We start from the raw sequence: 72,089 nt of genomic DNA on the forward strand, positions 1-72,089 counted from the left end.
TATTAGGCTGAGGGTGCCAATACTTTTGTCTGGCCCATTTTTGGAGTTTTGTGTGAAATGATCAATGATTTGATTTTTGCTTCATTCTCTTTTGTGTTTTTTCCTTGCAAGCAAATTAAATGAAGATAATAATACCAAAGAATTTGTGATTGCAATCATTTTCAGGAAGAAATTGAGTATTGTCTGACAGAATTGCAGGGGTGCCAATACTTTTGGCCACCACTGTATGTGTCTCCTAGGAGGTGCATAGAGGCTTATAGATCCTGCTGGAATGCAATGCTATCACAGACACAGCTGTGATTGCAGTACAGAATAAAAGTAAAGTTTGAACTTGGTCAAGTTGTTTGGCTAAGTTGGATTTAAGAAACCCCGGCATGGGCTTTTATTCTTGGAGTGGACTACAGGAAGGCAGTGGAGCAGTCTTTTCCCTCCAGCCTGGGTCTTACAAGTGGATGATGGCCACAGATTCCTTTTAAAAACCTGCAGTAAAGGTTTGAGTGTGTCAGTGTTGGGATTGCTAGCAGCATAGCAGGAAATCTCTGCAGGTTTGTGTGAAGCTGAACACAGGTCTATGAAGGCAACATATCTGATGCACGATAAGTGACACAGTACAGCCGTCTCCCAAGGCAACAGGTTTATATGGACTGTGTGGATATCCTGGCTGCGATCTGGAGGACAGCTTGTGCTTTGGAGCGTGAGTTTGTTCTAAATAAAGCCGTTTAAATTGGACTTTCCTTGGGTCACTGCCTCATTACTGCACAGTGTGAACACCACCGCACTACATTATGATGGAGAATGCAGGCATTGTGAACTGAGCAGCAGATTGCGGCTCTGTGAGAGACGCCACCAACACCGACCCCGAAACGTAGTGAGGCCCGGGACAAAGTCTATTCAGCGTTGTGGAAGCCTTCCTCACCGTCTATGAATGCACAGCGGAGCAGGAGAACTTGCCAGCCGAACAGTGGGCTGAAGTGGTGGCTCCATTCCTGATAGGCGACACGCAGAAAGCCTATTTTGACCTCAGTTGGGAGGATGCCCTGGACTATGGGAAACTGAAAGGTGAGATCCTTGCCCGACTGGGGGTTACTATGTTTGTGTGTTTCATGGACCATTGTGGAGGCCCGACCTGCCAGGTCTCAGGCTTATGACTTGCTGCAGCTGGTTAAAAAGTGGCTCCAGCCTGAGACTTTGTCCCAGATGGTAGAGAGGGTGGTGGTCGACCGGCTTGTGAGAACTCTGCCAGCCGCTATAGAGCATTGGGTGGGGCAAGGGGACCTGGATAACTTGGACCAGGTGGTTAGCCTGATTGAGCGATACACGGCCACCCAGCACTTTGTACGGGACTCTGCCCCAATGCGAATGGCACGCCAGCCTCTGCAAGCCCGGGGGTCTGGGAAAGGGCCACGTGGGGGTCAGCACCGAGCCCATAATGAAGGGGTACCCTGGAGTGAAGGTGGCAGGAGACCAGCTTCTCCTAAATAGGTCTCCAGGACTAGTGGTGCCACCGCTATTAGATGCTGATGATGCCAGGGGCCAGGACATATGGATGCCAACTGCCCCTTGACTGTTGAACCCATGGACTGCGAGTACAACCGCAGGTCGTCTATGTATGCCGGGACCATCTACACCGTGGACCCTGTAGGTCCAATAAGCGAACCCCATTGGTGCGAGTCAATGGATATCGAGTGGAGGCTCCATTGGACTCAGGGAGCCTAGTGACCCTCGTCTATGGGTCATTGATCTTGGAGTTACAACCCACTGGGGGTAAAGTCGGGGTCGTGTGCATACATGGCGAACTCTGCGAGTATCCGACGGCGGAGGTTGCCTTTTCTACTCCGTGTGGAAAGGTTAAACATGTGGAAGGAGTGGTAAAGACTCTTCCTTACGGGACTGTGCTGGGAAGAGATTTACCCCTGTTTTGGTCCTTGTGGGAGAGTAAAATTGACCCTCCCAGAATAAAGATGTGTCCGGGTGCAGAACCCAAAGATCCCGAGTCAGGGATACCTGCCGTAGGGGTCGCCAACCTAGGGACAGAGTGTGAACCTGATAAGTTTCCCCTAGAGATATTGGCAGGAGAGGTTGGGGAGACCCCATCGATCCCAGAGCTGGAAGTGTCCTGGAGAGCGTTTGGGACAGCTCAGCTACAGGATCCTACCCTGACCCAGGCACGGGAAAGGGTAATACAGGTAAATGGGGTGGCTCAGCAACCGGGTGCAGGGTCTGTCTTTCCGCGCATGGCGGACAACCAAGAATTACTTTATCGGGTTGAAAAAATCTGGGACAAGGTCGTGGAACAACAAGTGATGCCTCAGTCGTACCGTCGGGCGGTGCTAGAGATGGCCCACACACACCTGCTGGGTGGACACATAGAGGTAAAAAAAAACACAAGAACGTATTCTGCAGCGATTCTTTTGGCCTGGGATTTACGCTGAGGTACAGAGGTATTGTGAGTTATGTCCCGAGTGTCAATTTACCACACCCACTGCAAATTTCCAGAGTTCATTGGTACCTCTACCCATCATAGAGGTACTATTTGAGCAGATTGCGATGGATTTGGGGGACGATAGTAAAATCTGCCCGTGGCCATCAACATATTTTGGTAGTAGTAGATTATGCCACCCGTTACCCGGAGGCAATACCGCTTCAACACACTTCAGCAAAACTTATCGCCCACGAGCTGTTTGCAATATTCTGCTGACTTGGGCTACCAAAGGAGATCCTTACAGATCAGGGGACTCCTTTTAGGTCCAAGGTGACAAGGGAGCTATGTAAGCTGCTCCGGATTAAACAATTGCGCACATCGGTGTACAACCCACAGACCGATGAGTTGGGGGAGAGATTTAATAATATCCTAAAATTTATGCTAAAAAAAAATGATTTCCAAGGACGGGAGGGATTGGGACATGTTACTGCCCTATTTGATTTTTGCTGTCCGCGAGGTGCCACAGACTTCAACAGGCTTCTCACCCTTTGAGCTATTGTACAGCAGGCATCCTAGGGGGTTGGTGGATGTAGCCAAGGAGACGTGGGAACAAGAGCCAACTCCACATACGAGTGTAATTGAGCACTTTGCAAGCATGCAGGATCGGATCACGGCGGTCATGCCTATAGTAAAGGAGCATCTAATGGATACCCAGATAGTGCAGAGTAGCACGTGTAATAAAAGAGCCATGGTCAGGTCTTTTAATAAAGGGGATCGGGTGTTAGTGTTAGTGCCCAAAGCCGAGAGTAAACTCATGGCCAAGTGGCAAGGGCCATATGAAGTATGGGAAAAGGTGGGGGAGGTGAATTACAGAGTGTACCAGCCCGGAAAGAGAAAACCGGAACAACTGTATCATGTGAACCTACTAAAAGTCTGGAAAGACGGGGAATGTTAGGTTACGGATGCGACTCCGGTCGTACCATCAGGGAACCCTCTGTCTCTGGCCAGGGAAGCAGCCAGGGGTGAGGCTAAGATCAGTGACACTCTCACTAAACAGCAGCGACAGGAGGCTCAGAATCTGGTGCAGCAGAATACCGATGTATTATCAGAACTGCTCGGCCGAACCTCGGTGATCCGACATGACATTGTCACCGAGCTGTGGGTAAGTGTACAAATGAAACCATATCGTGTGCCAGTAGCCCAGAGGCATGCCATCGCTGCTGAAATAAAGCAAATGCTCAAGTTAGGAGTCATCAAGGAATCTAGGAGTGAGTGGGCTAGCCCCACAGTGCTGATTCTGAAGTCAGACGGGTCATTACGAATCTGTAATGACTTTCGAAAATTGAATGAGGTGTCAAAGTTTGACCTTTATCCAATGCTCCAGGTAGACGAACTAATTGAAAGACTGGGGCAGGCCCAGTACTTCACCACGCTTGATCTGACCAAGGATTACTGGCAGGTGCCTATGACAGAATCGGCGAAAGAAAAGACCACCTTTGTAACGCCAGAGGGTCTCTATCACTATATCGTCTTGCCTTTTGGATAACATTGGGCTCCGGCCACCTTCCAGAGGTTGATGGACACAGTGTTAGAGCCTCATCAGAAGCATGCGTCCGCATATTTAGATGATATTATCATCTGTAGTATCATCTTTGGCACACCCACTTGTCCCAGGTACAAGCAGTAGTGGATTCGCTCAGAGAAGCGGGCCTGTCAGCGAACCCAAAAAATGTGTGATAGGTCTCAAAGAAGCCCGGTACTTGGGGTATGTAATTGGCTGCCGGGTTATAAAACCCCAAATAAACAAGATTGAGGCCATTCAAAACTGGCCCAAGCATGTGACTACTAAACAGGTGAGAGCATTCATCGCCATTATTGGGTACTACTGATGATTTATACCTAACTTTGCTGGAATAACAGTGGCCCTGACTGATCTGTTAAAGGGTAAGAAGTCGGTTATGGTTCGGTGGACCCCTCAAGCGGCGGTAGCATTCCAATCCATGAAGTTGGCGTTATGTAGACAAGCCGGTCCTCATCAGCTGCAACTTCAAGAAAGGCTTCATCGTGCAAACGGATGCCTCTGACATAGGCCTAGGTGCGGTACTGTCGCAAGAGGTGAACGGAGATGAACATCCAGTCACCTAATTGAGTAGGAAACTTACTCTGGCAGAGAAAAATAATAGCGTAGTGGAGAAGGAGTGCTTGGCTATTAAGTGGGCCTTGGAGTCCCTATGCTATTATTTGATCAGGCGACAGTTTCGCTTAGTGATGGACCACTCACCCTTGGTTTGGATGAGAAACGCCAAGGAGAGGAATGCTCTGGTCACTAGATGGTTCCTGTCACTACAAAATTTCAATTTCTTGGCGGAACATCAGGCGGGGAAGTCGCAAGGAAATGTGAATGCCCTGTCACTGGCACCCTGTAGGGTAACAAGTGTTCAACCCCACAAGTTTGAACAGAAGGTGGGATATGTGAGGCAGTGAGAGGGATCATATGCAAGGGACGGTTTGAACTTGGTCAAGCTATTTGGCTAAGTTGGATTTAAGAAAACCCGGCATGGGCTTTTATTCTTGGAGTGGACTAAAGGAAGGCAGTGGGGCAGTCCACTCTCTCCAGCCCAGGTCTTACAAGTGGCTTATGGCCACAGATTCCTTTTAAAAACCTGCAGTAAAAGTTTGAGTGTGTCAGTGTTGGAATTGTTAGCAGTATAGCAGGAAAGCTCTGAAAGCTTGTGTGAGGCTGAACACAGGCCTGTGAAGTCAACATATCTGATGCACGCTAAGTGACATGGCACAGCCAACTCCCAAGGCAACAGGGTTATACGGACTGTGTGGATATCCTGGCTGCGATCCAGAGGACAGCTTTTGCTTTGGAGCATGAGTTTTTGCTAAATAAAGCAGTTTAATTTGGACTTTCCTTGGGTCACTGCCTCATTACTGCACAGTGTGAACACCGCCACACTACACAGTGCAACGCTGTCACACAAAACATTCAATAAGTAATGATGGGCGAACCCGTGACTGTTTGGATTCGGCTAATTGAGCCAAACGCCGAACAGTATATTAAAAGTTCAGGTTTGGGTACCAGAACAGTACCCAAACCCCGAACCCGAATACGGACCCCATTCATGTGAATGGGGGAGCCAAATTTAACTGGTTTCCCGCTTTGTCATTTGCGTGACAGCGCAGGAAACAGAGGCTCTGATCGACGGTAATAGCATTGACAGGTGTCTTCATGATGCCACAGCTGTGACAGTAACCCGGGGTAAAAAGCTTACCGAGGGTCATAGCCGCCTGTTGAGGGTACAACTACCACCATCAGCCAATGCCTACTGCCATAGGAAACAGCGAGTGCAGGCACCGCTGGATGGGAGCAGTAGTCTCCTATCCGCCGCCTGTGCTCTGCTGAAGGTAAAAAAAAATGTTTAAATAAATAAAAAAAAATGTAAAAAAATTAAAACACATTATACTAATTTACACTTTGTCTCTGATGCTTTGTACCACGGGTCACTGTCACAGCTGTGGCATCATGCTGACACCTGTTAATGCCGTTACCGCCGATCAGAGCCTATGCTTCCTGTGCTGTCACGCAAGTGACAGAGCGGGAAACACCCGAATCCGAACATTAACATGGACTTTGTGAGGAGGTCCGTGTTCGGGGTCTGTGCCCGAACAGTAGGTGTTCAGTACAGACCCCAAACTTTAGTGTTCGGGTTCGCCCATCAATGAGTAGACCACCCTGTCTGTTATGATGTGCTACAAGGCTGAAAGGCCTACATTCTCCTGCATATGAGCGCATAGAGCGGCACTCCTTTCTGACATAAATAATATATTGCTGGGTATCTTCCAGCATAGCTTATAGCACACCGTAATTTCTTGAAAGGCAGCCAACATCACAGGGTGGTAAGGCAGCATCTGTTTCCTCATCCTTTGATTACATCACCTCCTCAGCACCCCAGTCTGGTTTTCAGGTCTTGTCCATCAAAGAATCATTATTAACATCATCATCCTCCATGATTCAGCAGACAGTTGCCTCTGTGTCTGAGTTCTCTGCTGGCTCCCACATGATTCCCATCTCAAGATTTGCCCTGGCTGACAGTGCTACTACCTGTACCAATGTTCTGACCACTGCAGCTTGTGGAGTCAGCAATATAAGTTGTTAGAATGGTGTCCTTCCATCCCCTCCAGCTCCATGTCATCCAAGTACAACAGCTGACAGTTCATGTCTTCCGATAAATCAACTGAAATAAATTGTTGTGGTGTAGCTTCTTCCTTAGCTCTCATAGTGCTATGGATTAGGGGACTAAGGGGAAGAACAGAAACGTGTTTTATTGATGGATCTAAAATTCCGCTATGAGCAACATTAAGTGTTATAATAGAGGAGGTTAACTGAGCAGAATAGTGTCTCGAGCTGATGATGTAGCTGTCAGAGGCTACATCATCCTACTGTGATTGAGACGAGTGATGTGACATATTTTCCATTACTGTAGAGATAAGAACATCCAGCTCAATGCTGTAACATTCCTTTAGGATCCGAAGTGAAGACGTGTCTACCAAGGCATATCATTGTCAATACAGTAGATATAGAGAGAAAACCTAGCTTTATGGATGTGCAATCTTCTTTACTAGATATAAAATTACAAGGTGGATGACATAGTTAAAATCCGCAGGTAACATCATGAGGATGCATGAGGATTTTAAAAATAGTGGCATGTAAAAGATTTGGGCACCCCTGGTCAAAATTACTGTTATTGTGAACAGTTACGCAAGTTGAAGATGAAATGATCTCTAAAAGGTCTAAAGTTAAAGATCAGACATTTTCTTTTTATTTTAGGCAAAAAATATATTATCTTCTTTTTTTCATTTTAAAAATTACAAAAAGAGAAATGGGCCACTCAGAAAAAAGGAAGGCGGCCACTCAGTACCTGCTCAGAGAGTAGGAGCTGAGATGCCTCCTTCCTGCCTGTCAGACGCTGACCTATCAGATACACTGCAGAGTATTAGATCAGTGATCAGGGTAGGGAAAGTTGATGTCCCATAATAGAGCAATGTAATAAAGTAAAAAAAAAGTTTATAAAAATTATAAAAAAAAAATCACAAAATAAAGAACAAAAAAATATATATTAATCCAATAAATACATTTATCTGTGTAAAAATAATAAAAAATAAACATAAAAAGTACATATATTTGATATCGCCACGTCTGGAATGACCTGACCTGGTTCACTAATTAACCCCTTCAGTGAACACCATGAAAAAATAAGTGAAAAACAAGACAAAAAATTATGCTTTATCATCATTCCACTGAACAAAAAGTGGAATAAAATGTGATCAAAAAGACGAATGTAAATGAAAATGGTACCACTGAAAACATCATCTTGTACCGCAAAAAACAAGCTGCCATACAGCTCTGTCAGCGAAAAAATAAAAAAAGTTACCGTTCTCAGAATAAAGCGATGTAAAAAAAATACTTTTTTCAATGAAATCGTTTTTATTGTGTAAAAGCGCCAAAACATGAAAAAATATATAAATGTGGTATCACTGTAATTGTACTGACCCAAAGAATAAAGCTGCCTTGTCAATTTTAACACACGTGTAACGGCATAAAAAAATCCCTAAAAAATAATTCCTGAATTGTTGGTTTTTGTTCATTCTGTCTCACAAAAAAACAGAACAGAAAGCAATCAAAAGATGTCATGTGCCCAAAAATGGTAACAATAAAAATGTCAACTCGTTCCACAAAAAACAAGCCATCACATGACTCTGTCGGCAGAAATATGGAAAAATTATAGCTATTAAAATATGGCGATGTAAAAACTTTTTTTTACAATAAAAAGCATCTTTTAGTGTGTGACAGCTGCCAATCATAAAATCCCGATATAAATCTGGTATCGGTGTAATTACACTGACCCGAAGAATAAAGTCACATAATCACTTATATCATACGAGAAACGGCGTAAAAAATAAATAAAGCTAATTCTTCACCTTTTGCTGATTTCATCATTCTGTCTTCCGAAAATTGCAGTAAGGCTCAGCTCACATTTATCCTGTGCTCTACGCTGAGCGCTTATACCGAGGTTTCCGTGTAAATCTCTGAAATACGTTATTGATACGAAAACCCTGGCAGAAGATTCCCTATAATGAGGCAGATAGAGGCACTGTGGACGCTATTTGGCATATGATCCAGCAGTGTCCGTGTTTTTATTAGGCGTGCATAAAAGTGCCATCAGCCACAGTTTTGTGCACTTCTGAAAAGAAGGATGACGCTAAACAGACCGAGTCCAGAGTAACTCTGCTGCCTTATTATAGTGAGTGGATCTCTTGGGGGTTTCATCTGAATCACTAGGAATGATTCAAATAAGTCACTTGGAGTGAGTAACTGAGTCACTCGGAAATGTGATCCCAAATGTTATGTAAAATGTTCCCAATAAAAGCTTCAATTCCATTCACAAAAGCAGCAAGACCCCACTAAGGTCCATCATCTGTTAAGGAATTATAGAGGGCTTCCACATTACTGGTAGCACAAAGGCTATGTGTAATGCTCATGCCCGGACTGACTGGCGTGAACGTAGTTAGTGGTCCCACTGGGCCACGAACCGAGGAGTGCCAGGAGGAGCATGACTAGGGGCCTCGCCAGATCCGACCATGAACACACGGCGGCTTAATCGACTCTGTGGTCCGAGGAGGGACGTTGGAGGTGGCCCAGGTGCTACTCCAGGTCAGACCCCGGTCACAGCTGTTGACCCACACAGAGGAATGCAGGAACAGGCAGGTTTGGCAGGTTATGCAGACAGGAGGGTACTGGCAGGTACGGCTGATATGCAGACAGGCGGGTACAGACAGGTACAGCTGCTGTGCAAACAGGCGGGTACTGGCAGGCACGGCTGGTATATTGACAGGCCGGTACTGGAAGGTAGGGAAACAGGCTTGATAGGGACCAGTACAGACTGGGATACAGGAGCAGAGCCACAGGCGCGGAGGACAAGCAGAGCAGAAAAGTACTGCAGGCGCAGAGGACAAGCGGAGCAGAGCAGAGCAGAACCACTGGTGCGGAGGACAAGTGGAGCAGAGCAGAGCCACAGGCGTGGAGGACAAGCAGAGCAGAGCAGAACTGCAGGCGCGGAAGACAAGCGGAGCAGAGCAGAACCGCAGGCATGGAAGACAAGCGGAGCAGAGCAGGGCAGAACCGCAGGTGAGGAGGACAAGCGGAGCAGAGTGGAACCGCAGGTGCAGGCAGACAGGACAGGGCTCTGTTCACATGGAACAGACTGGGAAACAAAGGAAGATAGCTAGAACACAGGAGGTAGAAACGGAGGCAGGAAAATGGGACAAGCCGAACCAGATACACACAAGGTACTCGCCCTCCATAAGAAATCCAGCAAATTCTGCACTCCCAAATACAAATGTCCCACTCTCTTCTGTGCTCCACAGTGTGCCTAAACCACAGTTAGTGTTCACATGTTTGGCATGGGTGCAAACATGTGGACACTAACTGCATTTAGGGGTGCATGGCTACAGAAGCACAAGCTGGGCATAACGTACTAGTCACTACAATGTACTGGTCACAACAACGTACAGGTCACTACAACGTTTTGGTCACTACAACGGCAGTTTGCAATCTTCACTTAGCAATATCCACTGCTGTTTGCTTCTAGAAAACACTCATGGAGTCAAAATCGTCACTACACCTGTAGATAAATTCACAAAGGGGTATAATTTCCAAAATGGGGTTACTTGAGGGGGGATTCTACTCTTCTAGCATGTAGGGGCTCTGCATATGGAGTCCACAAATAATTCAAGGAAAATCTGCACTCCAGGAGGCAAAAAGCGCTCTATCCCTCCCGAGTCTCGTCTTATGGCTAAGCAGTACTGCACAGCCACATATTGTCACGGGTGTGTCAGAAGTGACAGACAGTCGCCCTGCAGATGGTTGCAGGTTATCTCTACGTTTGGCATTACAGACACCTTCTTAGAGGCTGTCTCTCTAGGACCCAGCGAGTACCTTCCCCTGGCTAATTAGCACCCTGGCCTGAGTGTATAAATACCTGCTGTCTGCTAGAGGGAGGTGCTGGCGATACTCTCATTATTCATTGTGAAAGGCTTGGAGCAAGTGCATTTCTTCATCCTCTCTGGAGCTATAAGGATGGGTGTTCATCTCTCAGAAGTTGACTAAAAGCTAAGCTATCTTCCCTTGTTTGTTCCCACTTTTTGTCTTTACTTGTCAATGGGAATCGACTAGCTCTCATCCCTCTCTCTTCCCTAGCCAGGGCCAAACGCCAGGGAAATACAGGTCGAGGTTCGCGTGCGGCGATTGGTGAAGAGCCAATATAGGGACGTTAGTGGAGACAGGGTGATAGTAAATCAGCCTAGGTGGTCTCCACTCCCCCATTCCTTAGAGTCTGGTCTCCCTTTCCCTCTTCCCTTTGTGTTGCATTAAGTCTTTCCCACACCTTGCGTGAAACATATGGGGTATTTCTAAATTTAGCAGAAATTGAGGGACAAATTTTGTTGCCATTTTTACCCATTTCCCAGTTTGAAAATCTAAAATCTAGGTCTGAAACAAAATTTTAGTGGTAAAAATGTAATTATTTTTTCTTCACTGCCCAATGGCATAAATTACTGTGACACACCTGTGGTGTCAATATGATCACCTAGATGACTTCATTGAGAGGTGTAGTTTGTAAAATGGAGTCACTTATAGGGGGTTCAGCTGATCTGGCATCTCAGGGGCTCTACCAATGAGACATGGAACCCTCAATTCAATCCAGCAAAATCTGAACTGCAAAATGCGCTTCTTCCTTTCTGAGCTTTGCACTATGCCTCAAAAGTCGTTTTCAACCACATGTAGGGTATCTGCGTACTCAGGAGAAATTGCACAACCAATTTTGGGTTCCATTTTCTCCTGTTACCCTTGTTAAAATACAAAATTTGGAGCTAAAAAATATTCTTGCAGGAAAAATTTGATTTTTTTTATTTTCACTGCTCAACATTATAAACCTCTGTGAAGCACCTGGGGTTTCAAGGTGCTCACCACACATCTAGATAGGTTCCCTAAGGGGTCTAGTTTCCAAAATGGTGTCACTTGTGGGGGTTTTCCATTGTTTAGGCACATCAGTGGCTCTCCAAATGCGACATGGTATCCGCTAATTATTCCAGCAAATTTTGCATTCAAAAATGTCAAATGACGCTCCTTCACTTCCAAGCCCTGCCATGCACCTAAACAGTAGTTTTCCCTCACATATTGGGGTATCAGTGTACTCAGGGGAAATTTCTCAACAAATTGCATGGTGCAATTTCTCCTGTTACCCTTGTGAAAATGCTAAATATGGGGCTAAAAAACATTTGTGTGGGAAAAATTTGATTTTTTTTATTTTCATGGCTCAACATTATAAACTTTTGTGAAGCACCTGGGGGTTCAAGGTGCTCGCTACACATCTATACAAGTTCCCTGAGGAGTCTAGTTTTCTAATTTCTAATGGTGTCACTTGTGGGAGGTTTCCACTGTTTAGGCACATCAACGGCTCTCCAAACGATACATGGCGTCCTCTAATTATGTCAGAAAATTTTACATTCGAAAAGTCAAATGGTGCTTGTTCCCTTCTGAGCCCTGCCATGCATCCAAACAGTGCTTTCCGCCAACATGTTGGGTCTCACTGTGCTCAGGAGAAATTGCACAACAAATTTTGGGTTCCATTTTATCCTGTTATCATTGTGAAAGTAATAAAAATTGGTCTAAACTAAAATTTTAGTGCAAAAAGTTACGTTTATTTTTTCCTTCCGCGTTTCAATAATTCCTGTGAAGTACCTGAAGGGTTAATAAACTTCTTGAATGTGGTTTTGAGCACCCTGAGGGGTGCAGTTTTTAGAATGGTGTCACTTTTGGGTATTTTCTGTCAGATAGACGTTTCAAAGTCACTTCAAATGTGATGTGGTCCCTAAAAAAATGGTTTTGTAACTTTGGTTGAAAAAATGAGAAATCACTGGTCAACTTTTAACCCTTATAACTTCTTAACAAAGAAAATGATGTTTCCAAAATTGTGATGATGTAAAGTAGACATGTGGTAAATACTATTTATTAACTATTTTGTGTGACATGACTCTCATTTAAGGACATACAAATTAAAAGTTTGAAAATTGCAAAATTTTCACAATTTTTGCCAAATTTCCGATTTTTTCACAAATAAATGTAAGTCATATCATATCAATTTTACCACTATCATGAAGTACAATATGTCATGAAAAAACAGCACCAGGATCTTTTAAAGCGTTCCAGAGTTTTTACCTCACAAAGTGACACTGGTCAGAATTAAAAAAAATTGGCCTGGTCAGGAAGGTAAAAACAGGCTTTGGGGTGAAAGGGTTAAAATGTAAAAGGCCTATTAGAGATTTTTTCATGTTCAACTTGCTTAAATCTTCACAATAACAGTAATTTAGACCAGAGGTTCCCAAACTTTTACATGCCACTGTATGTTGTCCAACTTGTAATTTTACATCGAATAAACGAGATTGCACGTCCGTGGATATGGATTCTTTTTCTATTTATTTTCTATTACGCCCTCCACTTTTTTCCCACTGAAACACTGCCAGAGGAAAAGGAAGACATGTGAGACCAGCATTTGGTACTACTACTGCTGGGATCATTGCTAACAACAGTGTTGGTGGTGATGCTGGTAGTGGCTCCCACATTCTAGTCGTTTTACAGCGTTTACAAAAATGTATTACTGCACTTAGTCAACCCCAGAAAAACAAGGAATTAATAAGAAATGCTGGGCAAAGTTCACATGATGACCAAAAAGTCTTATGCATCACTAGTAGTGATGAACAAGCATGCTTGCTACTGCTCGGTGCTCGCCCGAGCATCTCACTGCTCGAGATGTTTGGCGCTCATCGAGTATTTCTGGGTTGCTCGGCCAGGAACTGCATGTTTTGCGCTCTTTAGAGAGCCAATGAACATGCAGGGATTGCCTGCCATGCACTGTAATGCTGTAGCCATGTTGGTTGTGGGCATTACAGTGATTGGCTGGCCGCACAGCGTCATCAGGTCTATATCAGACCTGGCGCCGCCATGCTCATCACAGTCACTCCGGATCAGACAGTGTAGAGAGAACTGCTGATGTGTCAGGGAGAGATTTGATTGTGTATTAGGTAGTGTAGGGAGAAAAAACGTACATTACACATATCCATCTTAACAAACAGTCCTTCTAAGGACTAATCCATCTGCAGAGATATCAGGCAGGCAGGGTGTATAGGCAGGCGGTGTATATAGCAGACTGCAGTGCTTATAGCACAAGAGGCTCCATTCCATTTCTGCCTTCTGCTGCTGTTAGATATTTCTATACAAAGGCCCAGGTCTCAGGGGCCAGGAATACTTTTCTTTGGATCTTAATCTTAATTATTTGCTTAAAAAGCAATCCAGAGAACACCGTTTTTCTGCGCCATTTGCTTGTTTTGGGAGAGGTGCTGCTGCGTCAGGGACAGATTTGCTTGTCTATTAGATAGTGTAGGGAGAAAAACCGTACATTACACATATCCATCTTAACAAACAGTCCTTCTGAGGACTAATCTATCTGCAGAGATATCAGGCAGGCAGGGTGTATAGGCAGGCAGTGTATATAGCAGACTGCAGTGCATATAGCACAAGAGGCTCCATTCCATTTCTGCTTTCTGCTGCTCTTAGATATTTGTATACAAAGGCTCAGGTCTCAGGGGCCAGGAATACTTTTATTTGGATCTTAATCCTCATTATTTGCTTAAAAAGCAATCCAGAGAACACCGTTTTTCTGCGCCATTTGCTTGTTTTGGGAGAGGTGCTGCTGCGTCAGGGACAGATTTGCTTGTGTATTAGATAGTTTAGGGAGAAAAAGTGTACATTACACATATCCATCTTAACAAACAGTCCTTCTGAGAACTAATCTACCTGCAGAGATATCAGGCAGGCAGGGTGTATAGGCAGGCAGTGTATATAGCAGACTGCAGTGCATATAGCACAAGAGGCTCCATTCCAATTCTGCCTTCTGCTGCTGTTAGATATTTCTATACAAAGGCCCAGGTCTCAGGGGCCAGGAATACTTGTCTTTGGATGTTAATCCTCATTATTTGCTTAAAAAGCAATCCAGAGAACACAATTTTTTCTGCACCATTCGCTTGTTGGCACTGCAGAATACAGCCAGGTCCTTTCCATATTAGAGCGCTAGAAATCTAGCTATCTAAAACTGTGTTTTCTCCGTCAAATGGAACACAAATACGTTGTCAGAAAATACTGCCATTTCTGGCCTCCATTAACAATTTCCTTTAGTGTGTCATTGAAGCAATTCACCGCAGTTTGCTGTTCAAACTACTTACCTACAGGCCAGGTATTTAAAACTGTGTTTGCTCTATCATACGGATGACATATAAGTTCGCTCCAAGCTCAGTCATTTGTAGTGAGCATGGAAGATACTGTCCTCCATTTAAAATGGGCAAGGCACGTGGCAAGGGACGGGGAACTGGACGTGATGGTAATGGTGCATGCAGAGGACGAAGACAAGGCCGTGGGCAAGCCGAAATTGTGCGACAACAAACATACACATCTTCTCACCTGACCTTCCTGTCCCAATTTCTAGGGGACCGCAGCACACCACTATTGAACACAGAGCAGTGTCAAAAGGTTGTTGGTTGGATAGCGGATAATGCTTCCACTCACTTAGCCACCACCACCACCCTGTCTTCCACACGGTCAAGTCTCAGTAGCCGTGTGTCTGGACCGCATATTACTCACCCTGATCCTCCTTCCTCCCACCATGCCGAGTACCCAGAGACAACTGATCCCACACTTGGACACTCTGAAGAGCTGTTCACTTTTCCATTTATAGATTCGGGCCTCTCGCCCGGTCCACTTGAAGTGGGGCAAGAGGAAATCGCGTGTAGCGATGCCCAAATATTTGAGCAGCCACGGTCACACGAAGGTGATGGTTGGAAAGTGTCACAAGAGGTGGATGATGATATGACACAATTGCCAGAAAGTCAGGAGGAGGACCAGGGTGCAGAAGTGGTGGTGGATGATATAGTAACTGACCCAACCTTGCAGGAGGACATGCAGAGCGAGTACAGCAGCACACAGGGGGAGGGAGGCAAAGCACCAAAACAGGCAGGAAGAAGCAGTGTGTTGGCCGCAGACAGAAGGCAGGCAACCATTCCATGTAACACCAACACGAAGGAAGTTGCCAGTACAACTGTTAGGTCTTTCCGAGTCTGGTTGTTTTTTAAAGACTCTGCCAATAACCCCAAAAAGGCCATTTGCGCCACCTGCCAGGCCAGCATCAGCAAGGGTGGCAAAATTACCAGCCTGACCACCACCAGCATGATCATGCACATGGCAGCAAAGCACCCGACTTTGTGGGCCAAACCCCAGGGTCCAGGAACAGTGTCTGAGGGTGGCACCATTGCTTATTCCGCTGTTGTGCATGCAAGCCAATTCCCTGTCCATGGTGCATGCGAAGACGCCTCCTGCCCTGCACCTGTCATTGCACACTCTCAAGTAGCAGCATCAGGAAGCATGTCCATGTCCTTGTCCCAGCGCAGCGTTCAGTTGTCCATACCTCAGTTCTTGGAACGCAAGCGCAAATATGCAGCCAACGCCCCACAGCCCACACAACTAAATTCTCACATTTCACGACTGCTTGCGCTCGAAATGTTGCCATTTAGGCTCGTGGAGACAAAAGCATTCCACAACCTGATGGCAGCAGCCGTCCCTCGGTACTCGGTCCCCAGCCGCCACTATTTCTCCCGGTGTGCCGTCCCCGCATTACACAAGCACGTGTTCCAAAACATTAGCCGTGCTTTCAACAACGCAGTTACCGGGAAATTCCACCTTACCATGGACACGTGGACAAGTGCTTGTGGGCAGGGACAATACATATCGCTGACGGTACACTGGGTTAACATAGCCGGGACCCAGTCGGACCTTGGGACAGAACACGTCCTCCTGACGCCAAGGATTGCGGGCCCTAGGTCAATCAGGGTTGCCCCCACGGTCTACAGTTCCTGCACCTCATCCTCCTCAGCCTCCTCCTCCTCTTCAGCCTCCATCTCCGAAATGACCACAGCAGTCACAAGCTGGAAGCATTGCAGCACTGCCTCGGCCAAGCGGCAACAGGCTGTGCTGAAGCTTATAGGCTTAGGTGAAAAACCGCACAATGCTGAAGAGTTGTGGACAGCTTTGAAAGAGCAGGCAGATCTGTGGCTCACACCGCTGAGCCTACAGCCAGGCATGGTTGTGTGTGACAATGGCCGAAACCTGGTGGCGGCTCTGAGGCAAGCTCACACACGTACCATGCCTGGCCCATCTGCTTAACCTCGTGGTTCAGTGGTTTCTCAAATCCTACCCGGAGCTGCCGGATCTGCTTGTTAAAGTACGCCGCCTGTGTGCGCATTTTAGAAAGTCAGCTACAGTGTTTCAGCAGCGTTTGCAGATTCCGGCTCACAGACTGGTGTGTGATGTCCCCACGCGTTGGAATTCTACCCTCAGGAGTGGACATGGATGTCAGACTTATGTACCATCCTCCAAAACTTTGAGGACTCCACCAAGATAGTGAGCGGCGATGGCGCCATAATTAGCGTCACCATCCCGCTTCTCTGTCTTCCTAAAATGCTCTCTGCTCACAATCAAAGAGGACGCATTGCAGGCGGAGCATGATGAGATGGAGCAAGGAACCATACAGGGTGATTACCCACAGCCAAGCCTCATCTCATCCCAACGTGGATTGGGTGACAATGAGGAAGAGGAGGAAGAAAGACAAGAGCTAGTTTCATGCACTATAGACGGTACTACCTATACAGCTGTTATACCTTCTGTTCAGCGTGGATGGCCAGAGAACAGAGAGGAGGAGGAGGAGAGCATGTTCAGTCATCCTCTTGGTGAGAACACGGAAGTATTTTCCATTGTTGCTGAGCCTCACCCGCTGGAGTTATGGCACCCACTGGTTTTCCTCGCATGGATTTTCAACTCACAAAGCGTGGTAAGCTCTGATTTTTTTTTCTACATATTAATTCCCCTTGCCCCAAAAAGATGCTATAACAGCAAATTCCAGAAGTTTGCTGCTTTATTGTTTTTGCATCTTTTAGTCTGATGTTTATACAGTATGGTTACTGAAGTACAATTATAAACATTTCATAAAATTATAACTTTTTATTGGCAAATACATCGCGTTTATGCAAAGACTCAATATTTACAGTGTTGACTCTTGTTTTTTAAGACTTCTGCAATTTGCCTTGCTATGCTAGATATCAGCAACACATTCTTACCTAATTAGTGAATGGAGTTTATCACAATTTCCATATTTTTGTTCATCCAACCACTTTTTAAGGATTGAAAACAGGCTCTCAATGGGATTGAAATCTTGGAATTATCCCAGTCATGAACCCAAAATTTTAATGTTTTCTTCACTGAGTTACTTAGCTATCACTTTTGCTTTGTGACATAGTGCGCCATTATGCTTGAAATAACATTGTTGATCACTAGTGATGAGCGAGCATGCTCGCTACTGCTCAGTGCTCGCCCGAGCATCTCACTGCTCGAGATGCTTGCCGCTCGCTGAGTATTTCCCGGGTTTGCTCGGCGGGAGCTCGGGTCCCCTCCTTGCATGTTTGGCGCTCATTAGAGCACCAATCAACATGTAGGGATTGTCTGCCACACACTGTAGTGCCGCAGCCATGTTGGTTGTGGCATTACGGTGACTGGCTGGCCGCACAGCGTCATCAGGTGTATATAAGACCTGGCGCCACCATGCTCATCACAGTCACTCCGGAATCAGGCAGTGTAGGGAGAGCTGCTGCTGAGCTAGGGAGAGATTTGCTTGTTTTTAGTTAGTGTAGGTATACCAGACTATATTAGAGACACATATCCATCTCAACTAACAGTCCTTCTGAGGACTAATCCAGCTGCAGAGATATCAGTGCTAGGCAGGCAGGCAGGGAATATAGCAGACTGTAGTGCACATAGCAAGAGGTATTGCACAGCTTCTGGATACCCACAGTTGCCGTAAAAACTTCACAGAGCAGATTACATGGGATAACAAGCTTTTACTTCTCAGAACATGAGGTAAAGAAAAAAACGCCCAGTCACATAGCTCTGCACCAGGAAGTAAGAATAAAACAGAAAATACAAGAGAGACTTTTTTCTTTTTTACAATTCAGTAAACAAGGAAACTTTAGACAACATCGCCATCTACTGTCAGATCAGCATAAAGTCCTCCTTCACACAAACAAAGAAGTCCACAACTGTTGCACATACCAACAAGAGGGTCCATTCCATTTCTGTCTGCTGGTGCTTTTACAGATGTTTGTAGATATAGGCCCAGGTAGCAGGGGCCAGGAATATTTATTTTTTATCTTAATCCTGATTATTTGCTTAAAAAGTAATCCAGAGAACACCGTTTATCTGTGCCATTTGCTTGTTGGCATTGCAGAATACAGCCAGGTCCTTTCCATATTACAGCGCTAAAAATCCAGCTATTTAAAACTGTGGTTTGTCCCTCACACGGATCAAATATAATTGCACTGAAAATATTTCCATTTCTGGCCTCCATTGAAATTTTGTTGCAGTGTGTCAGTGAAGCTATTGACACCAGTTTGCTGTTAAAAATAGTCACCTACAGGCCAGCTATTTAAAACTGTGGTTTGTCCATCACACGGATCATATATAATTGTGCTGAAAATATTGCCATTTCTGGCCTCCATTTAAATTTTGTTGCAGTGTGTCAGTGAAGTTATTGACACCGATTTGCTTTTAAAAATAGTTACCTACAGGCCAGCTATATAAAACTGTGGTTTGTCCATCACACGGATAACATATAATTGCGCTGAAAATATTTCCATTTCTGGCCTCCATTAAAAAAAAATTTCAGTGTGTCAGTGAAGTTATTGACACTGGTTTGCTGTTGAAAATAGTTACCTACAGGCCAGCTATTTAAAACTGTGGTTTGTCCGTCACACGGATCACATATACACTGTGTTCCAAATTATTATGCAAATAATATTTTCTCAGATTTTCCCAAATTACCTATATGAATTGCAGTCATTGTAATTTTCCAGTCAAATAACTATTAGAGTACAATTGAAAGTTTTTTGTACAAACTGCCTATGATAACAGTGTATTTTAAATAAATAAAAAACTTAAACTGCACTCAAAATGCATGTTCCAAATTATTATGCACAGCAGAGTTTTCAACCTTTTAATTTTAATAAAGAACAAAATAATGGTCATTTTTGAAATTATAAGCATTAGCAGGTTATTACAAACTGAAATCAAACAGTTTTCAACTCAAAACTTTATTCTAGGTGATGTTACATTTTCACATAGGACCCCTTGTTCGAAAGGAGCTTCTGAACTCTCTCGTCCATTGAATTTGTCAGGTTTTGGATGGTTTCTGCTTCAATTGTTTTGCATGAGGATGGAATACCCTCCCAGAGCTGTTGCTTAGATGTGAACTGCCTCCCGCCATCATAGACACTCCTTTTGATGATGCTCCAGAGGTTCTCAATGGGATTGAGGTCAGGGGAGCATGGGGGCCACACCAAAAGTTTGTCCCCTTTTATGCCCCTAGCAGCCAGAGATGCAGAAACCATCCAAAACCTGACAAATTCAATGGACGAGAGAGTTCAGAAGCTCCTTTCGAACAAGGGGTCCTATGTGCAAATGTAACATCACCTAGAATAAAGTTTTGAGTTGAAAACTGTTTGATTTCAGTTTGTAATAACCTGCTAATGCTTATAATTTCAAAAACGACCATTTTTTGTTCTTTATTAAAATGAAAAGGTTGAAAACTCTGCTGTGCATAATAATTTGGAACATGCATTTTGAGTGCAGCTTGAGTTTTTTATTTTTTTTTAAATATACTGTTATCATAGGCAGTTTGAACAAAAACCTTTCAATTGTACTCTAATAGTTATTTGACTGGAAAATTACAATGACTGCAATTCATATAGGTAATTTGGGAAAATCTGAGAAAATATTATTTGCATAATAATTTGGAACACAGTGTAAGTTCGCTCCAAATTCAGCCATTTGTAGTGAGCGTGGAAGATATTGTCCTCCATTTAAAATGGTCAAGGCACGTAGCAATGGACAGGGAACTGGACGTGATGGTGCATGTAGAGGATGAGGCCGTGGGCAAGCTGAAATTGTGCCACAACAAACACCCACATCTTCTCGCTCGACCTTCCTGTCCCAATTAATAGGTGACCGCAGAACACCACTATTGAACACAGAGCAGTATGAAAAGGTTATTGGTTGGATAGTAGATAATGCTTCCAGTCACTTAGCCACCACCACCCTGTCTTCCACATGGTCAAGTCTCAGTAGCCGTAAGTCTGGACCACATATTCCTCACCCTGATCTTCCTTCCTCCCACCATGCTGAGTGCCTAGAGACAACTGATCCCACACTTGGACACTCCAAAGAGCTGTTCACTTTTCCATTTATAGATTTGGGCCTTTCGCCTAGTCCACTTGAAGCAGGGAAAGAGGAGTTTGCATGTAGCGATTCCCAAAAATTTGAGCAGCCACAGTCATACAAAGGCGGGTGGGAAAGTGTCATAAGAAGTGGACAATGATGAGGCACAATTGCCAGAATGACGGCAATGACGGGAGGACGCTAGGGTGTAGAAGTGGAAGATGAGGTGGTGGATGATATAGTAATTAACCCAACCTGGCAAGAGGACATGCAGATCGAGGACAGCAGCACACAGGGGGGAGGGAGGCGTAGCACCCCAACAGGCAGGAAGAAGCAGTGTGGTGGCCGCAGACAGAATGCGAGAAACCATTTCCCATAACACCAGCACATTGCCAGTACAACTGTTAGGTCTTCCCGAGTCTGGTTGTTTTTTAAAGACTCTGCCGATAACCCCAAAAAGGCCATATGCACCACCTGCCAGGCCACCATCAGCAGGGGAAGCAAAACTACCAGCCTGACCACCACCAGCATGATCAGGCACATGGCAGCAAAGCAGCCGACTTTGTGAGCCAAACCCCAGCATCCAGGAACATTGTTTGCAAGTGACACCACTGCTTCTTCCACTGTTGTGCGTGCAAGCCAGTCCCCTGTCCATAGTGCATGCGAAGATGCCTCTTGCCCTGCATCTGTCTTTGCACACTCTCAACTAGCACCATCAGAAAGCACGTCCTAGTCACAGCGCAGCGTTCATTTGTCCATACCCCACTCCTTGAAATGCAAGCGCAAATACGCAGCCAATGCCCCACAAGCCACATTACTAAATTCCCACATTTCGCGACTGCTTGCTCCCAAAATATTGCCTTTTAGGCTCGTGGATGCGGAAGCTTTCCGCAACCTGATGGTGATGACCGTCCCTCGGTAATCGGTCCCCTACCACCACTATTTCTCCCAGTGTGCCGCACGTGTTCCACAACATTAGCTGTGCCCTCAACAATGCAGTTGCAGGGAAAGTCCACCTAACCACGGACACGTGGACAAGTGCTTGTGGGCAGGGATGGTACATCTCGCTGATGGCACCTGGGTTAACATAGTGGAAGTCGGGACCCAGTCCGTCCTTGGGACGGAACACATCCTCCCGACGCCCAGTATTGAAGGCCCTAGGTCAATCATGGTTGCCCCCACGGTCTATTGCTCCTGCACCTCATCCTCCTCAGACTCCTCCTCCTCTTCAGCCTCCATCTCCGAAATGACCACATCAGTCACAAGCTGGAAGCACTGCAGCACTGCCACAGCCAAGTGGCAACAGGCTGTGCTGAAGCTAATATGCTTTGGTGACAAACCGCACAATGCTGAAGAGTTGTGGACAGCTCTGAAAGAGCGGGCAGATCTGTGGCTCACACCACTGAACATACAGCCAGGCATGGTCGTGTGTGACAATGGCAGAAACGTGGTGGCGGCTCGTAGGCGAGGCGAGCTCACACATGTATCATGCCTGGCATATGTGCTTATCCTCGTGGTTCAGCGGTTTCTCAAAAGCTACCCGGAGCTACCGGATCTGCTAGTCAAAGTACACCGCCTGTGTGCCCATTTTAGAAAGTCAGCTACAGCTTCCACCGCCCAGCAGAGTTTGCAGCTTCTGGCTCACAGACTGGTGTGTGATGGCTCCATGCGTTGGAACTCTACACTGCAGATGTTGAAAAGGATTTGTGAGCAGAAGAGGGCAGTTGTTTACTACTTGCATCAACAAGGCCGTCGGTATTCAGGTCAGACTCCACACATAAGACCTCAGGAGTGGACATGGATGTCACACATTTGTACCATCGTCCAAAGCTTTGAGGACTCCACCAAGATGGTGAGTGGCGATGACGCCATAATTAGTGTCACCATCCTGCTTCTCTGTCTTCTGAAATGCTTTCTGCTCACAATCAAAGAGGAAACATTCCAGGCAGAGCACGATGAGATGGATGAACCATACAGGGTGATTACACGCAGCCCAGCCTCATCTCATCCCAACTTGGATTGGGTGACAATGAGGAAGAGAAGTAGAAGGAGGAGGAAGAAGAGGAGAAGGAGGTGGAAGAACAGGAGCTAGTTTCATGCGCTATAGACGGTACTACCTGCACAACTGTCATACCATCTGTTCAGCGTGGATGGCCTGAGGACAGGGAGGAGGAGGAGGAGAGCATGGTCAGTCGTCCTCTTGGTGAGGACAAGGAAGTCTTCCGTGTTTGCAGTTTGGCACACATGGTTGAGTTTATGTTACGCTGCATTTCCCGTGACCAACGCATTCTCAAAATTTTGGGTGACAGTCATTACTGGTTGGTCACACTTCTAGACCCACACAACAAGGAGAACTTTATATCTCTTATTCCTCAGGCAGACAGGTCTACAAAAATGGGGCAGTACCAGAAGGCCCTTGTTGCGGAACTATTAAAAAAATTCCCATATGAAAACACTGACGTCAGAGGTCACAGAACGTTGGACAACCAAGAAGTACAGCCGAGAGAGACGCAACTCCAATCCAGCAGAGGCAGGGTAACACTGTCAAAGTTCTAGGAGAGTTTTCTCAGACCCTCCCATCGCACAGGCCCTGAGGTGCGGGGTACTCTCACAAGGAGTGCAATGTTTGGGAAGATGCTGAGGGAGTACCTTGCCGACCGTACCAAAGTCCTCCGTGATTCCTCTGTGCCTTATAATTATTGGGTATCCAAGCTGGACACATGGAATGAACTGGCTCTCTATGCCTTGGAGGTACTGGCCTGCCCTGCCGCTAGCATTTTATCAGAGTGGGTTTTTAGTGCTGCTGGTGGAATTATAACTGATAAGCGCATCTGCCTATTAACTGAAAATGCTGACAGGCTGACTATTATAAAAATGAACAAGGGCTGGATTTGCCAGTCTTCTCAACATCACCGAATGATAGCAGCGTAACATAAACTCAAATCCAGTGACTTTTTTTGGGAGGTGCATTCCCATGCACCTTTTCACATCCACACATGGGTATACGCTTCCTGATTTTGGCTATTTGCTCTTGTCTTTCTCCTTCTCCTCATCCTCATCCTGCACTACCATATCACCAGGGTGACCGTGGTCCGTGATGCAACACCCACATAGTTTGTTTAAAGGGTGTTTTATGATGCCCGTAAAAAAATTTTTTATACAGTATGCTCATGTATACCCCCCAGGGGTAAATTTTGTCACACATACACTTAGTGCATGGGCATTACAAGTATAGGAGTCCCGCTCCTTTCTAATGGAAACATTTTTTTATGAGGCCCTCCTCCACATCTTTTCAAAGGTGCATTGGAGTGCCTCCCAATTTTTGGCAGCTCTTGCATTCACTGCATAGGCCAACACTATCGGAGACCCACTTCCTAATAAGGAGAACATTTTTTCATGAGGCCCTCTACGTTTCTTCCAAGGGGCATTGGAGTGCCTCCCAATTTTTGTCAGCCCTTGCATTCACTGCATAGGCCAACACTATCGGAGACCCACTTCTTAATAATGGGAACATAGCTTTCAGGAGGCCCTCTGACCTCCATGTCTCTCCCAAGGGGCATTGGAGTGCCTCCAAATTTTTGGCAACCCTTGCATTCACTGCATAGGCAGACACAATGAGAGACCCACTTCCTAATAATGGGAACATTTTTTTTCAGGAGGCTCTCCTCTATGTCTCTTCCAAGGGGCATTGGAGTAGGTCCAAATGTTTGACAGCCCTTGCATTCACTGCATACGCAAACAGTATGGGAGACCCACTTCCTAATAATGGGAACATTGTTTTCAGGAGGCCCTCCTCTATTCGGGTTGGTCCAAATATTCAAAGGGTTATTAGGGTGCATCCAAATTTTGGGCAGACCTGCCACTCACTGCATATGCAAAAACAGTATAGGAGACCCAATTTTTAGTAATGGGAACAACAAAGCATTGCCGGCTGATGGCTCTCTAAGAATAGTGAAGGCCGCCTGATGGCGCTGTAACACAGGTACTTTAGATGCAGTGACACAGAAGCACAGAGCAGCCAATACAGGGTTAATAAACAGGGAAAGTTTATGATAACAAGATGAATCTCCACGCAGGGAGTAACAGGGGAAAATATGGGGAAATAGCAGATATTAGTCTGTAACTGACAGTTTACAGTTTCACTAGATGTAGCAGAGTCAAACCGGTAACAAAAGACAGTTTATTCACTTAGCTGACTTGAATCCTCTACAAGGCAGTTGCCAGCTGGTGCTGGTGATGCTGTCTTCAGGCTTCCCCGCCCAAACAATGCTCGGTCTTCAGGCGGCAGCGGGCGGTCTCCGGTTTTACCCGCTGAGCCCCTAGTCCATAACACGGCACCTCACGTATTCAGCTCCACGGACCCTGCGTCTCTTCTCTCTACAGTCAGCTTGACTCCTCCAGTCCACTGCACTCGGATCCCTTGCTCCAAGTCCTGTAGCCAGGAGCCTGGACCCTCTCACACTGCTCTGCTCCGCAGGACTCAGATCCGCTTTCCCGCGCGAACGTCCTCGTCTCTCCCTCTCTCTCATTACACCAGGAGTCTCTCTGTCACCTGACCTCCCAGCTCTCTCTCTCGACACACCTCCTGCTTCCCTATCACATGACTCTTCTGCTTGCAGTCTGTCTTCCCCCTGCAACAGGAGGTACGGCCCCGGCAGTTCCGGATCCCTTGCTCTGAAAGCACTTACACCCAGTCTTCTCCCTTACTGTCCAATAAAAATAGGCTTTGTGACTTTCAGAGTCCCTCCTTCATAAATGAAACAGGATGTGTCTGATCATGTCTCACGCACAACATGGCCAAATAAGGTTGTAAAATGTTAAAATGACATTTCCGGGTGAATGCATTTGTCACGGTTGAAAGCAATGCAAAAGTGCAAAAACGCATCAAAAATGCTACGTGTGACATAGCCCAATGTGTGGAGGAGTATTTTTGTTTTTGGTTAATTATTTTGCCTTATATACAAGTCATTACCCTGGAAAGGATGGTCCTTAACATATGTCCCAGGAAAATCCATTTTGGTTTTGTTTTTGTATGTTTCATTGTGAGTCCGTAAATGTGGCGTAATACCTCTGACAACGTTGTTGACAGCAGTGACCTGGGAGTCAGAAATGCTTCCAGGGGTCTTCCCCATGCTGTTCCCATGTCATTTGAGTACTGTTCCCATCGATTTGGGAAATGGTTGATGGTGTCACTGTCAAAGGCTGCAGTATATCACACATCACTCAATTCACATTCAGATTGAATGACTACGCCTACAGTAACTACCTATATCACTTGAATGTTTGAATTATTATTAACACACTGAGACTACCCCATTTTCAATGTGCTTCAGCACTGTAGTAATGCATCACAATCAGATTAGACCTTTTTGCATTGAGCTGTGTGCTCTGATCTCCTATCCAAACACTGTAGAATCTTAAAATGATGCTTCTTAGCCGGCCCTCATCTTTTAAACTATCTATAATCGACCCCACTGATTGGCTGTGCTAAATCATGTGATGTGATAGCTGCAAGACATTATGGGGAAGCTCGCCTAGCAGTGCCTTACGTCATTAGTACACTCTCTGAATCTCCAGAAATGTGTAAAATGGTATCAGGCATTTTTTTTACCAATATACAGTGATGGCCAAAAGTATTGGCACCTCTGCAATTCTGTCAGATAATACTCAGTTTCTTCCTGAAAATGATTGCAATCACAAATTCTTTGGTCTTATTATCTTCATTTAATTTGCTTGAAAGGAAAAAACACAAAAGAGAATGAAGCAAAAATCAAATCATTGATCATTTCACACAAAACTCCAAAAATGGGCCAGACAAAAGTATTGCCACCCTAAGCCTAATACTTGGTTGCACAACCTTTAGCCAAAATAACTGCGAACAACCGCTTCCGGTAACCATCAATAAGTTTCTTACAATGATCTGCTGGGATTGTAGTCCATTCTTCTTTGGCAAACTGCTCCAGGTCCCTGATATTTGAAGGGTGCCTTCTCCAAACTTCAATTTTGAGATCTCTCCACAGGTGTTCTATGGGATTCAGGTCTGGACTCATTGCTGGCCACCTTAGAAGTCTCCAGTGCTTTCCCTCAAACCATTTTATAGTGCTTTTGGAAGTGTGTTTTGGGTCATTGTCCTGCTGGAAGACCCATGACCTCTGAGGGAGACCCAGCTTTCTCACACTGGGCCCTACATTATGCTGCAAAATTTGTTGGTAGTCTTCAGACTTCATAATGCCATGCACACGGTCAAGCAGTCCAGTGCCAGAGGCAGCAAAGCAACCCCAAAACATCAGGGAACCTCCGCCATGTTTGACTGTAGGGACCGTGTTCTTTTCTTTGAATGCCTCTTTTTTTTCCTGTACACTCTATGTTGATGCTTTTTCCCAAAAGCTCTACTTTTGTCTCATCTGACCAGAGAACATTCTTCCAAAACGTTTTAGGCTTTCTCAGGTAAGTTTTGGCAAACTCCAGCCTGGCTTTTTTATGTCTCGGGGTAGAAGTGGGGTATTCCTGGATATCCTACCATACAGTCCCTATTCATTCAGACGCCGACGGAAAGTACGGGTTGACACTGTTGTACCCTCGGACTGCAGGGCAGCTTGAACTTGTTTGAATGTTAGTCGAGGTTCTTTATCCATCATCCGCACAATCTTGCGTTGAAATCTCTCATCAATTTTTCTTTTCCGTCCACATCTAGGGAGGTTAGCCACAGTGCCATGGGCTTTAAACTTCTTGATGACACTGCGCACGGAAGACACAGGAGCATTCAGGTCTTTGGAGATGGACTTGTAGCCTTGAGATTGCTCATGCTTCCTCACAATTTATTTTCTCAAGTCCTCAGACAGTTCTTTGGTCTTCTTTCTTTTCTCCATGCTCAATGTAGTACACACAAGGACACAGGACAGTGGTTGAGTCAACTTTAATCCATGATAACTGGCTGCAAGTGTGATTTAGTTATTGCCAACACGTTAGGTGCCACAGGTAAGTTACAGGTGCTGTTAATAACACGAATTAGAGAAGCATCACATGATTTTTCAAACAGTGCCAATACAGCCAATATAATTTGGCTTTAGGACAATTCTTTTTGTGTTTTTTCATTGAAGACAAATTAAATGAAGATAATAATACCAAAGAATTTGTGATTGCAATCATTTTCTGGAAGAAACTGAGTATTATCTGACAGAATTGCAGGGGTGCCAATACTTTTAGCCACCACTGTAAGGGAAGACCAAACAGAGCCTTTTTAGTATACAAGGGGCGTGATGAGGAATATATCAAAAATATTACAAAGCAAGGGTCAAAAAATATACTTCAATTATTAGCCACAATAGATTGCATGCTAGGATATTATTTCAAATATCAATGTTCTAGACAACTGGCAGCATATAATATAATGATAGAAATTATTAAAGTGCTTTAGTGCATTAACAGCACATACATGATCCAACATAACATTCCATCATGAACTGTATAGAATAATATGATGCTTTCAAATCTAGTAGCTCTAATAAAAAATCAGGCTGACACCATATGGTGTTGATCTGCCAAAATGCATCCCATGCTGGATTATTGTCCTATATATCAGAGTTAAACACAACTTGCAGCATATAATGTAATAGAGGAAATGATCAAGGTGCTTTAGTGCATTAAAAGCACATAATGAGCCAGCACAGCATTGTGTCATAACACATATCCAACAAATGTTGGAAGCTAGGCGAAACATTCGCTTCGGGGCAGGAAACAGGAGCTTCCACGGTGGTGCGTGCTTCACAATATAGGCGAATATATTACCATTTTGGGTCTCCCTCTGCATCTTTACACAACATTGCAACAACTAGAGAGCAGTAGCTGATGTTGCTGGCTGTTAGCCTCAGTCTCCTCCGGAGTTACCATTCTAGGAAACGCTACATTTGTTGGCTATAAGTGTTATGATACAATGCTGTGCTGGGTCATTATGCGCTTTAAATGCACAAAAGCACCTTGATCATTTCCTCTATTACATTATATGCTGCAAATTGTGTTTAACTCTGATATATGGGACAATAATCCAGCATGGGATGCATTTTGGCCGATCAACACCATATGGTGTCAGCCTGATTTTTTATTAGAGCTACTAGATTTGAAAGTATCATATTATTCTATACAGTTCATGATGGAATGTTATGTTGGATCATGTATGTGCTGTTAATGCACTAAAGCACTTTAATCATTTTTTATCATTTTATTATATGCTGCCAGTTGTCTAGAACCTTGATATTTGAATCTATTTTGGCTAATAATTGAAGTATATTTTTTGACCCTTGCTTTGTAATATTTTTTATATATTCCTCATCACGCCCCTTGTATACTAAAATGGCTCCGTTTGGTCTTCCCTTATTTTGGTACTTTTCCCTTTTAATTGTTTTATGATGATTGAAATAAAAGATTTATTTTAATATACCTTCTTTAGTTACTTCCATTTTTTACTTGGTGACTACCACTCACCGTGTAAAGCTTTGAGTTTTGTGTATAATTGATATTGGAAGTACAATTTATTTTTGATATTTCTATGGACCCTTTATGGTAAATTTTGTTTTACCAGAAATGATCAAGAAAGAAGGAAAAGTTTGAAAGAAACACTAATTTCTCCCATCTGTTTTTTCCACTCTGGGCATTTTTTTGCGATCCTTGCAAATCAAATTACACATCTATATATATAATCGTCTTATCCCGTCTGTCTGTCTGTCTGTGTGTCTGTCTGTCCAGGAAATCCCGCGTCGCTCATTGGTCCGGCAGCGGCCAATCAGCGCCGGGGGATTTCTAAAAAAAGATGGCGGCCGTTAGCGGCTCATCTGCGGGACGGAGCTGAGCGGCGATGCAGCCGGGAGATGACCGGCGCGAGGCGCTCATCTCTCGGCCGGTACCAGCAGAAGGACCCCGACCGCCGGACCCATCTGCGGGACGGAGATGCAGCCGGGAGATGAGCGGCGCGAGGCGCTCATCTCCCGGCAGGTATCAGCGGAAGGACCGCCGGCGCCGCTGACCTCCATGTGGAAGGGAGGACCGGGGAGTGGCGCTGCGGGTCGGGATACTTCTCCTGCGAGCGCCCGCTCATGTCCCGGGTTCTTGCAGCGGAAGTATCCGCACAGGCAGCGGCGCTCCCCGGTCCTCACCAAGACGATTCGATGATTGGTCGCGGTCTTCGGACCCGACCAATCACTGATCTTAGCGCAAAACTTAAACACTATTGTGCTGATTGGTCGCTGACGCTGCCCGCGACCAATCACCGATTTGAGCGCCAAATTCAAATATCGGCCGCGACCAATCAGCACAGCGGTGTTTAAATGTGGAGCCAAGATCGGTGATTGGTCGCGGCCGATATTTAAATTTGGCGCCCAAATCGGTGATTGGTCGCGGGCAGCGCCAGCGACCAATCAGCGATTTTTCACACAAATGTCTGGACCTTTGTAACACCATGCGGATACTGTGGGGACATCAGCGGCTAGGGTGTGAAGGGAGGACCGGGGAGCGGCGCTGCGGGTCGGGATACTCCCGGCTTCTCGGAGTGGAAGTATCCACACAGGCAGCGGCGCTCCCCGTTCCTCACTAATATGATTCCGCTCCCCGCTCCTCACCAATATGATTCGCTGATTGGTCGCGCTCTCCGCACGAGACCAATCAGTGATCTTGGCGCTAAAGTTAAACACCGCTCTGCTGATTGGTCGCGGCCGCTGCCCGCGACCAATCACCGATTTGGGCGCCACATTTAAATAGCGGCCGCGACCAATCACAGATCTTAGCGCCACATTTAAACATTGCTGTGCTGATTGGTCACGGACGCTGACCGTGACCAATCACCGATTTGGGCGCCACATTTAAATAGCGGCCGTGACGAATCACCGATCTTGCCGCGACATTTAAACACTGCTGTGCTAATTGGTCGCGGACGCCAGCCGCGACCAATCAGCGAGCTTGGCGCCAAATTTAAACAACGCTCTGCTCATTGGTCGCGGACGCCAGACGCGTCCAATCAGCGAGATTGGCGGCAAATTTAAACAACGCTCTGCTGATTGGTCGCGGTCGCTGGCCGAGATCAATCAGCAGTATTGGCGCAAAATTTAAACCCCACTCTGCTGATTGGTCGCGGTCGCCGGCCGTGACCTATCAGCAGTATTGGCGCCAAATTTAAACCTCACTCTGCTGATTGGTCTCGGCCGTCAGCCGCGAACAATCAGTGAGATTGGTGCCAAATTTAAACAACGCTCTGCTGATTGGTCGCCGGCCGCGACTAATCAGCAATTTTGGTGCCAAATTTAAACACGCTCTCCATTCCTCACTAACACGGTTCGCTGATTGGTCGCGGCCGCCGCCCGTGACCAATCAGCGATTTTGGCGCCAAATTTAAAAAACGCTCTGCTGATTGGTCGAGGCCGGCGACCGCGACCAATCAGCAGAGCGTTGTTTAAATTTTGCGCCAAAATCGCTGATTGGTCGCGGCCGGCGGCCTCAACCAATCAGCAGTATTGGCGCCAAATTTAAACACCGCTCTGCTGATTGGTCGTGACTAATCAGCGATTTTGGTGCCAAATTTAAACACGCTCTCCAGTCCCCACTAACACGATTCGCTGATTGGTCACGGCCGCCGCCCGCGACCAATCACCAATATTGCCGCCAAATTTAAACACCGCTTTGCTGATTGGTCGCGGTTGCCGAACGCGACCAATCTGCGATTTTGGCGCAAAATTGAAACACCGCTCTGCTAATTGCGCCCCGTCGGCCGCATACCTATTCTAGAATACCCGATGCATTAGAATCGGGCCACCATCTAGTTGTTTAAATTCACGGGGACCTTTAAATTTGAAGAAATTCGACTAATCAATCCACAATGGATCAATCTACCCATCGCTAATAACTATATGTACCTATGTAACAGTGTTCATAGAAAAATTATGAGTGAACCCACTCTCTTCAATGAATAGCAGCCCCACACATGCTTTACTGTTTTAACATGTTTTCACACTCAGGCACTTGCTCAGGTTCATGAGGACCGATGTTTCGCTTTTAATGCATTTGATACATCTGCAAGAAATATACTCCAAGTCATGCTTTTATGGGAAATTTTTGTCCTAAGGGTCTTTTTTTTTCTAAACTTCTGTCTATTGTTGAAATTTTAGATTACTAAATAGTTTTTTGCCATATGCATTAATCTCAGCAAAAGCCACTAAATCTGTACGTAAACATACCCATAGTTAAATCATGTAACAGCATTTACATTTTAGTGATGGATTGATCTATTTAAACAGTTGGAATTCTTAGATAGTAAGACTACAATATAGTTCAGAAGTAAAATCAATAAGACAAAACCAACTTTTTCCCAGACTACATAAGTAAGTGCACTTTTACAAAAAATTAATTAAATTGTAAAACAATCTGCTTTGTTAATTTTCATTAAAATTGAGAACATTTTTATTTAATGTAAACAATGGATGGAAAACTTAATTTTACACATTTATAACTTATCTGAAGCAGATTAAATGGACATTTCTGTGAGAAAGGGGTATTTTTAAACAATTAATAATCATGAAAAGCTAATAATTTCTTTTGAATTTTATTTCTGAATTAATATGGCATTAAATACTAAATTCAAATGTTGTAGTTCTCTATCAGAGATCACAGAGAGAACATAGTCTACTATTACAGTGTCCATTTTAGGACATGATCAGATATCAAAATCAAACATCAGAATGATGAGGCTAAATACCCTGTTTGAGAACTGATTTTGACAAGTGATTTTGACAAATGATTTTGACGAGTGATTTTGACGAGTGATTTTGACGAGTGATTTTGACGAGTGGTTTTGACGAGTGATTTTGACGAGTGGTTTTGACGAGTGATTTTGATGAGTGATTTTGACGAGTGATTTTGATGAGCGATTCTGACAAGTGATTTTGACGAGTGATTTTGACAAGTGATTCTGACAAGTGACTTTTACAACTGTAATAATTACAAACAAAAAAGTAACTGTTCGCTGATGGGACTTGAACCCAAAATTCTGTGTCCCAAAACCAGTGCACTAACCACTGAGCTATAAATACAGTTATAAAACCCTGGGCGTTCTATTTGGTTAAATGATTTTCAGTGCAAACTTGTCTAAAACTCATTGGGACTAATGCACAGACTGCAAGCAAGCCAAATTCAAATGATGCTTAATTTTGATGTGAGTCGCTTCAAACATCAGAATCACAATGACTTTTAGTCACCCCGAGTATTTTAATGGTTGATCTCATGATGTGTTAAGAGTTTCAGACATGCTGTCTATTTGCATGGTAAATTACATAGCCAAAGTAAATTGGGAGGCAATAATTTACTACATATCTATTTCCAAGTGACTTTATATTTGCATAATTTCTTAAAGGGGTCTAATGATAAAATGTCTTTATTGTAAATTTTTATTTCCATCCACCCAAGTACTGGCAGCAAACTCCCAATTATACTTTTGCTATGTAATTTACCATGCAAATAGACAGCGTGTCTGAAACTCTTAACACATCAGGATGACAATCACAGTGTCAGATATTACAAGTAAAACACCCCTGCAGTTTGTGTGCTAAATAGTCATAATTAAAACAAACAAAAAACTTTTTCCTATAAGGATTTGAACTCTTAACATTGTAGTTTCAGAGACTGATGCCTTACCAATAAACTATCCAGTCAAGTAATACAAGCTGACAGCTTTTCTTGTCTTATGAGAGCAACCATGAAAATACTCAGGGTGACTAAAAGTCATTGTGATTCTGATTCTGATGTTTGAAGAAAGTCACACATCAGACTCACATATCAAAATCAAACATCATTTGAATTTGGCTTCCTTGTAGTCTGTGCATAAGTCCCAATGAGTTTTAGACAAGTTTGCACTGAAAATCATATAACCAAATAGAACTCCTAAGTTTTTACAACTGAGTTTATAGCTCAGTGGTTAGTGCACTGGCTTTGGGATGTGGAATTTTGGGTTCAAGTCCCATTAGCGAACAGTTACTTTTTTTTTATTATTACAGTTGTAAAAGTCACTTGTCAAAGTCACTTGTCAGAATCACTCATCAAAATCACTTACTAACATCATTCTGAAGTTTGATTTTGATATCTGATCATGTCCTAAAATGGACACTGTATACTATACCTCTGCAAGTAGCATCACTATAATGGTTCGCTCACACATGCGTATAAATCAGACCAATGTTATTCAATGAGACAGTGCAGATCTGCGTATTTTTTCTCTGCTTTATTAGGCATACGAAAAAAAATCACAGTATGATGTGATTTCACACCAAAATCAGACAGTTTGAAAAAAAAAGTCACATGCCATACAGACCATCAGTATTGCATCCGGTATTTACAAATAAATTGCAATTCTTTAGCATAGGAAACTCTATATGATACTATAAATTATTAATAGCTGCTGAGTAAAAAAAAGCAGATTGAATTAGGACAGCACACGGAGAAGAAAAAATTGTCCCACTCTCTTAGATAATAATAGTAAGGTGGAGAGTTGGAAGGACTGCCAGGATGACAGCTCTATTGTTCTTTTGATAGACCAAAATAAGAATGGCCTGGACAGACAGGGGAAAGACAAATGCATAAAATTCTGCTGATTTTCACATTTCCTTTTACAAGTTACCAAGCATTTCCTCATGAAAACATTTCCAATAAGAAAACGTCCTTGCATCATCCTGAAGATGTTTACATGTCTATCTAGTGAGATCTTGGTCATATTGTAAATAAAGCTATATGACAATCAATATGGTTGCTTTACCACTATAACAAGTGGTAGCCCCCAACCATCAAATGATTATTATCAGCTTATGTATACATGTTGTCAATCACCCAACTAACAAGCAAAAGATTCATCTGATCAGATGATGATGAAAAACAGATTTTTTGTTTTTCTAGAAAGATACATAGATGCTGTACATGACATCACTTTAACACTACTAAAAAATGCCACTGTTTGTCTCTAACAGCATGTCACCTCTCTATATAAAACTGAATTTTTCCAAATGTGTAATACTTGTGTTTCCTCTCTCTCCTAACCTATCAGGACTTAATACTTCCATTTCCATGTGTAACACTCACACTACCATAGCTCGCAGGCCACATTCCTGCTTTATTGGGTCATATATGACTCAGTTCCTTACTTTCCCTATATCTAATCACTTTTACGCTCACATCACTTACACCTTAAAAACATTTCAAGAATCTGACCTTTTGGTAATATCATAATTGCAAAAGCTCTTGCTATTGATCCTATTAATTTTCGTTTTGATCACAAATCAATAATCTCTCTTCTCTCCAATATATTCTGAAGTCAGCAGCAAAGCTCATCGCTACACTGAAACCACTTGTGCCAGACATTGCATTGGTTACCTATCCACTTCAGAATACAAAATAAATGTATTACACTCACCCACAAAACTCTCCAAAATACTTCAAAGCCTTGCAACTTCTCCCTTATCTCTGTCTCCCATCCTACTAGTGCTCTCCATTCTGCTAATGATCTTAAACCAACATTGTCCTAGTCTGAGAGCACCCTCTTCTTCAAGACTTTTCTTGTGCCGCACAAATTCTTTAGAATGCACTGTGTCATGCAATCAAGGCTATTCCCAGTGTCTAAAGTGCATGAATGCCTATAAAAATAATATTAGTAATCTATAATATACTTACCTTGTAATGTCTTCACATCCAGTTCCATCCAGATGTGTCCGAATCCCAGAATTCCAAGCAGCAGAAATTTGTCAACCGCCATATTGGGACACGCAAGTGATGGATGTCTCAATTTGGAATGCCGCAGTGAATCATTCGGCTGATCTCGGCGGTAGATGCGCGATGGAGAACACATGAGGGAAGAAGACAGCACAGGGGTGGAGAGAGAGAGCAGACAAGGAGGAGGGCACATGGGGTACACAGGTCAAAGAAGAGATCACATGAGAGGAGAAGACAGCAGATGGTGAGAGAGAAAGCGCACATGTGGGAGACAGACAGAGCACAGGGGGGAGACAGCTCAAACGGGACAGCACATGAGGGGAGATTACAGCACAGGAAGTAGAGAGACAGCAGACAAGGGGGATAGCACATGGGGTAGACAGGTCAAAGAAGAGAGCACAGACGGGAGAAGTCAGCACATGGCAGGAAGAGAGGGTGGATAGGTGGGTGAGCACATGGGGAAGAGAGATTCTCAATGCTGCAAAGTCTGCCCCCATCATGACATTACCGCCCTCCTGATGCGATAGCATCGGGCCTCCATCTAGAAATAATAATAAATGTGAACAAGATCCACTGAGGCCCTGCTTACTTCATATTTGCAATGTACATTTGGCACATACACAAGAAAATCTCCTGAATTGCATGCTAGGTGTGTCCATAAGCTTCCATTGTCTTCTTTTGTTTTTTTTTAACATGAGAGCCTAATAGAGACATAGGACTCTGTCGGCCTTATATACATCTCTGCAAAGAAACGGAAGGAAACTGTCACCTTTGGATCCGTCCACATAATGTTATACAGTCTACAACAGAGAACTGTTGCAAAGAATAGAGTGCTGACTTCAATAAATATCAAAAGTATATAGATTTTATTAATAAAAAAATACACAAAAAAAATTCACATACTGAAAGGTGATGTACAAAATAAGATCTATGATCCCCAGGATTGGTAATAATAATAATATAATATTTTTTTATTTTTATAGCACCAAAATATTCCGCAGCACTTTACAATTTTAGGGGGGAGGGGGCTTGAACAGACAAAAAGACATTACAAAATAAGCATAACTCAGATATTAAAAGGAGTGAGGGCCCTGCTCGCAAGCTTACAGTCTATGAGGAAATAGGGGGGACACAAAAGGTAAAATGTACAAATATTGTATACTACAGCCATAATATGATGAATAGGGTAAGTACATAGCACTACATGAACTGGTCACCAGCCACTATGTGTACAGTACAGACAGAGGCTAATCAGTACATGTATGGTATGAACATGATTTTGAAGAAAATTTTGATATGGGCCAAACTGGGACAGTTAGACAAGTGTGTTAAGGCAATAGGCTAGTCTAAAGAATTGAGTTTTTAGGGCATGCTTAAAGCTGTGGGTATTGGGAATTAATCAAATTGTCCTGGGTAGTGCATTCCAAAGACTTGGCGCAGCACGTGAGAAATCTTGGAGACTAGAGTGGGAGGTTCAGATTAAGGAGGATTTTAGTTTTAAGTCATTAGCAGAAAGGAGGGCATGGGAAAGTTGATAGACTGAGATGAGCAGGTGCTGAATCGAGGAGAGCTTTGTGGGTAAGAGTGATAAGTTTATATTGAACCCTGTATTGGATGGGCAACCAGTGCAATGACTGGCACAGAGAAGAAGCATCGGTGTATCGGTTGGAGAGGTATATGATCCTGGCTAATCCATGGATTGGAGAGGGGAAAGTTTTGAAAGAGGGAGCCCGATTAGTAAAGAGTTGCAATAGTCCAGACGAGAATGAATAAGGGCTACACTAAGAGTTTTTGCCAAGCCAAAGGTAAGAAAAGTTCTGATTCTAGAGATGTTTTTGAGGTGTAGATGACACGAGCGAGTGAGTGTTTGATGTGAGGAGTGAAGGAAAGATCTGAATCGAGTATGACCCCAAGACAGCGGGCTTGTTGCTGGGGAGTAATGGTGGAGCCACAAACGGGAATGGCAATATAGGGCATAGGTAGGTTAGTGGAGGGAGGAAATATGAGTAGTTCAGTTTTTGACAGATTCAATTTTAGATAAAGGAAGGACATAGTGTTAGAAACAGCGGAAAGACAATCACTGGTATTTTGTAATAATGCAGGAGTGACGTCTGGAGAAGAGGTGTATAATTGGGTGTCATCAGCATAGAGATGGTACTGAAAATCGAATCTGCTGATTGCTTGTCCAATAGGAGCGGTGTATAAGGAGAAAAGAAAGGGGCCTAGGACGGATCCTTGAAGGACCCCGACAATAAGGGGAAGAAGAGAGGAAGAGGAGCCGGCAAAAGACACAGTGAAGGAGCGGTCAGAGAGGTAGGAGGAGAACCAAGAGAGAACAGTGTCCTTGAGGCCAAAATAGCGGAGCATAGTGGGCAGGAGCTGGTGATCCACAGTGTTGAATGCTGCAGAGAGATCTAGGAGAATCAGCAGGGAGTAGTAGTGACCATTAGATTTAGCTGTTAGTAGATCATTACAGACTTTAGTGAGGGCAGTTTCTGTACAGTTTCAGTACAATGTGAAGAGTAGACCACAGATTGTAAAGGGTCAAGAAGAGAATTATCTGAGAGATAGCGGATTAGACGGGAGTGGACCAGGCGTTCCTGAAAAGTACATTTTATTGAAAGGAGCAGACCAACACCTCCGACTGCTGGATCCAGGTTTCAGTGAGAGCCAGAAGGTTAAAGGGGTGTTCCCATCTCCAAGATACTATCCCAATAAGTAATACAGTAGGTGTAATAATAATAATATTAGCAAATACCTCCAATTAGAAATGTAGTATAGTTTTTTTGACTCGCTATGTCTCTTTTCTCATGTACAGGCATCGCAAAACCTTAGGTATCCATGGTTATGTCCACTGATAAAATGACAGTTAGCTAGCTGCTAGTGGTCGTAACCATGGATATTTAAGGTCCTGCAATGCCTGTACATGAGGAAAGAGACATAGCGAATCAAAAAAACTATACTACATTTCTAATTGGATGTATTTGCTAATTTATCTCAAATTCCCTTAAAGGGGTATTCCCATCTCCAAGATCCTATCCCAATATGTAGTAGGTGTAATAATAATAGTAGCAAATACATCCAATTAGAAAAGTAGTACAGTTTTTTTGATTCGCTATGTCTCTTTCCTCATGTACAGGCATTGCAGGACCTTAAGTATCCATGGTTACGACCACTAGCAGCTAGATAACTGTCATTTTATCAGTGGACGTAACCATGGATACCTAAGGTCCTGCGATGCCTGTACATGAGGAAAGAGACAGAGCGAATCAAAAAAACTGTACTACTTTTCTAATTGGAGGTATTTGCCAATATTATTATTATTACACCTACTACATATTGGGATAGGATCTTGGAGATGGGAATACTCCTTTAAGGGAATTTGAGAGGAAGAAATCATGGATGTAGGAGAGTTTATTACATGCTGACCGCACGCTTTGGTAAGCAAAAAGTCATAGTTGGCTATTAATATATTATTTAGTATAGTAGTGGCTCATATGTAGGAAATTAATAAAGTAAATTATAATGCATAGTAGCTCATTTCCTCCCTAACATATCTCCATTATCTAACAGCCAAGTGGGTTTATTATCACTAAAATGCATAATTATAACCAATAAAGTGCTTATGCATTCTAAAGTGTCAGTGTAATATCCCAGGCAAGAGCTCCGACGCGTGTTTTGCTTTTGCTTTCTCAAAGGTGTATACCTCAACAGAAGTATACATTGAGATGATTCATTCAAGACATATACATGTAACAGAAAGCTGCAATGTATCTCACTTATTTATAATTACAGATGGAGATTCTTTAAGAGCAGTGAGACTATGGAACTCTCTGCCACATGATGTTGTAATAGTTGATTCACTGCTAAAATTCAAGAGAGGCTTGCATAAATTGAAAAATATAATATTACAGGTTTATGGCACTAGGTTCCGTGATGGGATGTTGATACAAGGAACTAGTCTGATTGCCATATATGGAATCGGGAAGGAATGTTTCCCCTAACATGGAACTATTAGTGTATGCCCCATGGGGTTTTTGCCTTCCACTGGGTCAACATGTTAGGCTATAGACTGAACTTGATGGACTTAAAGGGAACCTGTCATGTAAAATAACTCTATTAACCTGCAAAAACAAGGTTAATCTGAAGGTTAATAGCATTCTGATACTGTCTGTGCTGGCACTGAGAGCTTTAAATATATAAACTTTATTTCCCTCGGCAATGTTGGGCTTCCAGTCATAGGGGTGGCGCCAGCACTGTTTCAGTCACCACTTTGGTCATACAGAGTGGTGGCTGTAATCGCGCTCCCAGCACTGATTGACAGCCAGCTCTAAAGCTAATCTTGCTGTCAATCAGTGCTGGGAGTGTGGTAACAGCCTCTCTATAAGCAGAGTGGTAACTGACTCTGTGCACCACCCCTGTGACGGAAATCTGAACGCTGCTGGGGGAAATACAGTTAATTTCCTCCCGGCAGCAGGGCTCTCAGTGCTGGAACCCCACAGTGCCACAAATCTATTAACCTGCAGATTAACCCTATATCTTCAGGTTAATAGCGTTATTTTATATGACAGGTTCTCTTTAACTCTACTTTCAACCCATAAAAACTATGAAACTAGTATAGGCATATAGATGCATATGATTTACATACCACCATCTCCCTTTCTCCAAAATTGCAATCTTGCAGGCCCATTAACGAATGTTTATATAGGCAGATAACTATAGATGGGATCAGAGTGATAACAATGATTTTCATGCCAGCATAAAGGATCCAATCACTTGAGCGAGCATCTGTACAAACAGTGGAGGTGTGTTGGTTTTACCACCCTCACACCTGGCAAAGTATGATGGCAAGGTCAGATAAGGGGAGGTAATTGACAGTGAAAAGCAGATAAAGGCACAATACAGGAATCAGCCTAAAGAGAGTAACTTTAAAAAATGCTACTAAAAAATGAACTACCCAATCATAGGGATGAGTGAATGTTTCATTATTCGATTCGGATTACGATCATCGAATCTGCAATAATCGCCGGACATTACCGAGCGCCATAGGATTCAATGGGGGGCAAAAAAAAACACATATGCAACACTTTCAAACAGGCCCAAAAGATGCCAAAACATATCAAATTAGTCGTAGACACCTGGAAAGTGGCATCAATTGACCCAGAGTACAAGTACTATAATTATTATTATTACAGCAAAATTTATTCTGTGGCGTCTTACAAGTGAAAAGAGGTCACCGTCGGTGACTCTCCGACTGATACAAAAGTAGAGAGGACCCTGCCTGCGAGGGCGCACAAACAATCTGCAAGGGATGGGTGAGGATACAATAGGTCAGGGTACAGCTAGTCGTGCAGCGGTATGCTGGAGCGAGGGTTACCGCAGATTGTATGCTTGTCAGAAAAAGTGGATCTTCAGCTTCTTTTTCAAGATTTCCATGGTAGGCGACAGTCTGATGTGTTGGGGTACAGCGTTACAGAGTAGGTGAGATGCACGGGACAAATCTTGTATGCGACTGTGACAAGAAGAGATAAGAGGGAAGTAGAGAAAGAGATTTTGGAAGGATGGGAGTTTGCATGCAGGTAACTAATACAGGGAGACTAGGTCACACATGTATGGAGGAGACAGGTTTTCGATGGCTTGGTATGCCAAAGCTAGGCTTTTCAACAGGAGTCTCTGGGCAACAGAGAGCCAGCGCAGGGATTGACAGAGGGGAGAAGCCTGGGAATAGCGGGGTGACAGGTGGATTAATCGGCCAGCACAGTTTAGGATAGATTGGAGGGGTGCAAGAGTGATAGAAGGGAGGCCACAGAGCAGGAGATTGTAGTAGTCAAGGCGGGAGATGATGAGGGCGTGCACTGGTGTTTTTCTAGAATCATGGTTGAGGAATGTGCGGATCCCTGAGATAATTTCGAGTTGGAGTCAGCAGCAAGTGGAAAGGGCTTGGATCTGACGTTTAAAGGACAGATCAGAGTCAGCTTGCGGGACTAGGGAGAGTGGGCAGTCATGCACTTTGATGGATAGGTCAGTTGGGGGGGGTGAATGAGATGGTGTAAAGACGATGCATTCAATTTGAACCATGTTAAGTTTTAAAACTCTAGCAGAGAAGAAAGATGAAATAGAGGACATACAATGTGGGATTCTGGTTAATAAGAAGCTGATATCAAGTTCAGAGAGGTAGATCTGTGTGTCATCAGCTCAGAGGTGATACTGAAAGAGACTATGAGCTGTCCCAGGCTGAAGTTGTAGATGGAGAAGAGCAGGGGTCTTAAAACTGAACCTTGGGAGACACCGACACATAGGGGCTGAGATGAGGAGGTGGTGTGTGAGTGAGAGACACTGAAAGTCCTGTCGGTTAGGTATGAAAAGATCCAAGACAGGAACAAGTCTGTGATGCCAAGAGATGAGAGTCTGTAGTAAGAGAGCATGGTCTATTGTGTCAAAGGCAGATGACAGGTCAAGGAGGAGGAGGACAGCGTAGTCTTGCTTGGATTTGGCAGTTAGTAGGTCGTTGGTGATTTTAGTCTGGGCAGTTCAGTGGAATTGTGAAGTCGGAAGCCAGATTGTAAGCAGTCAAAAAGGGAGCAGGAGAAGAGGTGGGAGGACAGTTCAAAATGGATGTGTTGATCCAGTAGTTTGGAGGCATAGGGGAGAAGTGAGATGGGGTGATTGCTAGACATAGGATGGGACAAGCGAGGGCTTTTGGAGGATGGGTGCGATCGAGGTATGTTTGAATCATGAGGGGAAGATGCCAGTTGTTAGTGACAAGTTGAAGAGGAGGGTTAGGCTTGGGATGAAGAATGTGGTATAGTTTGGAATGAGGTGGGATGGTATTGGGTCAAGTTCACAGGTGGTTAGATGTGAATTGGAGAGTAAAGATGATCTTCCATAATGGCGGAGAAGCTGGTTTTGGAGGAGGAGAGTTGAGTAGTTATGAGAAGGGGCTGTTGGGACTTTAAGCAAAAGCTTTGCCCTATGTTGTAAATCTTCTGCTTGAAAAATGAGGCCAAGTCTTCAGCTGAGATGAGAAGAGAGGGAGGGGGAGCTGGTGGACAGAGGAGGAACTTGAAAATATTGAATAGCTGTCTAGGGTTGTGAGACATGTATGATATGAGAGATGAGAAGTAGGTTTATTTTGCTGCAGTGAGCAATTGTGTAGCATTTTTAAAACTTCTGTTACAGGGCTCCACTCCCTTTTTTTGGCAGTCGAACAGTGGTATGCCTTGTAGATGAGGGGCAGGAAGAACATGTGCTCCAGTATATGACAAGTGCTGCATAAAGTGGCCTCTGCTCCTCTTCCTCCACCTTAACATCACACACAGTGCAGTCCTCTGAGGTGGCACCCCAATTACCCTTGTTTTCACCCGCGTCACACCTCTCCAACTGCCCAACGGACTGAGGGGAAGCACAGATTGGCGAGTCAGCAGAGCTGTTCACACATTCTATTCCGGTGCATTAGAGGTCTGATCCAAAGCTTCACAGACTCAAGAGGGGGAAAGCATGTGTAGCGATGCCCAAAGTTTTTTTCAGTTGATCTGGGCCTGGACAAAGTAGGGTCTGAGAAGAATCCATACCCTCATCAAAAGACATTAACCCCTGGGGGTGGGCATGGATGAGTTGGAGAACTAAAAATATACACACCAGAACCTGGAGAACTAAACTAATATACAACAGGGGTTGGAATACTAAACTACTAAACAGCTAGGGTTGGAGAACTAAGCACTACACACCAGGGGATGGAGAACAAAACCACTAGACCCCAGAAGATGGAGAACCAAACTAATAGACAACATGGGTTGGAGAACTAAACTAGTAAACAGCTAAGGTTGGAGAATAAAACACACCACAATAATACACACCAGGGGATGGAGAACTATACCACTAGACACCAAGGTGTCATTAGACAGCAAGTGTTGGAATCCCCAAGGCTTGCAGAAGAAACCTCTGGAGAACTAAAGAACTACATGGAGAACTAAACTAATAGAAAACAGGGGTTGGAGAACTAAACTAATAAGACAACAGGGGTTGGAAGACAAACCTACTAAACAGCTAGGGTTGGAGAACTAACCTACTACACACCAGTGGATGGAGAACTAAACCACTACACACCAAGGTGTCACTAGACAGCAAGTGTTGGTATCCCCAAGACTTGCGGAGTAAACCTATATATCTAACACTTCCATGAGTGCTTCTGTATCCTCCACCTCCTCTAGGGCCTCCACCTGCGCCCTCAACCTCTGACTTAATGAGACACACGTTCCAACAGTGCAGAGAGAATCACCCCCCACCACCGTACTGCGCAGCCAGGGCTCACCGCAATCAGGTAGTGTTAAAATTAATATGCCTTGGAGATCACAGTCATACAGCTGAAGAGTTATGGACAGCTATCTAGGCCGAGTTTGAGCAATGGCTGTCTCCACTGAACCTGGAGCAGGGGAATGCCATATGCCATAATAGTGCAAACCTTGTGGCGGCCCTATGCCGGGCTAACCTTAGACACGTGCCTTGCATGGCTCGCATCCTCAACCTGATGGTACAGCAATTTCTCAGCCACTATCCCTGCTTGTATGCGCTGCTGCCGAAACCACTGTCTCTGCGTGCTCACTTAAAACTATAAAAATGAGCATGATCTTTACTATAAAAAACAGACTACCAGACAATGAGCAAACTCCTTCATGATGATAGAGGCTACCATCTCCTTAGCTTGCTGGTACTTTTCTGTGGGAATGAGCTTGTCTCCAACCAGCCAGGAATATCCAGTGAATGGCTTGCCACGGTTTGGTATTAGCATCCAATACCAGAAGGGAAGCCATCCACAATTTCTGTATCTCAGGAAATTTATTTGGTAGACTGGCTGCCCAAACATTAGTTTCTCACAAAGGAGCTAAAGACACTGAGTGGCAGTAGGTGCAAGTTTCTCCAGCATGACCTGTTTGTTATTGTTAGATATCAGAGGGAGAACATAACTGAGCTTTGCCAATGTGCCATATTACATCTTAAGTCTTATAGTCCCTGCACTTGCGACCTTACATTTTACAGGATGATGGGGAAGGAGACAGTAGGTTGTTGACAGGGCCGGTGTCAGCACCCGGAGCACCCGGGCGAGTGTCGAGGCCCTGAGCAGGCGGTGGGGCCCATTCGCCGTCGGGCACCCCGCCGCACTATGGGACCCGTGAGCGGAGCAGAGCGGTGTCAGCTCCCTCCCCCCCGCTTGTTCAGGGCCCCGGCAATGCTTATCCCTCCCCGTGCCTCCCCAGTAGGTCCGGTCTCTTCCGTGGCTGCTCCACTGTGACGTCTCAGGTCAGAGGGCGCGGTGACGTCTTTACACCGCGCTCTCTCCTGAGCTGTCACAGCACAGAGTGGGAAGACACTGGCGCGCGTGAGGAGTCCGGAGCAGCGGCAGCAGGTGAAGAGAAGTGAGGTGAGTATTTGATTTTTTTTTTATTATTCTATGGAGGCATGGGGCATTATATGGGGGGTGAGACATCCTGAACAGGGCATTATAAGCGAGGGGTGGGTGTGTGACATCCTGCATGGGGCATTATAAGGGAGGAGGGTGTGACATCCTGCATGGGGCATTATAAGAGAGGGGGGTGTGTGACATCCTGCATGGGGCATTATAAGGGGGGGTGACATGCTGCATGGGGCATTATAGGGGAGGGGGGGTGACATCCTGCATGGGGCATTTTAAGGGGGAGTGTGACATCCTGCATTGGGCATTATAAAGGAGGGGGGGTAAGACATCCTGAATGTGACATTATAAGGGAGGGGGGTGTGACATCCTGCATGGGGCATTATAAGGGAGGGGGTGTGACATCCTGCATGGGGCATTATAAGGGAGGGGGGTGACATCCTGCATGGGGCATTATAAAGGAGGGGGATATGTGACATCCTGCATGGGGCATTATATGGAGGGGGAGGTGACATCCTGCATGGGGCATTATAAGGGAAGGGGGGGTAACATCCTGCATGGGGCATTATATTGGGGTGTTGATGTGGTGCCCCGAGGGTTCGGTTGCCACAGGGATATTGCACCTCACCCAGAGGTGTGATATTCCACTCCCAGGTAAGGATGGAGTGTGGACCAGGGCTCAGTTAGCTGCATACACACACTCACCCCATTTCCGGGGGACAGCTCGATGGTGCTCCCATTTATGCAGGAACGACTGACTAGGCTCGACGGTGCTCCCATTTATGCAGGCACAACTGACCATGTCCCTGGCTGGAGTGGGGAGAGAACCCAGTGATGTAGGAGCATGTTCCAAATTATTATGCACAGCAGAGTTTTCAACCTTTTAATTTTAATAAAGAACAAAAAAATGGTCATTTTTGAAATTATAAGCATTAGCAGGTTATTACAAACTGAAATCAAACAGTTTTCAGCTCAAAACTTTATTCTAGGTGATGTTACATTTGCACATAGGACCCCTTGTTCGAAAGGAGCTTCTGAACTCTCTCATCCATTGAATTTGTCAGGTTTTGGATGGTTTCTGCTTCAATTGTTTTGCATGAGGACAGAATACCCTCCCAGAGCTGTTGCTTAGATGTGAACTGCCTCCCGCCATCATAGACACTCCTTTTGATGATGCTCCAGAGGTTCTCAATGGGGTTGAGGTCAGGGGAGCATGAGTGCCACACCATAAGTTTGTCCCCTTTTATGCCCATAGCAGCCAGAGATGCAGATGTGTTATGTGCAGCATGAGACGGGGCATTATCATGCATGAAATGATCTCGATGGTCCAGATGGATAGAGTGGAGGATGGCTGGTTGATGGACACCCCATGCAAACACGGCTACGGCGCTAACAAGGAGGAGGTGGAGTAATGTTTTGGGCTGAAATCATGGGGAGAGAGATTGTCGGCCCTTTTAGGATCCCTGAAGGGGTAAAGATGAACTCCATAATGTATGTTGAGTTTCTCAAACAGCACTTCCTTCCATGGTTCAAGAAGAAGAACCGTGCATTCCGCAGCAAGATCATTTTCATGCATGATAATGCCCCGTCTCATGCTGCACATAACACATCTGCATCTCTGGCTGCTATGGGCATAAAAGGGGACAAACTTTTGGTGTGGCACTCATGCTCCCCTGACCTCAACCCCATTGAGAACCTCTGGAGCATCATCAAAAGGAGTGTCTATGATGGCGGGAGGAAGTTCACATCTAAGCAACAGCTCTGGGAGGGTATTCTGTCCTCATGCAAAACAATTGAAGCAGAAACCATCCAAAACCTGACAATTCAATGGACGAGAGAGTTCAGAAGCTCCTTTCGAACAAGGGGTCCTATGTGCAAATGTAACATCACCTAGAATAAAGTTTTGAGCTGAAAACTGTTTGATTTCAGTTTGTAATAACCTGCTAATGCTTATAATTTCAAAAATGACCATTTTTTTGTTCTTTATTAAAATGAAAAGGTTGAAAACTCTGCTGTGCATAATAATTTGGAACATGCATTTTGAGTGCAGTTTAAGTTTTTTATTTTTTTTTAAATATACTGTTATCATAGGCAGTTTGTACAAAAACCTTTCAATTGTACTCTAATAGTTATATGACTGGAAAATTACAATGACTGAAATTCATATAGGTAATTTGGGAAAATCTGAGAAACTATTATTTGCATAATAATTTGGAACACAGTGTATATATATATTTCTCTGCGGTATCTGTGCATCATGAATCGTGGTATGTGTTAAAGGGGCCCACTAAGACTCTTTCGCCCAGGGCCCACAAAAACCTGGAGACGGCCCTGGTTGTGCAGTTGCATTAGCTCCATTGGTGTTGAGGTGGCAGCGAAGCAATGGCAGGCTGTAGGCTTTCTTGAATCGATAGCTTTTCAGGTTCTGTCTAAAGGATCCAAAAGTGGTGGCTAATCAGATGTGTTGAGGCACAGAATTCCAGAGGATGGGGGATATTTGGTAGATGTCTTGGAGGCGATTGGGTGAGGAACAAATAAGTGTGGAGGTGAGAAGGAAGTCTTCGGAGGACCGGAAATTATGTAAGAGAATATATCGGGAGATTAGTTCAGAGATGTACGGAGAAGGAAGCTTATGGATGGCTTTGTACGTCAGTGTTAGTATTTTGAACTGGATGGGCTGGGCAATTGGGAGCGGGTGAAGGGATCTTATAGATTTCTATCTTATAGATTGCTGGAGCCAGTCCACAGTAAAAAAAGCAGCCATAGAGTGTCCAGGAACCTTCACACAGATTTTTCTTAGCCAGGGCTGCTTTTCGGCAGGGTTGAACGAGCCCACCAGAGAACCGGAGACTCCTCCTGTGGGCCCTGGCTTCTCCTTCAGGAGAGTTCATAGCGCAAACCTTGCAGCTGCTATGGGGATCTTGAGTGAGGGAGAAAGGTGGTCCCTCAGAATGAAATCCTGTGGTGGACTCAATGTTCTTCAGTCTGACACTGCTTCTCGGTGACAATTGTATTTCACCTCAGCCATATTCTTTAGCTCAGTGAAAGGACGGGCATAGAGAATCCATATCTACTCCGGCTGTCATTTCTCCCAGGAAAGTCCTCTAATGCAGCTTGTTCCATAAGCAATGACAGCTCATCCAACATCAACTAACACTTCTCGGTGGTGCTTCGACACACAAAGATATTTCTTTGCACCATGAATTTCATGACTACAGAGTTGAGCAAGGGCCTGATCTGCAATGCGTTTTTGAGAAATACTTTGCATAAGCAAAGTAACGGTTTAGGCTTCTCAAGGTCATCATTAAGCGAAACTCATAAAGCTTTCCAACAGACTGAAAGAGGGGTATCAAGACTTCCAAAACAGCAAAGACTTACATGTCCTCACCAAGAGGATGACTGTCCATGTTCTCCTCCTCCTCCTCATTATCAGCCAATCTGCGTTGAGATGAGATAGGGCTGGACTGTGTAGTGTCACCCTGTATAGTTCCTTACAACGCCTGCAATGCCTCCAATTTAACTGTGAGCAGCAAGCATTTCAGTAGAGAGAGAAGCTGGATGGTGACTCTAATTATGGCGTCATTGCCGGTCACCATCTTGGTGGAGTCCTCAAAATTTTGGAGGATGGCACAGATGTCAGACATCCATGCCCACTCAACAGCTCTTACGTGCAGAGACTGACCTGAATTCCGACGGGCACATTGAAACTGATACTCAACAACTGCCCCCTGCTGCTCACAAATCCTTCCCAACGGCTGCAACATTGATTTCCAACATGTAGTGACATCGCACAACAGTCTGTGAGCTGAAAGCTGCAAATGCTGCTGAAGCACTGACAGGGTGGTGGAAGTTTTAGCTGACTTTCTGGAATGGGCATACATGCGTTGTACTTTCACAAGCAGCTCTGGCAGATCTGAGTACGTTTTGAGAAACCGCTGAACCCCTAAGTTAAGTACATTTAGTGCTCTCTCATTACTAATGTGTACCCCTGTATGGAGAGCAATATCAGCACCAAAGAATTAAAAGATGAAATATAGCTTGCTTTATATACAACGGTACTAAGAAAACCAATTTCGATTATATCTTGTGTACCCCTGTGACAGCAATATCAGCACCAAAGAATTAATTTCTTTAGAGTAGAAGTAGTATAATGGGGACCAATAACTCTTCCACTGCAGCCAACCCAGTAGATGGAGACCCAATCAAGATTCTCCACATTTCCAAAAATTTGTGGCAGACACCATCAAAGTGGCATCAATTTCACCAGAGTAGAAGTAGTAGAATGGAGACCAAAACCTCTTCCTCTACAGCCAACCGAATAGATGGAGACCCAATCAAGATTCTCCACATTTCCAAAAATTAGTGGCAGACACCAGCAAAGTGGCATCAAGTTCAGTACAGTAGAAATTGAAGAATTAGGAATGAAACCTCTTCCACTACAGCCAACCGTATAAATGGAGACTGAATCAGGATTCTTCACATTTCAAAAAATTAGGGCCTAAAACCACCAAAGTGGCATTAATTTCACCAGAGTAGAAGTAGTTTAATGGTGACCGAAACTTCTTCCACTACAACCAACCCAACAGATAGAGACTCAATCAGGAGTGTTCACATTTTAAAAAATTAGGGCCTAAAACCACCAAAGTGGAATCAATTTCAGTAGAGTATAAGTAGTATAATGGGGATCGACACCTCATCCACTACAGCCAACCCAGCAGATGGAGACACAATCAGGACTGTTCACATTTAAAATAAATTAGGGCCTAAGACCATCATTTCTGTGGCCAACAGATTGGAGATGGTGGAGTTCAATCTCAAGCTTTGTCATGTGTAGGAGGAAATAATCTTTTACGTGACCACAACTGCGGGACCAAGGGCTGGCTGCAGTGCTGAGAGAGGGCAGAGTACGGTGAACCGGACAAACTGCTGGACCGTGAGTGAGGTGCAGGCAAAGATGTTACGGTGGATTGAGAAACATGTGGCGTGCTCGGTGAAACAAACACAGCAGGCATGTCCGCTTATGTTAGAGCTTACAGGCTCTCACTCAGCCTGACTTGAGCAGGTATACAACCGGAGGTTCTGTGGTCAGATACCTGGGTGACAAAACTTGGCACGGTAACAGAGGAGGAGGAAGAAGCAGCACATGCATTTGATGCGGCTGATGGTTGTTTATTTAAAATCAATTTGGATTTTATCATGTTTGTGTACCCCTGTGTGGAGAACAATATCTGCACCAAAAAATTAGTTTCACTACAGTATAACTATTATAATGGCGACCAAAATCTCTTCCACTACAGCCAACCCAATAGATGGAGACTCAATCAGGAGTGTTCACATTTTAAAAAATTAGGGCCTAAAACCACCAAAGTGGCATCAATTTCAGTAGAGTATAAGCAGTATAATAGGGACTGACACCTCTGCAGCCAACCCAGCAGATGGAGACACAATCAAGACTGTTCACATTTAGGGTATGTGCACACGATGCAGAAATGCTCAGGATTTTTTCCTGAGCGTTTCTGCATCTCTCTGGCAGGAAAAAACGCATGCGGATTGTACATGCGGTTTCCTGCCAGGGACATGCGGAAATGAAGCGGTCTTCACTTTCATTTCCGCATGCGGGTTGACAAGCGCTTCCCAAGCGATTTTAGCATCACTTGGAAAGTGCTTGTCAACTTCACACTATATAAATCCATGCAACCGGCATGGATTTATATAGTGTGTGAAAGTCAAAAAATAAAAAATAAATATATACTTTACCCTCTGATGGCCCCCGGTGTCCGGCTTCGCTCGGTCCCGGCTGCCAGCAGTGAAGACTTTAGGACCTTCCGACGTCAGCGTCACATGACCCGTCACATGACTCTGACGTCGGAAAAGGTCCTTCTTCATTCTACCGCGAAGTGCGGGGATTCAAGCAGGAGCGCTGCGCGGGCCGTCAGAAGGTGAGAATATATATATTTTTTATTTTATTCTTTTTTTTTTAATGGTACCTGGGTCTGGATGAGAGTCCTCTCATCCACACCCGGGTACCATCCGCACATTAGACCGCATGAAAAGCGCATCAACATATACAGTGATGCGGATTCCATGCGGTCTAATGCAAGTCAATGGAGGCAAAAGAGCAGCGTTTCCGCAAAATTAATTGACATGCTGCGGATTTTTGACCGCAGCGTTTACGCTGCGGAAAAATCCACATCATGGGCACAGCACATGCGGATTTCAATTGGGGAACATTGCTGCCCTTCTATCATGCGTTTTTCATGCGTTTCCGCGGCGTTTACGCAACTGCAAAAACGCCGCGGAAACGCATGAAAAACGCATCGTGTGAACTTAGCCTTAAAAAAATTAGGGCCTAAGACCACCATTTCCGTGGCCAACAGATTGGAGATAGTGGAGTTCAACCTCTTAGCTTTGTCATGTGTAGGATGAAATAATCTTTTACGTGACCACAATTGTGGGACCGAGGGCTGGCTGCAGTGCTGAGAGAGGGCAGAGTATGGTGAGCCGAACAAAGCAGAAGAAGCAGCAGAGGCGTTTGATGGGGCGGCTGATGGTTGTTTATTGAAAACTAATTTTGAGTTTATCATGTTTGCGTACCCCTGTGTGGAGAACAATATCTGCACCAAAAAATTCATTTCACTACAGTATAACAATTATAATGGAGACCAAAACCTTTTCCACTACAGCCAACCCAGCAAATGGAGACCCAACCAGGAGTGTTCACATTAAAAAAATTAGGGCCTGACACCACCAAAAAGTGGCATAAATTTCTGTAGAAGTAGTATAATGGGGACAGACACCTATTCCACTACAGCCAACCCAGTAGATGGAGACCCAATCAGGATTCTCCACATTTACAAAAACTAGTGGCTGACACGAGCGAAGTTGCATCAATTTCACTACAGTAGAAATAGTAGAATTAGGAACGACACCTCTTCCACTACAGCCAACCCAATAGATGGAGACTCAATCATGAGTGTACCATCCTCTCCAGTCATTCATTACATTTCAGACTTGTACTCTGTTGTGCCGGTGCACAAGCTGGTCTACAAAATGTGTGAAAGGACTTACAGAAATTGCTTCTGCCACTTACACTACTGCTGCTGCTGCTAATATTTTGGTGTGCTGGCGACGAATTGACGTACTGGAGTTTGGAAATGTAGAGCTGCTATGCACTCTGTGTGCCTCACTGCTGTCTTAAGTAAAACCTATCTTAAGGTTGTGTAAAATGGCGTTTCGATACTCCAGCATTCACGGGTCCCTTTCCAAGGTGGGAAGTATCTGGCAAAATTTACTCTTATAACGTGGATGTAACAGAGTGGCAACCCAGTAGTCAGCGCTATTTCAAGTCATAACTATACGGGAATCATGTTTCAGATAGTGCAGCAAGAAGGCACTCATATGTTGGGCTCTTCCATGAGGTTCAAGCCCATGCTGTGTTGGTGTCTGGGTAATTCTGATGCTTGTTTCCTCCGTCCCCTCCCACCAAACATGAACAGACTGTTGCTGACTTCATGTTCTGACTGTTGCTCGCCCATCACCTCTTCCTTTTCTATTTGTTCCTCGCCTTTTCCACCTTCACTAACAGTTTTTCTGGCATCACCAACCCCCCCTCGATTGCAGAGAATCACCCTCCCTTGGCACCCTGAGATGTCCCCTAGTGTTTGACATTAGTAACAGAAGAAAGTATTTTTTTTAGTGTGGATGAGGCCTGTATAACATAGGATATATGCTACCAACAATTTCAAACTGAGATGTCCCCTACTGTATCACATTTGTAACAGAAGAAAGTATTTTTTTAGTGTGGATGAGGCCTGTATAACATATGAGATATTCTCCAAACTATTTCAAACTGAGATGTCCCTTGCTGTATAGCATTAAGAATCAAAGAAAGTATTATTTTTACTGTGGATGCGGCCTGTATAACATAGAATATACACTGTGTGCAGAATTATTAGGCAAATGAGTATTTTGATCACATGATACTTTTTATACATTTTGCCCTACTCCAAGCTGCATAGGTTTGAGAGCCAACTACCAATTAAGTAAATCTGGTGATGTGCATCTCTGTAATGAGGAGGGGTGTTGACTAATGACATCAACACCGTATATAAGGTGTGCTTAATTATTAGGCAACTTCCTTTCCTTGGCCAAATGGGTCAGAAGAGAGATTTGACGGGCTCTGAAAAGTCCAAAATTGTGAGATGTCTTGCAGAGGGATGCAGCAGTCTTGAAATTTCCAAACTTTTGAAAAGTGATCACCGAACAATCAAGCGTTTCATGGCAAATAGCCAACAGGGTCGCAAGAAGCGTGTTGGCCAGAAAAGGCACAAAATAACTGCGCATGAATTGAGGAAAATCAAGCGTGAAGCTGCCAAGATGCCATTCGCCACCAGTTTTGCCATATTTCAGAGCTGCAACGTTACAGGAGTATCAAAAATCACAAGGTGTGCGATACTCAGGGACATGGCCAAGGTAAGGAAGGCTCAAAAAACGATCACCTTTGAACAAGATACATAAGATAAAACGTCAAGAATGGGCCAAGAAATATCTTAAGACTGATTTTTCAAATGTTTTATGGACTGATGAAATGAGAGTGACTCTTGATGGGTCAGATGGATGGGCCAGAGACTGGATCAGTAAAGGGCAGAGAGCACCACTCCAACTCAGATGCCAGCAAGGTGGAGGTGGGGTACTGGTATGGGCCGGTATCATCAAAGATGAACTTGTGGGACCTTTTCGGGTTGAAGATGGAGTGAAGCTCAACTCCCAGACCTACTGCCAGTTTCTGGAAGACAACTTCTTCAAGCAGTGGTACAGGAAGAAGTCGGTATCATTCAAGAAAAGCATGATTTTCATGCAGGACAATGCTCCATCACATGCATCCAACTACTCCACAGCGTGGCTAGCCAGTAAAGGTCTAAAAAAAGAAAAAATAATGACACAGCCCCCTTGTTCACCTGATCTGAACCCCATAGAGAACCTGTGGTCCATCGTAAAATGTGAGATCTATAGGGAGGGAAAACAGTACACCTCTCGGAACAGTGTCTGGGAGGCTATGGTGGCAGCTGCACGCAATGTTGATCAAAAACAGATCAAGCAACTGACAGAATCTATGGATGGAAGGCTGTTGAGTGTCATCATAAAGAAAGGTGGCTATATTGATCACTAATTTTTTTGTTTTTTCTTTTTGCATGTCAGAAATGTTTATTTCTAAATTTTGTGCACTGATATTGGTTTACCTGGTGAAAATAAACAAGTGAGATGGAATTATATCTGGTTTTTATTAAGTTGCCTAATAATTCTGCACAGTAATAGTTACCTGCACAAACAGATATCCTCCTAAGATAGCCAAATCTAAAAAAAAAAACACTCCAACTTCCAAAAATATTAAGCTTGGATATTTATGAGTCTTTTGGGCTGATTGAGAACATAGTTGTTGATCAATAATAAAAATAATCCTCTAAAATACAACTTGCCTAATAATTCTGCACACAGTGTATGCTCCAAGGTATTTCAAACTCAGATCTAGCCTGCTGTATTCCCTGCCACTAAAGGACTAGGTGGCTTATAGCAGAGTGTAACACGTTTTGGACTCTGGCTAGCAACAGAAAAAAATCTAGTTTTTTAATCTGAAATCAGCTGAAGTTCAACGCCACTGAAGTAGTAGGTGGCTTTTAGCAGAGTGTATCATGTTTGCGACAGATAAAAATACTTCTTGTAGTCTGGCTAGCAACAGAAAATTTTTTTTTTTTTACTCTGAAAACTGCTGAAGTTCCACGCCACTAAAACAGTAGGTGGCTTATAGCAGACTGTATCACGTTTGCAACACAAAAAAAATCTTTTGTGGACTCGGCCTAGCAACAGAAAAAATATATTTTTTTACTGTACATATAACTGAATTTCACCCACCAAAAAATGACAAAGTGGGCTACTGTAGCTTGCACTATCACATTAGCAAATAAACAAAAGCATACAGCTGAATTTCAACCCCACAAAATCAAAAGGTGGTCTACAAGGGCTTGCTTGCTTTATCACATTAGCAAGTGAAAAAATAGATTGAAGGGATACTCATGTATACAGTACAATACAAGCAGTGCAGAACACAATTCTATGCTATGGGCATGCCATAGGCCCTGATGTTTCTGTCTGAATCTCAGTAATTGCACAAGAAGAAATGTGCTGCACGGCCGATTTCACAGGTACACAGCAGAGGACTTTTCTACACTATCTGACTTCCAAACAAGCGCCCATCTATCTAGCTAGTATCTCTCATTAAGCAGGAGCACACTGAGCAGCAGCTTTTATCACGCATGTATAAAATGACGCTGAGGGAACATGGCTGCCATTTATATAGAGAGGACATGTGATTTCAGCAGCCAATGGCAGAAGCCCTTGTGTCTGGACAGTGTGGATGCTTCCTGCACTCTGATTGGCTAGTCGCGCTTTCCTCACTTTAAGTAACAGGAAAAAAAAAAGATTACAAGCGCGCCATTGATCTGACCTCTTCTGAGCTCACACCAGCACCTCCACTCATCTAACATGTCCCCCCGCTCATCATAATCAAGCACTATGCTAGCCAAACTGTTAAAAATGCTGTAGTTGCCCTGAGATCATGTCCCCACACCTATTCGCCAAATGTTACCGAAAGGTAAAGGCAAAGAAAAAAGGAAAAAGCAAGGAAAGGCAAACTTTAGAGAGCTATATCTAAATAAAATGTTCTGCATTACCGTATTTTTCGGACTATAAGACGCACCCCAAATTTTGGGGCGGAAAATAGGAAAAAAATATTTTTTATAAGATGGGGGTCCGTCTTATAATCTGAATAGGTATCTTACCTGGGGGGCATTGGAGCGAGGGTCATAGGAGGCAGGGCCCTTCAGGAAGCCGGCGGAAGTGGGGCCTGGGCCTGTGGTGGGGCCTTGGCATGTGATGGGGCCAGTGGTGGGGCCTGGGGTCTGTGCTGGGGCCTGGGGCCTGTTGTGGGGCTTGGGCCTGTGCCGGGCCGGTGCCGGGGCCTAGCTGGGGCTGGAGCCTGGCTGGGGCCTGTGCTGGGGCCTGTGCTGAGGCCTGGAGCCTGGGGCATGGGCATGGGCCTGGGGCCTGTGCCGGGGCTTGTGCCAGGGCCTGACAGGGGCTGGAGCCTGGCTGGGGCCTGTGGTCCGGATGGAGCCGGGTCCTGGACCTGTGAGCGGCGTGCGCTGCTGTCCGGTGGCTGCGCCTGTGCAGCGGTGCGGCAGAGCATTGGCGGGTGCTGCGGTGTGGCTTTACGGTGGCCGCGGCCATCTTCATGAAGCTGTGATCCACAGAAAAATGAGCTTTCATATGGCGCATGCTTCAGCTCGGGCGGCCATTTTCCTGTAGATCACTGTACACCCACCACTGCTCTGCCTCGCCGCCGCAGCGCTGCACATCCACTCCGCCTCGCCACCGCACAGCAGCTCGGCCTCGCCGCCGCACCCACCGCAGCTCTGCGGCATCGGCCCTGCCGTCACACCCACCACCGCAAGTATGTGGTAAGGTTCGGATCATAAGACGCACCCCCCATTTTCCTCCTAAATTTGTGGGAAAAAAAGTGCGTCTTGTGGTCCGAAAAATACGGTAATTTTAAGTTGCCTTACTTAGAAATATATTGGCCATAGTCTGAGATATTACAATACATTATGAATAATAATAAATCTATACTCACAACTTCAATACTACTCCAGCACTGCTATACCTGTGAAACTACGCACAGGCGTCTGACAATATTCACACATGAGGTCCATGAACCCAAAGTTAATGCAGGAGTTTTAACAAAGACTTGAATATTTGGATAAGTTCACACTGGACTTTTTTCATACTAGCCAATTCTGTTGTTGGGTTTTATGGTTTCAACAATGAGTCATAAATTATAGATTTTATTAAAGTCATCACTTTCTTTATTTTACCACTGGAGTGGTATCACAAAACTAAGTTCCCTGCCCCTTCTATTATATTTACCAGCTGCCATCCTCATGTGTTATGGGTGCCGCTCCGAATGTCTTCTGCAGATTGCAACCTGCTGGATCGTTCCAGTGTTTGTTGGTGATCCGGAAGTCACTACTAGTGTTGAGCCACCCCCGTAGTGTTCGAGTTCGGTTCGGTTCGTCGAACACCCGTGTGTTCGCCGAACTGTTCATCGAACTGTTCGTCGAACACCTTCGAACACCGTTAAAACCAATGGCAGGCAAACAAAAACACATAGAAACACATAGAAAACACCTTCAAAGGTGTCCAAAAGCTGACAAACTGCTCAGTAGACATAACTAACACATGGAAAAGTGACAAGTACATATAGTCATGCGAAAATAAAAGAGGTGGAGGAGTAAAAGGAGGGGGAGACACAGATATAGGCATGTCATGCCCTTCTAAAATCCAAAAATTGAGAAGCCGACACGGCCAGTCCGCTCCTGCCCGTGCCACCTCCGTGTCGCCGGGTTTGTGCCAGAGCCGCGGTGAACCCTGATGGCCAGCCCCCCTCTCCCAATACTGGTGCCTGTCCGCTGGTGGGTCGAGCGAGCCCCCCTGTGGTGGAGGCAGCTCTAAGCTTTTTAATTTAAATTGTCTCTCTAATTTGAATGAATACACTTTAAATCCATTTACAAGGATCTATTGGAGGGCAAGTCTCATGCCAGCAGCCGCGTAATTCCAGCTCCAGTAGCGTCCACTAAAGCTGATGCAGTTAAAAAGCTTTTATAAGGATTGAGCTCGGCTGTCCACCGCAAGGCATCCTACTGCCAGTCCCAGCCCCTATGCCTTGGGGTGCCTCCTAATGCTCTTCACTGAGTATCCCATGGTCCCGAAGCATTTCCTTTGAAAAAATTAAGTGTCTAAACTACAGGTGGTGTAGCTTGCTTAACAGCCGGGATAATCCGCTGACTATCAGACACTGCTACTAGGCACAAAGTATTTCCTGGGCTAGATGCAGTTAAAAATTTGTAATTAGATACTCTCGTTGGATGCTGAGAAAGCATTCCATAGAGTCTCCTGGCACGCCATATATGATTCTCTTAAAAAGCTTGGGGTAGGGGTCTAGGGGACCCTTTTATAGCCAAAATCACGGCCGTGTATCACAATACGTCACCTAGGCTGAAGATAAATGGAACTGTAGCACCCTGAGGGCTCGGTTGCTACAGAGGTATTGCACCTCACCCAGAGGTGTGATATCTCACTCTCAGGTAAGGATGGAGTGTGGATCAGGACCCGACAACTGCATGCATTACACCACATTGCCGTGGGGCAGGGCGACCAATATGCCTCTGAGATGGGCACGACAGTCCCTGTCCCTGGCTGGAGTGGGGGGAGGGAACACTGAGGAAGGGGAACCCTGTAGTGCAGGAGCAGGGAAGAAGCAGTTCCTGGGTGCATTGAGAAGGGAGTATAAAAGGTGGGCACCATCTTAGTTCAGTGCAGAGAAGTCTGAGCAGAAGTGGCAGAGAGCAGGGGCTCTGCATGAGCTCTGCTCCGGAGGAGGGCCTAGTAACAGAGGCCCAGGCCTGGAAGAGGGAGAAGGAAGGAAGAGGAGCGGAGAAGGCTCCAGGAACGAGGAATGAAGGGATCCCAGGGGTGCGGACGGGCGAGTCGCCACCGCACGCCCGAATCCACCTGCATGGAGGGGTCAGGCCAAAGGGGGAGACCGGTCCCCGAAACTAGTGGAGGCAGGAAACAACCCTCAGCTAGAAACCGGGGGCTGTGACATTTTATGTGGCGCAGCCCCTCGCTACACCCGCTAGGAAGGCACCACATAGGGTCAGGGAAACTGGCGCCAAGTTTACCAAGAGGAGGCCCGAGGCAGCCGGACAGAAGGGTTGGTAAGAAAGGCCAGACAAAGGACACACAAAGGGGGTCCTGTGAAGCGCTCCAAAGTTATCTGGGAGTTGTCTGAGCCCCTCACCTGGTGAGCACAGTACGACGTGGGCAGCCGTTACCTGCAGACGTGGTCTGGATAATAAGAACTGTGAGTAAAGGCCCTGGACTGCATCACTGACTCCGTGTCGTTACTGCTGCTGCCCTGCACCATCACCCCCATCCTCCGCATACATACACTGCCCTGAGGCTATACTCCTCCCGTGGGGAGTTATGCTACGCTCTGCTGCACCCACAACACCAGCCTCAGCGGTCTGCCCTGCAGCGGCGGTTCACTCTGACCGCAATCCACGGGTGGCGTAGTCGGACATTTAAACATCAAAACCACATAAATAGTTCCGCCACTGGTTTGACCACCCTGGGCCACGGAACCGGGTCGCCGCCACGAAGACTACAACCACCAGCATCCACCAAAAAGGGTCCGACTCCGGGTGTCCCAAAGCCCAGGGGGTGCATCAGAACATTTTCATCACCTTTCACAATCACCAATGGGACAAGGCAGGGATGTCCTCTGTCCCCTCTCTTATACATCCTAGTGACGGAGCACCTGCTCTCATCAATTCGCCATAACCCCAATAGTAGGTGGATTGAGGTGGGAGGCACCGAGTACAAGTGCTCTCTATTTGCTGATGATGTCCTAGTATATATCACTCAATCACATATATCCATCCATGCTGTTATGGCTGAAATAGATCACTTTGTTACATGGTCAAATTTTAAAATCAATGCAGCGAAGTCTGAGGCCCTCGATGTCTCCCTCCCCAAATCCATATAGGATTCCATCCAGTCCAACTTTCCCTTTGCCTGGCCCTCACAGGGTATCAAATACTTAGGAATTCCTATTCATAGAGACCTCTCCCATCTATGTTATCTTAATTTTGGGCCCTTTATTGAACAACTCCATACAGACCACGGTTGGCAAGTTAGAACTGTAAGATTCACTACGTGAACCACTGGTGTTTTGTGGAAAAGCACATGTACACTGCGTTCCAAATTATTATGCAAAAAGTGTTTAGGAGTGATAAGGGAAGAATTTGTTTGTTTGTCAGTTAAACTCATTGATGGTGATGTGTGTCAGGGCTCTTTATATCACTGTAAGCAATTGCAGACACCTGTGCTAATTAGTTTGGCAGGTGTGTCCAATGAAAGGCAAGACTACTTAAGAAGGCTGTCTCACATTATTAAGCAGCCTACATTTTCTGCCAAAATGGGAAAGAAAAAGGATGTGTCGGCTGCTGAGAAGCAACAAATTGTGGAGTGTTTAGGTCAAGGCATGACTACAATCAACATTGTGCGATGATCAGGATGAAGTGTCTTGGCAATCAAGAAGTATGTAGCTGATTCACAGTACACACGTGTGCGTGCTGATAAGGGCAAATTGAGGACTCTTTCCTACAGGCAATTACGTCAGGTTGATAGAGCAGCGGCAAAAAAGCCTTGTCATAGCAGCAGACAAGTTTTTGAAGCTGCTTGTGCCTCCAACGTCCCCCGAACAACAAGATGCAGGGTCCTTCAGAGGTTTGCAGCTGTGCATACGCCATCCTGTCGACCTCCTCTATCCACTTCACACAAGCAGAAACGGCTCCAGTGGGCCAAACATTACATGAAGACTGATTTCAAAACTGTTTTGTTCACGGATGAGTGCCGTGCAGCGCTCGATGGTCCAGATGGATGGAGTGGAGGATGGCTGGTTGATGGACACCCCACGCAAACACGGCTACAGCGCCAACAAGGAGGAGGTGGAGTAATGTTTTGGGCTGGAATCATGGGGAGAGAGATTGTCGGCCCCTTTAGGATCCCTGAAGGCGCTAAAGATGAACTCCATAATGTATGTGGATTTTCTCAAACAGCACTTCCTGCCATGGTTCAAGAAGAAGAACCGTGTATTTCACAGCAAGATCATTTTTCTGCATGATAATGCACCATCTCATGCTGCACATAAAACATCTGCATCTCTGGCTGATATGGGCATAAAAGGGGACAAACTTATGGTGTGACCCCCATGCTCCCCTGACCTCTACCCCATTCAGAACCTTTGGAGCATCATTAAGAGGAGTGTCTATGATGGCGGGAGGCAGTTCACATCTAAGCAACAGCTCTGGGAGGGTATTCTGTCCTCATGCAAAACAATTGAAGCAGAAACCATCCAAAACCTGACAAATTCAATGGACGAGAGAGTTCAGAAGCTCCTTTCGAACAAGGGGTCCTATGTGAAAATGTAACATCACCTAGAATAAAGTTTTGAGTTGAAAACTGTTTGATTTCAGTTTCTAACAACCTGCTAATGATTATAATTTCAAAAATGACCATTTTTTTGGTCTTTATTAAAATGAAAAGGTTGATCGAAAAGTTTGGGGGATCTAAGAGTGTGGCAACCCAGTAGTCATGATTACTTCGAATTCTGACAATATGAGGGTCATGCTGCAGGTAGTGCAGCAAGAAGGCACTTATGTGTCTTGCGCATCTCGGAGCCCCAAAATTATTTTCCGGGCTAGATGCAGCTAAAAATTATTATTAATTTTAAATCTGGTGAAGCTTTCGTATAGATGGCCTAATAGGATCAGTGCTGCACACTGCTACAAAGCCCAAATTATTTTCCAGTCAAGATACAGATAAACATGATTAGTAATTTTAAATCTGGTGGAGCTTATTATAGATGGCCTAACAGAATCAGTGCTGCACACTGCTACAAAGCCCAAATTATTTTCCAGCCAAGATACAGATAAACATGATTAGTAATTTGAAAGCTTAAAACGGTTGGTAGGGTGATTTTAACCAATCATCAAGCTTTTACTCTCCCCAGGATGACACAGGGGTAGAAAAGTCGTTTCGGATCCATGATTTGTTCATCTTTATGAACGTGAGTCTGTCTACATTATCAGTGGAGAGCCGCGTGCGCTTATCTGTCAGCACACCACCAGCAGCGCTGAACACACGTTCAGACAGAACGCTGGCTGCGGGGCATGACAAGATCTCCAAGGCGTAAGTGGCTAGCTCCGGCCATTTATCCAGATTGGAAGCCCAAAAAGAGCAAGGGTCCAGTGACACAGTCGTGGCTTCAATGTTTACTTGGAGATACTCCTGTACCATCGTCTCTAGGCGTTGACTATGTGTCAGACTTCTTGTCTCCTGTGGCCTTGCAAAGGATGGGCTAAAAATGTGGTGAATTGATTCCGCAAAATTGATGCTACCAGCAGATACTGTGGTTCTGTTATGGTTTGAGTGCTGAACACTTGACGGTCCCACGGTTGGCAAGTTGGAACTGTGAGATTCACTACGTGCACCACTGGTATTTTGTGGAAAAGCACATGTAAGATTCTGCAACAGTCTCTGCTGATACTCCTGCATGCGTGCATCCCTTTCTATGGCAGGAATAATTTCTGAAATTTACTTTTGTACCGGGGATCTAACAGTGTGGCAACCCAGTAGTCAGGATTATTTCTAATTCTCACAATTCGAGGGTCATGTTGCAGGTAGTGCAGCAAGAAGGCACTCATGTGTGTTGCGCATCCAGGAGCACCAAGTCCCTGTTGTGTTGGTGGCGAGGTAACAATCATGCTTCCTTCCTCTGTCCTCTCCCCCCAACCTCGCACAACAGAAATGTGATCAAGGTCTCCCTCATCTGATGAGTCTTCCATCAGTTCGTCCTCCACTTCTTCCTGGGCTCCTGCACCTTCCTCACTAGTTTGGCTGCTACCATGCGCCCTGGTAAAACCATCTCCCCCACCCTCACATGCCTGCCGCCTTGGTGCTGCTGACCGTCTGGACCTTGCAGATGTTAGCCCTTCCGCATACAACTCCTCCTCCTCTACTTCCTCCACCTCCTCTTGTGCCACCACCTGACTCCGAATTCTGTTTAACATGTGCTCCAGCATGTAAATCACCGGAATAGTCATGCTGATAATGGCATCGTCAGCACTAAACATCTTCGTCGCCATTTCAAAACTGTGCAGAAGGGTGCATAGGTCCCTGACCTGAGACCACTCCTCCAGCGTGATTTGCCCCACCTCTGAATCTCATTGGCCCAGGCTATACGTCAGAACGTATTGCACCAGGGCTTGTCGGTGCTGCCACAGTCGCTGCAACATGTGCAGAGTTGAATTCCACCGGGTAGGCACATCGCATTTTAGCCGGTGAAGTGGCAGGCCCAACGACTTCTGTAGAGATGTAAGTCGCTGAGCTGCGGGATGCGAACGGCGGAAGTGAGCACACAGCGACCGTGCCCTCTGCAGAAGGCCATCTAGTCTGGGATAGTGGGCTAAAAATTGCTGGACAACCAGGTTCAACACGTGAGCCATACAAGGCACGTGTGTGACATTGCCCCGGCGAAGGGCCGCACCCAGGTTTGCAGCATTGTCGCACACGGCCTTCCCTGGTTTCAGGTCCAGTGGAGACAACCATTCATGAAATTGGTTCTCCAGAGCTGACCACAACTCCTCAGCTGTGTGACTCACATTTCCCAGACATTTCAATGTAAAAACCGCCTGATGACGTTGAGCCCTACTGCCAGCATAGTAAGGAGGTGTGCAGGATCCCTTCTGCGCAGTTAGAAAGCTTGTGGCATGACCAGACAGGCTTTGGGTGCAGGTGGAAGACCGAGAGGAGGTTGAGGAGGCAGAAGCAGTGGAGGAACTTTGACATAAAGAGGATTGACGCACAACTCGTGGGGACGGCAAGACTTGGACAGCAGCCCCTTGTCCTGCTGTCACCATAGTTACCCAGTGCCCAGTCAGCGATATGTAACGCCCCTGTCCATGCCTACTCGTCCAAGTGTCTGTGGTGAAATGCACCCTGTCACACACAGAGTTTCTCAAAGAAGCGGTGATGTTGTGTGCGACATGCTGGTGGAATGCAGGCACACCTTTCTTTGAGAAGTAGTGCCGACTGGGCATCTGGTACTGGGGCACTGCGACGGACATAAGGTCTCGAAAATCCTCTGTGTCCACCAGGCGGAAAGGCAGCATTTCTGTAGCCAAGAGCTTGCAGATGGTGAAATTCAAGCTCTTAGCTTTCTCATGGCTAGGAGGAAATGGTCTTTTACTTGTCCACATCTGAGGGACCGAGGGCTGGCTATTGTGCTTAGACGGGGTTGATAAGGGTGTCCCCGGCAAACTGCCGGTCTGTGAGGAAGATGCAGGCGGACATGTTAGGTTGCCTTGATCCAAAGGTGGTACTATCGATGTCGGACAGCGCTCAACACCAGCTGGTGTTACCACCTCCAAAGAAAATGATGACCTGCCAATCACGCTGGCTGTTGCGGGTAAAGAGGTGGCAGGTCTGCGCCCCAAAACAGGTGTGACTGCTGTCCCCCCAGTCACAGAGGATGAAGAGGCCGCGGATGCACAAGATATGGCAGACTGTGGTTGGCCCGGCCGGCTAGGCCGCATTGTAGCACACTGAGCTTCCCACTGCAACTTATGCTTCATGTCCACGTGCCGGTTCATGCATGAAGTACTCAAACTATGTATTTTTTGGCCTCTACTTAGCTTTTGCTGACAAATGTTACAGATAACACGAGTTGGGTCATCTTTATCGATCTGAAAAAATGCCCAGGCTATGCAAGGCTTAGCACCCATGCGACCTGAAGAGCCACCACGACTTGTGGTGAGAGGCAGAGTTGTGTTTGAGGATGCAGTTGTTGACGTGCTTCCAGTACTACGTCTCTGTCCAGGAAGGCGCAACCTGACCTCGTCGTCACTAGCATCTTCCTCCACCTCCTCTGCTGACCTCATCTCTTGGCTGACTGTGGGTTGACAGTAAGTGGGATCTCCAACCTCATCATCATCACCCTGTGCGTTATCACACCAGTCGTCCTCAGAGCCAACCTGTTCCTGCCCTGACAAAAAACTAAAGTTGTCGCTCCAATCAGGTATTTGAGTCTTATCATCGTCTTCCTCATTGTCTCCACCAACAGGAGTTACAGTTTGGGAATGAGGGTCTACATTATGGTCAGAACCTTCTGCGTCTGGTCCTGGATCCGACTCATAAAGATTCTGGGCATCAGTGCAGATCATTTCCTCGTCTGGATTCACAGAAGCGCTGGAGTCGACCTCTGATTCCCAGGCTATAGTATGAGTAAACAGCTCTGCAGACTCAACCATCTGTTCTACCTCATACTCAGACGGGCAGCTGGAGATTTGGGAGCTGTGAGGAAGCAAGTGCGATTGGGGTGACACCTTTGAGGACTGGAGTATTTGTGATGTTGAAGTTTATGTGGAGGAGAGCCCACTTAAAGGAGCACTTGATATCCGTTGAAGCACCTGCTGTTTTTGTGCCTCATCTGGAATTTGTAGCGATTGGCGTGGCCGTAAGAAAGGGATCTTATCACATTGTCCGCTAAAAGAAGTAGACATTTTAGTTTGGCTGGAAGATGGTCTTTCTTCTGCAGATGTTACTGTTGCTTTAACACCTACCCCACGGACACAACCTTTTTTCCCCTTCCCAACACGCCTATTCCCCTTTCCACCAGCAGCAGGCCTTTTTCCACTCATTTTGGTGGTTAACTAATTCACAACTCTGGAGTTGTTTGCACAAAAAAACAATGGATGGGAACCGAGCAGAGCTGAGTGGCCAAACTGTGGTATTAGGCCAAAACTATTGGCTGGGTTAGATGCAGAAAAAAATATATTCAGTTTGCAACCTGATGGAGGTCTGTATAGATGGATTAATAGAACAAGTCCCACACACAGCTAGAAGCCCAATATTTTTTCAGAGGTAGATGCAGAAAAAAATATATTCAGTTTGCAACCTGATGGAGGTCTGTATAGATGGATTAATAGAACAAGTCCCACACACAGCTAGAAGCCCAATATTTTTTCAGAGGTAGATGCAGAAAAAAATATATTCAGTTTGCAACCTGATGGAGGTCTGTATAGATGGATTAATAGAACAAGTAGCACACACAGCTAGAAGCCCAATATTTTTTCAGAGGTAGATGCATAAAAAAATATATTCAGTTTGCAACCTGATGGAGGTCTGTATAGATGGATTAATAGAACAAGTCCCACACACAGCTAGAAGCCCAATATTTTTTCAGAGGTAGATGCAGAAAAAAATATATTCAGTTTGCAACCTGATGGAGGTCAGTATAGATGGACTAATACAACAAGTCCCACACACAGCTAGAAGCCCAATATTTTTTCAGAGGTAGATGCAGAAAAAAATATATTCAGTTTGCAACCTGATGGAGGTCTGTATAGATGGATTAATAGAACAAGTCCCACACACAGCTAGAAGCCCAATATTTTTTCAGAGGTAGATGCAGAAAAAAATATATTCAGTTTGCAACCTGATGGAGGTCTGTATAGATGGATTAATAGAACAAGTCCCACACACAGATAGAAGCCCAATATTTTTTCAGAGGTAGATGCAGAAAAAAATATATTCAGTTTGCAACCTGATGGAGGTCTGTATAGATGGATTAATAGAACAAGTCCCACACACAGCTAGAAGACCAATATTTTTTCAGAGGTAGATGCAGAAAAAAATATATTCAGTTTGCAACCTGATGGAGGTCTGTATAGATGGATTAATAAAACAAGTCCCACACACAGCTAGAAGCCCAATATTTTTTCAGAGGTAGATGCAGAAAAAAATATATTCAGTTTGCAACCTGATGGAGGTCTGTATAGATGGATTAATAGAACAAGTCCCACACACAGCTAGAAGCCCAATATTTTTTCAGAGCTAGATGCAGAAAAAAATTATATTCAATTTGCAACCTGATGGAGGTCAGTATAGATGGACTAATAGAATGATGCTATGCCCAAAAGATTTTACTTCACTAGGTGCAGTAAAAAAATTGGTATTCTATACACAGTTGGTATATCTTGCAACACAGATAGGCTACTCCACTGACTAACACACTCTGCAATAGGCCAAAAAGGATTAGCTTTGCTAGATTCAGCCAAATGCTGTGAAAAAATCTTGCACAGCACTGGCACAGACCTGCCTGGCAAAAACTGATAGGAACTGATGTAACCTAGTCCTGAAAAGGACTCCAATTACAATTAGTCTTTACTCCCACAATCTATCTATTTAAGAGCACAGACCTGCCTGATAAAAGTCGTAGGAAATGCTGTAACCTAGTCCTTAAAAGGACTGCAATCACAACTATTCCCTACTCCCAAGCTATCTGTAGATTTGTGCGAAAATTGGCTTGAAATTAACAAGGCATAGCACACACAGCAACAGCGGTGCCGTCTAACACGCAGCTGCAGCAGTGAGAAAATGGTGGCGACGGGGAAAATGGCTTGGTCTTATACGGCAAGGACATGTGACATACACTGCCAATGACACATGCCCTTGCGTGTGTGAAAAAAAGCACTTCGCTCCGTGTGTGCGCTGCTGATAGGCTGACAGATTGCACCTCCCCACTGCAAATGCGGGAAAGAGAAAAAAAAATGGAGATCTTCATTGTTCCTGCAGAGATCCATCCCCTGCCCCTCCCCCCACCCCGCTGTACACTCAAACTGCGTATTAACATTAATTTTCATCATTACTGAGAAAAAATCCAGTTATGATTTTGGTGCACGAACAGCTATCGAACATAACCTCGAACAGCCGAATTTTTCTCAAAATGTTCGTGTTCGCCGAACGGCTCGAACACCGCCCAAAACAGCTCGAATTTGAGATTGGCGAACAGTTCGAGTAGAACAACGCTCATCTCTAGTCACTACTCAATGTAAGTCTATGAGAGCCAGAACAAGGCCCTCATGAGCTTACATTGAAAGCTTATGACCGTTATCTCTGACTTCTCGTTACATAGTTACATAGTTACATAGTTTATAAGGCCTAAAAAAGACAAGCGTCCATCGAGTTCAGCCTATTTCTTGTGCACTGCAGCTATTCCGCAGCGTTGATCCAGGGGAAGGCAAAAAAAAACCCATGCGGTATAGGCCAATTTACATCATTGAGGAAAACTTCACTTCCCGACTCCAATCTGGCAGTCAGATTAAATCCCTGGATTAACTAACTATCACTAAGCATAAGATGTAATTTTATTGTTCTCAAGAAAGGTGTCCAGGCCTCTCTTGAACTCATTAAGTGAGTTGGACATCACCACTTCCTCTCCCAGAGAGTTCCAGAGTCTCACGGCTCTGACCGTAAAGAATCCCCTTCTATGCTGGTGCAGGAACCTCCTTTCCTCCAGACGCATAGTGTGCCCCCTCGTCTTTGTCACGATCCTTGGTATAAACAGGTCATGGGAGAGATCTCTGTACTGCCCCCTGATGTATTTATACATGTTTATGAGGTCTCCCCTAAGCCTTCTCTTTTCCAACGTAAATAGGCCTAATTTTGACAACCTCTCTGTATTCTAGTCCCTCCATTCCCTTTATTACCTTAGTCGCCCTCCTTTGTACCCTCTCTAGCTCCAATATGTCTTTCCTGAGCACCGGAGCCCAGAACTGTGCACAATATTCTAAGTGCGGCCTTACCAGCGCTTTATACAGAGGAAGAACAATGTTCTCATCATATGCCCCTATTCCTCTTCTGATGCATGCCATGACTCTATTTGTCTTCGCAGCTGCTGCCTGACACTGGGCACTCCAATTTAATTTGCTATTAACCAAGACGCCCAGGTCCTTCTCCATGTCAGATTTCCCCAACGGTTTCCCATTTAATATGTATGGGTGACTGCTGTTTTTCTTTCCCATGTGCATGACCTTACATTTATCGGCATTGAACCCCATTTGCCATTTTTTGGCCCAACTCCCCAATTTATCTAAATCCTCCTGTAGCTGTGCCCTATCCTCATCTGTATTAACTACTTTACAAAGTTTAGTATCATCTGCAAATATTGCTATTTTACTATGCAACCCTTCCACTAGATCATTAATAAATATATTAAATAATATAGGGCCCAAGACAGACCCTTGAGGCACCCCGCTAGTAACCCTGACACCCCCTGAGCTTACTCCATTGATAACCACCCTCTGCTTTCTATCACTCAGCCAGCTATTTACCCACTTGCATACATTATCCCCCAGACCAAGCATTCTCATTTTATATACCAACCTTTTGTGTGGCACGGTATCAAACGCTTTGGAGAAGTCAAGGTATACAACATCCACTGACTCTCCCCGGTCCAGCTGTGAGCTCACCTCCTCGTAGAAGGCCATCAGGTTTGTTTGGCAGGAGTGATCCCTCATGAATCCATGTTGATATGGAGTTAGACAGTTATTATCATTAAGATATTCTACAATAGCATCACTAAGAAATCCTTAAAACAATTTACCCACAACAGATGTTAAGCTGACTGGTCTATAGTTCCCAGGGTCACTTTTAGACCCCTTTTTGAATATTGGAACCACATTTGCTTGGCGCCAGTCAAGTGGGACAGTCCCTGTCCATAAAGAGTGCTTGAATATAAGATACAGCGGTCTGTCTATCACATAACTTAATTCTTTTAGTACCCGGGGGTGTATGTCATCTGGGCCTGGTGACTTGGCTATTTTAATATTATTTAGGCGTTTCTGAACTTCCTCCTGGGTTAGGTGGGTGATATTTAGCGGAGGGTTTACTTTATCACTCTGCATTTCCTCCGATAAATAGTTTTATTTTGTGAAAACAGTGGAGAAGAAGCTATTGAGTAGGTTTGCTTTACCCTCATCGCCCTCTATGATTTTACCCAGGTTATTTTTCAATGGGCCAACTCCATCAGTTTTAATCGTTTTACTGTTTATATAGTTAAAGAACAGTTTGGGATTCGTTTTACTTTCCTTGGCAATTAGTCTCTCTGTCTCCTCTTTTGCTATTCTTATTTGTTTCTTACAGATTTTGTTTTTTTCCCTATAAGATATTAGCGCTTCCTCGCTGCCTTCTTGTTTAAGTTTACCGAAAGCCCTTTTTCTGTTTTTCATTGCCCTCTTGACTTCCTTATTTAGCCACATTGGCTTCCTCCTATTCCTAGCCCTTTTATTCCCATAAGGTATGTACCTTCTACAGTGACTATGTAGGACTGTTTTGAAAATTTCCCATTTTCTATCCGTGCTCCTATTACTAAAGATACTATCCCAGTCTATAAGGTGAAGGGCATCTCTTAGCTGATCAAACTTTGCCCTCCTGAAGTTCAGTGTTTTTGTGACTCCCTTGCTGGGCTCCCTAATGAAGCACATGTGGAATTGTATAATGTTGTGGTCACTATTTCCCAGGTGCCCCCCGACCTGCACCTCAGTTATTCTGTCTGGCCTGTTAGTTAATATTAAGTCTAAAAGGGCCGTCCCTCTAGTTGGTTCCTGCACAAGTTGTGACAAATAATTGTCCTTGATAATTGACAGAAACCTGTTTCATTTCTGAGATCTACAGCTTTCGGTTTCCCAGTCTATATCGGGGTAGTTGAAGTCCCCCATAATAATCACCTCGTTATTTTTTGCTACTTCGTCTATTTGTCTCATTAATAGACTTTCCGTGGCTTCTGCTATATTTGGTGGTTTATAACAGACTCCTATGATAATTTTATTATTGTTTTTTGCCCCATGTATCTCCACCCATAAGGACTCGACCTCCTCATGTCCCTCCCATACATCCTCCCGTATTGTAGGCTTTAGACACGTCTTTACATATAGACAGACTCCACCCCCTTTCCGACTTCTTCGATCCCTTCTAAACAGACTGTAACCCTGCAAGTTAACTGCCCAGTCATAGCTTTCATCTAACCATGTCTCGGTTATTCCCACTATGTCATAGTTACCTGTAGATATTTCTGCTTCCAGTTCATCCATCTTGTTTGTCAGGCTCCTGGCATTTGCTAGCACGCAGTTTACACGATTTTGTTTTGTTCCAATCTTCTCCCTGTGAATTGTATTTGAAATTTTCTTACCTCCCTTCCAAGTATCTTGTCTTGGACCTTCTTTGTGGCACTTCATATCTTTCATTAGTATGTTCTCTGGTTGCATGTTCGTGTCCGGCGTTTTTCTTCCCATCCCCTCTTCTTCTAGCTTAACGCCCTCCTGATGAGTGTTGCGAGTCTCCTGGCGAATGTGTGTTTCCCGGGTTTGTTGAGGTGTAGTCCATCTCTAGCAAGGAGTCCGTCATAGAGGTAATTCACACCGTGGTCCAGGAATCCAAATCCTTGTTGTCTGCACCATCGTCTCAGCCAGTTGTTCACATCAAGGATCCTGTTCCATCTCCTGACGCCATGCCCGTCTACTGGAAGGATAGAAGAAAAAACTACCTGCGCATCCAGTTCTTTTACTTTCTTCCCCAATGCTTCAAAGTCCTTGCAGATTGTTGGTAGGTCCTTCTTTGCCGTGTCATTGGTGCCAACATGTATCAGAAGAAATGGGTGGACATCCTTGGAACTGATGAGCTTCGGTATCCTATCGGTAACATCCTTGATCTTCGCCCCTGGGAGGCAGCATACTTCTCTTGCGGTTATGTCCTGTCTGCAGATAGCTGCTTCTGTTCCTCTCAGTAGTGAGTCTCCCACCACCACCACTCTTCTTCCCTTCTTGGCTGTCCTTTTTCTTGTCGCTTCTGGGTGTTTCTGGGTACTCTTTTCTTTTTTGCTTGCTGGTAGTTCCTCATCCTTAGGTGTGCCATCTTCGTCCTCCACAAGTCCTTGGAATCTGTTTCTCAGTTGTGTGGTTGGTGGTGTCGTTAGTCAGAGGTTGCAGACACAACATGGGACGGGAACACCTGAAAATGGCGACTGATCAGTATATTACTAAGAGCAGGAAACTCAGATTAGTGGCACCACTCCAGTGTTGAAAAAAAAACCATGCTGGAGTGATGCTTTAATTTAACTGTTTTGAAAGGATAATTACAATAAATAACTAATAAAAGTGGTGACAAATGAATTCATTTACATATTTCACTATAATGTAAAATATAATTTCCACAGGCTATAATTGTTCAATAAAGAAAAGAAAATAGACATACTTGTAGCCTAACATTTTTTTTCTTAAAGGCATAAAGAGATTATTAAAATATAGGAAGCCTGACATAACCAAGCTAGGTAACATTAGATATCTTGTAGCATAGAAAATCGATGTGAACAAAAATTTCTAGATGATTGTGATACAGTAGATGGCAGGAGGAAGATGTATATACATTGTCAGACAGAATTGTGGATCTAAAGGTCCTGATTCTTAATTTACCTGCAGTAACACAAAATGAAAGGTTTTTTTTTGCATTTGGAAACCTGAAGCTATCTTAAGAACCATTCCTTTCCCCCAAAACCCATGGGATGTTATATAAAGAGTTCATTA

Source organism: Phyllobates terribilis, unplaced genomic scaffold (genome assembly GCF_046119375.1).
Source record: "Phyllobates terribilis strain yellow unplaced genomic scaffold, ASM4611937v1 Scaffold_1__5_contigs__length_1240528914, whole genome shotgun sequence".
Lineage (NCBI taxonomy): Eukaryota > Metazoa > Chordata > Amphibia > Anura > Dendrobatidae > Phyllobates > Phyllobates terribilis.